Source organism: Hevea brasiliensis, chromosome 9 (assembly GCF_030052815.1).
Source record: "Hevea brasiliensis isolate MT/VB/25A 57/8 chromosome 9, ASM3005281v1, whole genome shotgun sequence".
NCBI classification, from domain to species: domain Eukaryota; kingdom Viridiplantae; phylum Streptophyta; class Magnoliopsida; order Malpighiales; family Euphorbiaceae; genus Hevea; species Hevea brasiliensis.
The window spans coordinates 64,540,756-64,612,844 of record NC_079501.1 but is presented as its reverse complement, the minus strand read 5'-3'; positions in this window follow the sequence as shown (position 1 = coordinate 64,612,844).

Genomic DNA, 72,089 nt, shown 5'->3' with positions numbered 1-72,089 from the left:
GGCTTAACAGCTTCTTTTTCATGATTTTCTTTTCCATTGTGTTCATAAGGGTCCTAAGGACAGCATGTCACTTTTTACGGTTCAAATTTGAGTTTAAAACGACTTGCGATGCTCCCGAGGAGGTCACTCATCGTTGTGACTCTCGGCACGTTTAACCTCTTATGTTCTGTTTTTCTTATTTATAGTTAACTAATTAAACATTACTAATTATTTGTGTTTATGGCTTCTCAAATTGTCTTAAGTGTGGCCGTAATCCCATTAATTATCCGGACCGACACCGGTCACCAGAACAGTGAAATCTACCAGGCTATGCAACGGGGGTGTTACAATTCTCCCCCCCTTAAATAAATTTCATCTCGAAATTTTACCTGGTATCAATCTCTGAATAGCTGTGGGTGTTGTCTCCTCATGTCCTCCTCTCGTTCCCAAGTAGCTTCTTGGCCCGAATGATGGTTCCACAGCACTTTTACCAACGGTATCTGCTTATTCCGTAGCTGCTTCACCTCATAAGCCAGAATCTTTATGGGTTCTTCTTCATATGTGAGGTCTGGATTCACTTCTATTTCTTCTACTGGTAGTACATGAGATGGGTCTGATCGGTATCTCCTCAACATGGACACATGGAAGACATTATGTATCTTCTCCAACTCTGGAGGTAGTGCCAACCGATATGCCAAAGGACCCACTCTTTCCAGAACCTCATATGGCCCGATAAAATGAGGACTTAGTTTTCCCTTTCTGCCGAATCTCATAATCCTCTTCCAAGGAGAAACCTTGAGGAAAACTTTCTCACCCACTGCATACTCAATGTCCCTTCTTTTCAAATCAACATAGGACTTTTGACGGTCTGATGCAGCTTTAAGTCGATCTCTGATCACCCTGATTTTCTCTTCAGTCTGTTGAACAATTTCGGGTCCGATCATCTTTCTTTCACCCACATCATCCCAACACAACGGGATTCTACATTTTTTGCCATACAAAGCTTCATATGGAGGCATCCCAATGCTTGATTGGTAGCTGTTGTTGTAAGCAAACTCAATCAAAGGCAAGTGTGTATCCCAACTGCCCTCAAACTCAATCACACAAGCCCGTAGCATATCCTCCAAGATCTGAATTACCCTCTCAGACTGGCCATCTGTCTGTGGATGGAATGCAGTACTGAAGTTCAATCTAGTTCCTAGGGCTCTCTGAAGACTACCCCAGAATCTAGAAGTGAACCTAGGATCTCTGTCTGATACGATAGATACTGGCACTCCATGCAATCTCACAATCTCATCGATGTACAACCTGGCCAATCTGTCCAAACCGTAGTCCATTGGGACTGGCAGAAAATGAGCAGACTTGGTTAGTCTGTTAACAATGACCCAAACTGCATCATGACTCTTCTGTGTCCTCGGAAGTCCCATCACAAAATCCATTGTTATTCTTTCCCATTTCCATTCCGGCACTGGTAGCGGATGTAACAACCCAGTGGGTACTTGATGCTCTGCCTTTACTTGCTGACAAGTTAGGCATTTGGACACCAACTCTGCCACATCTCTCTTCATACCCATCCACCAGTAATGCTCCTTTAGCCCTCTATACATTTTTGTACCACCAGGGTGCATGGCAAAAGGAGACTCATGTGCTTCCTTCAAAATGATCTGCCTCAAATCAACATCATTAGGAACACACATTCTGCCTTGGTGTAGCAAAGAAACCATCATCTCTCGATTGAGAACTCGTTTCTTGCCCCGGACTTCTTCCAACAGCCCGATACCTTGCATCATTACGAGCACCATTACGATCGATCAATTAACACTGTACATGCCATGCAACCGCTGCTCGCCCATCATCATTAATCTCTAAAGCGGCATGTAATAACCTCAACTCATGTACCAAAGACAAAAGAGTAACGTAGACTTGCCATAGTCTTGCGACTTAGGCGTCACCACAACATTAGCTTTCCTGCCGATAGTCTATCGGACAATCATAGTCTTTATCAATTCTAACCATCTCCTCTGTCTCAAATTCAACTCTTCGGGTGCCCAAATACTTCAAACTCTTATGATCTGTGTAAATGTAACACTTCTCCCTATACAAATAATGTCTCCAGATCTTAAGAGCAAACACAATAGCTGCAAGCTGCAAGTCATGTGTTGGATAATTCCTCTCATGCGGTTTTAGCTGGCGTGATGCATAGGCAATAACATTTCGATCTTGCATCAACACACAACCTAACCCATTGTGAGAAGCATCGCTATAAACTGTGTACTCTTTACCCGGAGTAGGTAAAGCCGTGGATCGAGCCTCACAAACATCTCTTCAATTCATTAAAGCTTTGCTGGCATTTGTCCGTCCACTGAAATTTCACATCTTTTCTAAGCAGCTTGGTCAATGGAGATGCCAACATGGAAAATCCCTTCACAAATCGACGGTAGTATCCAGCTAACCCCAGAAAACTGCGAATCTCTGTGACATTTCTGGGTGGCTTCCAATTAAGGACAGCTTCAATCTTGCTAGGATCTACCTTAATGCCCTCTTCTGACACTACATGCCCCAAAAAGGATATCTCCTTCAGCCAAAATTCACACTTCGACAATTTGGCATATAGCTGTTTCTCCCTCAAAGTTTGCAGTATAATCCGCAGATGTCTATCATGCTCTTCTGCATTCCTCGAATAGACTAATATATCATCGATAAATACCACCACAAATTGGTCGAGGTATGGTATGAAAATAGTGTTCATCAGATCCATAAAAGCAGCCGGAGCATTGGTTAACCCGAATGGCATGACTAGGAATTCATAATGGCCATAGCGGGTTCTAAAGGCAGTTTTAGAAATACTCTGCTCTTGTACTTTCAGCTGATAATAACCTGATCTCAGGTCAATGTTGGAGAATACAGCTGCACCCCTCAACTGATCAAATAAATCATCAATACGGGGCAATGGATATTTGTTCTTTATTGTCACCTTATTCAACTGCCGATAGTCAATGCATAACCGGAGAGTGCCATCCTTCTTCTTTACAAATAATACTGGCGCTCCCCACGGTGACACACTAGGGCGAATGAAGCCCTTATCAAACAACTCTTGCAACTGCACTTTCAATTCTTTTAGTTCTGCTGGTGCCATTCTGTATGGCGTTATGGAGATTGGGTCCACACCAGGCATAACATCAATTTCAAACTGCACATCTCTTTCTGGAGGTAATCTTGGCAATTCTTCAGGAAATACATCCGGAAAGTCACATACAGTAGGAATGTCCTCCAATGCTGGACTCCCCACTTGGGTGTCTATCACATCTGCCAAGTACACCTCACACCGTTTTTTAATCATTTTTCTGGCCAGTGCAGCTGAAATGATATTTGAAGGCAATAACTCTCTCCCCATGTATTACTACATCACCATACTGAGAGAGACCAAAAGTGAGTGTCTTCAGTCTACAGTCAATCATGGCGTGATGCCTGGCTAACCAATCCATGCCCAAGATAATGTCATAATCTCTGAAGGGCATTTCAATTAAATCAGACAAAAAAGTGTGTCCTTGGATCACCAAAGGACGCCTCTATACAAACCTTATTTACTCGACCTCTGCCTAATGGACTAGTTACTAACACATCATAGTCCATTGGTACACACGGAATAGTAGTAGAACACATCACACTAGCACTAACATACAAATGTGTGGAGCCAGGATCAAATAACACATGCACATCTTTGTCAAGGATGGAGAAATTACCAGCTACAACATCTGATGTTTCAGCCTCTTCCCTTTGACGCATGGTATATACTCTAACTTGTGCGCCATCGATGCTGGGCTGGTTAATGTTGCTCGACTTCCGTGGGTGTTACCAGGACCCCTACCTCTGCCTCGCCTAAGAATGATCGTGACCCTCGGGTGCAGAGACTTGAGTGATCCTTCGATGTAGTAAAAGATCCGCATCGCGCGGACTAGTGCAATCCTTAGCGAAATGTCCGCTTCCTCCACAGTTAAAACATGCACCAGTAGCCTTGAAACAAACCCCACCATGTGTTCTACCACACGTTTCACACTGCCGGACCGATAGAGATCCTCGGGGTGCTCGCTGGTCTCACGACTGCATCGGGTGGTCTTTGGCCGTAAAATCGCCTCTGCCTCTACGGAGCTAGATCCCCCAAACTGTTTCCTCTTCCCAGAACCACTTCCAGATGTTTGTTTAGTAATCTTTTCAGTTTTCTCTTTCTCTTGTGAACCCTTCTTCACTGCCCCTTCAGATTCTATCCTTCTAATTCCAAGGCTTGTGAGATCAATTCAGAAAATTGATGTCCAAACCCACAACTTGCATTCTCAAATTCTGCCTTAGCCCGGACTCAAACCTCTTGCATCTGTCTCTGGGGGTGGAGACTAAGCTTCCAGCATAGTGGCTTAGTCTTGAAAAATCTCTCTCATATTCTGCTACAGTTCGGTTCCCTTGTTTCAAACTCAGAAATTCTTGCAACTTCATGTCCACATATGCATCGGGAACCCATTTCTGTCGGAACTCCCTCAAGAAGTCCGACTGTGCCGACAGTGGCTCAACCAGGCTGTGGGGGATGGTCTTCCACCATTCAAACGCATCCCCTTGCAATAAGGAAACAGAATACTCAAACTTCAATTCCTCTGTACACTGTAGCTTCCTGAAAACTCGTTCCATTCTTTCCAACCACTGTTCTGCCTCCAGTGGATCCACAGTGCCTTTAAACTCAGTGGCCCCAAATTTCATCAATTTTTCATACTGCCGAGCTGAGGGCTGTGGTTGGGCTACAGGTATTGGCATCTGAGCTTAGGGCGGCACATTACCCGCCATTTGCTGAAAGAAGGCAGCCATCTGCTGCATAAATTGAGCAGAAATCGCGGTCTCGAGCAGAGCCGAGTGGTCGACCCACTCACATTCGGAGTGCCGCGCTTCCTTGAACCTCAGCCTCAACAGATTGTTCTTCGGAATGATCTCCTCCTTCCATTCCGTTTTTCACAATTTTCTACTTCCTGAGATCAAACACAAGGAGGTTGACCTCCGTTAGTGCATATTTATGATGTAAATACGTCATATGTATCAATTAAAGACACTTGAGCAGTTGTACTTATCAGAGAAATATTCACATGCATAGTCAAAATTTATTGCAAAACCAGGCTCTGATACCACTAAAACATGTCACACCTTACCCCTCCGTAAGGCATAACATGATCTCGTAGAATACTTAATGAACTACCGAACTTCACCTACCGATAACTCATTAAGTACCCTACAAGGGATTTTAAAACAATTTTCTTACATTTTGGAAGTGGTGAGCATTTTGGTAGGAATTAAAAACCATTTATTCAAAGCTTAAGGACTAGTAAAAATTTTTGTGCATTTAAATTTTGCCGCAAATTTTATAAAAATTTTGACAGAGTTCCCTCTGTATTTTGAGAAACCAGTTCTTCAAATACCTGTAAAAAGCACTTCCAAACATATTTCACAACTCCCAACCACCAATAATTCTCAAATCAACTCAATCAAGGCACTTCAAATAATTTCACAATACAAATCAAGATTTCTCATCTCAAAGTATTTAATATCTTCATTTACAAAACATAAAGTAGAAAATTCATGTTTACAAATATTAAATTTACAGAAACAAACCCAAAATAATATTATTACAATTTATTTACAATCGCTCAATTTACATTGATACTTATGACATTACTGATTTACATCAAAATAACCATAAGGGTATAAAACAATACCGTACAAAAGCTTGATGTGATCTTCAACTCGATGTGACTCACTCTGCTGCTTTTCCTTGCTCTTATCTGCATGATAAATTAAACTATCATTGAGTATAAACATACTCAGTGGTGCACAATAAAACTTTAAAATGCGATACATAAATCATTTATTGATGAAACATAATTTGAATACTTCACAATCACATTTCACAAATATCAAAGCTCATAACAACTCATTTTGTCAAATAATATATTAAACAACAGTTTAGTCAAACAATTGCGTAAACACAGTGTTGCCAAAGTCGTACACAACTTAAGCCATGACACAAAATTTCCGATCAATGCCGTGTTGTACACCACGAAAAAGCAATCTCAACCCCATTAATCGAAACCAATGAGGGAGGTGGCTAGCTAGCTAATGAGTACTCATCCGATCTACAACCTCAACTGGCAAGCCAGAAAGGGAGGAAAATAAACGATCTCAACCCCATAAATGGAGGAGGAAATGTGATACTGTCATGCTAAGTGTGAACATAAAATCCATTTCAAACATTTCATTCAAATATTGCATACAAAAATCAAATCAATTTCCAAAGTTATAATTTGATCACAAGGTGGCAACACAAAAGTTCATATGTTCATAATGCATGCTAAATCAATTTTTCAAGAGTAAAATACTTAAATAGGGTTTATTGTGCACAAACCTCAAGCGAGTCGTCCCTTAGCCTCGACTCGTTTCCTCGAGTTCCTTCCCGATATTCTTTTCAACTGAAACACAAAATTTTACAATGTTTCAGTACTAGAACTTAACATAAATCCCAAAATAAATTTTAACTTCGCATTTACTTAGCTCTAACGTGTTAAATTCGACGTTCTCGAAATTTTGTGTTTCGAGTTACTATTCACTACACTATTCAAGTCAAATAATTGACTTTCTAAGGATTAATAGGTATGGGAACTTCAACTTCACCCACATACCACATTTTGTTCATTAAACTTGTTGGTTTTGGTCACTTTTTCAAAGCATAGGTCATTTTGGCAAAATTGCCAATTTTCGGTTTTGTGCTCCGAAGTTGCACTATTCCACTGGTCAATCTACTATTGGAATTTGACAAAACTTCCTTCATAGAAAATGTTCCTTATTGTCTAAAGTGTATTCTCATTTTTGGATCACCTCAATCGGAGTTTTGTAGCTCAAGTTATGGCCAAAATAAGTTTACTGTTCACGTGCTTTATTCATACCGCAATTTAGGTGCTGGCAGATTTTTGGGCCAACTTTGGTCAGTAATTTGATCAAGTTAAGTTCATAATTTGGTCTAACTTTCTTCAGATGAAATGTTCTACTATGTCTTAGGTTTCCATCGATTCAATAATCGCCTAAATCCGAGTTTTCTAGAGAGAGTTATAGCCATCCAAACATTGCTGCTCCACTAAAAATTCTGCAGAGTTTCAGTACAGTAATTTTAATTTTGCTCAATGATTTGAATGAGTTAATGGCCTAATTTGGGTTGGTGTTCTTCATGAAAGTTTTAGGTATATATCATATCTAATTTCTGGTAAAATTTCATGTCAATTTGACCTACCTAGCTCGAGTTATGACCAAATGAACAGTTACTATTCATTTGGTCGGTTTGTTCTGAGGACTGCTATCAACTCACTTTGGTCAATTGTTTCACCAAGTTTTAGTCAGTTTTTGGTCATGGTTCCTTAATGAAAGTTGTGCTCTTTTATGTCTATTTTCATCTCCAATTGGTGGCATATCCATTAGGCTTGTAAAATTTGAGGTTTGGTCCTTCAGTGGGTTTGGTCATCTGCCAAGACATGACCATTGACCTACGAATTTAACTAAATTTTCCACCATTCCCATACAATTTATTTGGTCCTAATTGATCATTATTTCATTTCACAATAGGTCAAATATGCCATTTATGCATTTCTCCAATTTTTGATTCATAAACCCTTGCATTGAAACCCTAAACTCACTAACTCTTGCATTTAACCATAACTAGTGCACTTAACCTTAACCATTCAACTAATCAAAGCTTTTAAACTCATTCTAATGCATCAATTTCATGTAAATCATACTCCTATCAAGCTGCCCAAATTTCAGTTTGGTCCCTCTCCCATATTTGTTTCATTTAAATCAAGTTCTAAGCTCACTTAATTACCTAAACATGCATTTAAATGGAAAAATAAAGGGTTTGATATGCTAACCTCACTTAAAGCTTCAAAACCCTAACCTTTGCTCTTCTTTCTTCTTGAAATCTCCTTCTTAAGTAGTAATAACAAGCTTTAAAGAAGTCCTTATGAGAGTTATTATGGTTGGTAAATAAAATTTCTAGGTTGGGATTTAGAGGATTTATGGAAATGAACCAAGAATTCCAAGCTTTTCTTGCTTAAAAATGGTGGAACAACATAAGAAGAGAGGGAGAGAAGAGAGCTACGGGAAAAGCAAAAGAAGAAGCAAAAAAAAATGTTTTTGAATTTTTATTTTTATCCATTTTTGAAGACCAAAATTCCCAAATTAATAAAATAACTTAATTAATCTTTTATGACATCATCTTTGACTTTTCTAACTTCTTTCTTTTCTTTTTCTTTTTTTTTTCTATTTATTTTTTTCTATTAGTTCTTTAATTTAATTCTCGTTTCCGAAATTTTCTTTTCTCCGATTTTATTTGTGATTAGGTCGAGTCACTCTCGGTCAATTGATCAAATCGCCCCTCGTAGGTTCATCCGGTTTGCAAATAATTCCATATTTCTTCCGCTCCACGACCTAATTATTTGGTAGCTTAACAGTTCTTTTTTATGATTTTCTCTTTTCCACTGTGTTCATAAGGGTCCTAAGGACCGCAGCTTCACTTTTTACGGTTCGAAATTTGAGTTTAAATCGACTTCGCAGTCGTTCCCGAGGAGGTCACTCATCACTGTGACTCTCGGCACGTTTAACCTCTTATGTTCTGTTTTTCTTATTTATAGTTAACTAATTAAACATTACTAATTATTTGTGTTTATGGCTTCTCAAATTGTCTTAAGTGTGGCCCTAATCCCATTAATTGTCCGGACTGACACCAGTCACCGGAACAGTGAAATCTACCAGGCTATGCAACGGGGGTGTTACAATCTCATGGTGCCACGTGTCACACTGTGAAATGACCAAAATGCCCCTGTATCTTAATTTTGAGTTCTTAACCCAAAATAATTATTTTCTTCTTCTAATTAATTTATATCAAATATAAATTAATTAATTAATCTCTATTAATTAATTTCTCATCAATTAAATTCATATTTAAACACTTTAAATATAAATTTAATTTATACTACACATCCAATAATCTAGATTTGGTTTCAAGTCATGCTAGGGACTTTGCAATTTAATTGCAAACCAAACCTATTTAATTAATCAATTAAACTCTTTAATTAATTAATTAAATCATATTTAAATAGGTGATAACTTGTGTATGTGTGTGACTTACTAGGCTCATCACTAATTGGCAATGAGACATGATATCAACTCTTAATATCATCAGAACTCTTTCTTACCATAAATGATTTCTCTAAATCATTTTATGAACCTCATAGACCATGGTTAACACCTAGCATAGCATGCCATGGCCACCCAATTAGTAATAAGATTTACCTTAAATGAACCTATAATCATATGTTACCATGCACTAGAATCTCTCATTACAAAATCCCAACTCAAGGGAGTCATGGTTTATGTCAAACTCCATTTGCTATGAATATTGTGTTCTCTTTTAATTCCAGTTCTTGATTAAAAGATTTTTCTCATCGAAACTCTTTTACGAATAAATCTATCTGTCTGGCAGAACTTGAAACATCAAGAACAATTAAATGAACATAGGATTTTATCTCTATTTACTTAGAGGAACAGATTCCATCTTGATCAACACCTACCTCCATATATAACTAGCAGGAGCCAACGCATGCCCATATACCCATACATAGTACAAGTATGAATGCAGTATCAAACTCAAACTACCTATATACAAGATAATCATGCTATCTCGTGTCTAAAGATTATATGCACTGATATGATTTATGACAAAACATTGACAAGAGTAAACTCTATGTGCTTGTCATAAGTGTCACTGGTTCGGCCTACTTATCATTTATAAGTGCCTATCATGTTTGTTATATGGCATGAGACTCACCATTCCATCTTATTTATTGTAACACCCCTAAGTTCGGTAGTGCGTTCTGCTGTTCTAGTGACCAGTGCTGTCCGGACAGCTAGGATGCCTAGAACCACACTTCAATGAGAGTGAGGAGACATAAAATAATGAAATACAAGAAAAGAAAGTACAAGAAAAACAAAGGAAAAATGATAGCAAAGAAATGTGATCAAGTTAAACGAGCCGGGAAACCTAGCGATGAGTGATCAGACAGGAAGTCACGGCGTGGACCGTTGACTAATACTGGATGCGAGGAACCCTGGAAAACATTTTTAGGACTTAAATAGACCCTTATTGAAGAATAAATATCATTAGAAAGATAAAAGAAAAATTAAATAATTAGTACAAAGAAAAGTGAGAAATCGAAAAACAAACAAAACCCGGTGTTACCGAAAAATCGGGAACGAATCTAACACAGGGCATTATGGTCATTTGACACCCCGAAGTGTCTTTTGACCTAAATGTCCATTAAAAATAAATAATATTACACTTAGAAAATAAAATGAAAAATTAATTTGGTGGTACCTAAAGTAAATAGCTAAAATCAGGGGTTTAATGTGGGATTAAATGAAAGTTTAGCTTAAAATATGATTAAAATTGTGAGTGGACCACTAATGCATAAAATAAACATATAATAGGGCAGCTGTAACTCCACTAAATCAGCTGAACTTCATCTTCCTCAAAGTTATCTCAACATTGCCGTGAATGAAGGTGAGAGGAAACACCATGGCCATTTTTCATGCAAGCTCTCTTAACTCTCCATTTTCAACTCCAATCTCTTAGGTTCCTTCATGAAACTTTGTCTACTCATCACAAGGAAGAGTTTGATACTAAATTTGAGAAGTTTAAGCAAGGTTTAACAAGCTCCAAGCATAAGGTAAGTTCATAATTTTGAAGATAGCTTTGTTAAGTTTTTTGTGCATGTTATGGGTGTTGGTTTTGTGAAGGAAAATTTTGAGTTTGAAGAGTTATTGTTGTTTTCATTTTGGACAGCTATGGAGTCATGTTTTTGATGAGATATTTATGCATATAATTGATGAGAAATAATGTTGATCATGGTGATTTAATATCCTAGAGGATTATTTCACATATATATGGTAATTTATGTACTTGGATGGGAATTGGTAAATTGTAGGGCACTTTGATGTTGAAGAACAATTTTCAGCAGCTTGGGAACCCTTGAATAATTGTATGTATTGATGGAAGTGTTGGCAGAATGTTGACATAGAAGAATTGATGAATGTATATGTAAATTAGTAGTGGAGATTATATGTAATGATTAGGTGTATTTATGTACATATATTGCTAAATTTGGACTTTGTGGTTTAGGGTTGTATTTGATGTATTGAGAATGTTTGTATTCTGTCCAAATTGACCATAGTAAGAAGTGATAAATGAATATGGAATGGTATAAAATCAGAATTGGGTATGGGGATTTAAAGTAGAGCAAGTTAAATGTGTGTTTGAATTGGGGTTTGAAAGATATATAGAGGACAGTGTGCAAATAGACCAATAAGTTTAAATGTGTAACCTCAATTGGTATGAGACCAATTGGAGGTGAAACTAGGCACAAAATGTGCCAACTTTCATTGAGAAAACATACCAAAATTCTGCTTGCAAGGTGACCTAAGAAAATGACCAATTCGGATTAGGTACACTTGAGACCTAAAACTGACCATTTGGGCAGCAGTGAGTGTTTAGGCCATAACTCACTCAAAACAGGTCCAATTGACCTGAAATTTTAACCATGAATAGTTAAGACCCATACCTACAAGTCTTATGAAGACACCAAAACCCATAAATGACCATAAGCAAGTCAAACAACTTGCACAAGTTCGGGTCCAAAAACTGGCCGAACCAGAGTTGACCAAATTGACCTAAAATTGACCTAAATTGGTGCCATTTGACCAGCAGTAGTATAGTGACCATAACTAGTTCTACTTAACTCGGATTGACCTAAAATTTTGCCCGCGTGCAATAAGACATAGATCAACAAGTTTGTAGTTTTGACCGAAACCCGAAAACCGAGGAACTAGGCGTCCGGCTAGGTCAAACCAGTATCCGGAATCCAAAGAAGTTGCATTAAAATGCACTAAACAAGGAAACGAGTTTGGCAAAGCGTACTAAAACTAAACCCCTATCGATTGTGACATTTTAACGACACTAAAACCTAATTTACCTAAAACGCATAGCGAGGGTCGGTATATTAGGTGATTAAGTGAATAATTGAGTTCGATGCATTATTTACCAAACACCATCGATAGAGACAATTTAATTTGATCTGAAACACTTGAATTGTGTTTCTCGATTAACAAGGACTCAAAGCAAAGGAAAGAAATACTGAGTCAGGACCAGGAGACAAATATCAGAGGTTTGTGCACAACAACTGTTTCTTTTGAATTATTTTCAATTGAAATAAATATTGACTATTTGTATATTATTGTTTTAAATTGTGGAAATGTGTTTGATGGACACTTATTGATTGAAAAACATTGTGAATGGTTTGAAACTGTGAAAAATTGTTTGAATGATATTGATGGATACTTATTGATTGAAAAGCACTGTAAATGGTTTTTGTGGAAATTGAAGTGAATTACGAATTATGTTGCCATTTTGTGAATGAAATTATAACTTTGGAAATTTATTGGATTCTTACGGATCATTGAATAAAATGTTTGGAATTGTTTTGACTCACAATTGGCATGACACTGATACTATGTTCCTCCTCCATTAATGGGGTGAGTGTGATTATTCCTCCCTCTTTGACTTATCAGTCTGGGGTGAGTATGATTATGTTCCTCCCTCTTTGACTTCCCAGTCTGAGGTGAGTATGGATGAGTACTCGTTATATAGCTAGCTCCCTCCCTCATTGATTTCGACTAATGGGGTGAGTATGTCTTGTCGTGGTGTACAACACGGCATATATGGAAAAATGTGTGTCATGACCTAAATTGTGTTATTGATTGGCAACATTGTATTGTTCAATTATTTGGTCGAATTGTGTTATTGATTTGCAAAACGATATTATTCAATTATTTGATCGAATTGTGTTATTGATTTGCAAAACGATATTATTCAATTATTTGATCGAATTGTGTAATTGATTTGCAAAACGATATTATTCAGTTATTTGATCAATTGTGTTATTGATTTGCAAAAATGTATTATTCAGTTATTTGATCAAATTGTGCATGAATTGGCAATACGGTATTCTTAAACTATTTGACTAAATTGTGTTATTATGAATTTTGATAATTTGTGAATTGGAGTTTAAATTCCTTATGACATTCATTGTCTTGAATTTAACTATGGCTTTAAGTATCCACTATTGATATGATTTATGAATTGTGATTTAAAATTTGTATTTGGTTAATGTTGTGCACCACTGAGACATTGTCTCGTGATAGCTTTATTCTTTGTCGCGAGGTAGATAGCAGATAGGGCAGACTAAATTTGCTAGTACCGACAGCGAGAGATTTTTGGGTATAGTGAGTATACCGCATTTTGTATTTTGTAATGTAATGTATATTCACTGTATGTATATTTTGTTTTTGGTTTTGAGCAGTTGCAAATTCAAATTGTACCTTGAAGTTGTAAATTAATTATGAGTTATTTGACTTGTAAAAATTGTATTATATTTCCTTATCTTAAACTTTGAAAAATTTCTATGGAATTGAGTTGATAAATTGTTGTGTTGAGAAATGTATTGAAGTTGAGATTTGGAAAATTATTGAAGCGCTTTACGAGGTTTTCAAGAACTGTTTTGTCCAAAATACGGATGGCACTCTGCCAAAATTTTCTGAAATTCCAAATAAACCAAATGAGTTAGTTGTTTCACTTGATTCACCAAAGTCTTTAACACTGTAAATAGTGCTCACCAGTAAAGAGGTAAGAAAAGTTTTTAAAATCCCTTGTAGTGTATTTAATGGATTATCAGTAGACGGAGTTGGTAATTCATTAGGTATACTACGGGATCATGTTATGCCTTACAGAGGGGTAGGGTGTGACATTTATATCTCATATAAATAACTTGGGAACAAACATGAATACAATCTTTCTGGATAAGTCATGTCCTTATTATGAAGTATCCTCGATTGTGAACCTATTTATGATACTTTGTGCTAGAAATATTGTCACTCATATTCTTAACAACTTAAGAATAATATTTCTAGCAAAATATCAATGGACCTTTTCTATTACACATAAATATATTATGTAAACGGAAAAGTGGAAATGCCTTTTATTAATAAATTATGTACAAGATACATACTAAATGATATGCTCTAGGGCATACTACTAACAGTGCATATAATCTTTAGACCTGAGATAGCACAGTTATCTTGTATATAGGTGGTTTGAGTTTGATACTGCTTTCATACTTGTACTGTGTATAGGTATATGGGCATGTGTTGGCTCCTACTAGTTATATACGGAGGTAGGTGTTGATCAAGATGGAATCTGTTACCCTAAGTAAATAGGGATAAAATCCTATGTTCATTTAATTGTTCTTGATGTTTCAAGGTCCTGGCCAAGACAGATAGATTTAATCAGAAAAGAGTTTCTGATGAGAAAATCTTTTCAATCAAGAACTAGAATTAAAAGAGAACATAACATTTATAGCAAATGGGGTTTGACATAAACCATGACTCCAGCTCGAATTTTTACAGAAACTCCAAATAATTCAAATGTGTTAGTTCTATCACTTCAGTTCAAAAAGGTTTTTAACACCTGTAAATAGTGCTCACCACTGTAAAAGAAGTAAGAAAAGTTTTTAAAATCCCTTGTAGTGTATTTAATGGATTATCAGTAGACGGAGTTGGTAATTCATTAGGTATACTACGGGATCATGTTATGCCTTACAGAGGGGTAGGGTGTGACATTTTTTAGTGGTATCAGAGCATAGTTTTTAAATTCTATTTTCACCTATTATTTGAATATTCTTTCTTCATAGTACAACTGCTCAATATCATTGTTTGATACATACAGTACATTACATTATAAATATGCACTAACGGGAGGAAATCTCCTTGTGTTATTTGTTCAGGAGATCTAAAATCCTCACATTGACTATGGAAGAGGGTGATCGTTCAGTCGATCAATCGATTGAGGCTGAGGTGCAAGGGGATGCCCCAGGCCTACACAATGTCAGTGGTTCAGCAACACCAGCCCCTGCAGTACCGCAGTTTCCTGCTCAGTTCGCTCAGCAGATGGCTGCAATGTTCCAACAAATGGCTGGCAATGTACCTACTCAAGTCCCAATACAGACACCAGTGGTACAACCACAGTCTCCTACCAGGCAGTATGACAAATTGATGAAGTATGGGGCTACAGAGTTTAAGGGGACAGTAGATCCTCTAGAGGCTGAACAGTGGTTAGAGAGGATGGATAGGGTATTCAAGAAATTGCATTGCACGGAAGAGATCAGATTTGAATACTCAGTGTCTTTGCTATAGGGGGATGCTTATGACTGGTGGAAAACCATTCCCCACAGTCTGGTAGAACCAGCAGTATTAACATGGAATGACTTTCTCAGGGAATTCAGACAGAAATATGTCCCTGATGCTTATGTAGACCAGAAGCTGCAAGAGTTCCTAAGTCTGAAACAGGGGGGCAGATCAGTGGCTGAGTATGAAAGGGAATTTTCCCGCCTTAGCCATTATGCAGTGAGTCTACTCTCTACCAGCAGGGAGAGATGCAAGAGGTTTGAAACTGGCTTGAAGCCCAGTATCAGACTACAAGTAGTCAGATTCAAACACACTAACTTCTCTGAACTTATTTCTCAAGCTCTAGAGTTAGAAAGAATTGAGTCTGAAACTGCTCCTGAGAGAAAGAAATCAGAGAAGACAGAGAAAGAGGGAAAATCTGTAGAATAGAGTTCCAGTGGTCCTACTGGAAAGAGGAAGAACCATGGGGCACATGGCAGAGGTGGCAAAAAGTCTGGTAGGGGAAGATATTCAGGACAGAGACCTCCCCTATCTGGTCAGCAGAGTACCAGAAGTTCCTACCCTCCCCGCCAATGTGAAACTTGTGGAAGAAATCATGGTGGGATATGCTATAAGGCTATTGGAGCCTGTTATAACTGTGGAGGCACAGGACACTTTGCCAAGGATTGCACCAGTAGTCGCAGAGTTAGACCACCTCCTACTACTGCAGAAGGGTCAGCTCAGAGCCCTGTCACTAGAAGTTCACAACCACTCAGCAGAGGTAGAGGCAAGGGTAGAGGTAGCCCAGCAGGCAGCCAAGGCACAGTGATACAATCGGAGCAAGACAGTGCTCCAATCAGAATGTATGCAATGAGACAGAGGAAAGAGGCCGAGACATCTGATGTTGTGGCTGGTACCTTCTCAACTTTTAACCAAAATGTGTTTGTGTTATTTGATCCGGGTTCTACCCATTCTTATGTGATTGCTAGCATCATTGATTGCATTGCTGTTCCATGTACAAAAATGGACTTTGAGGTGTTAGTAACAAGTCCACTAGGACAGGAAGTCAGGGTTAATAGAATGTATAGAGATTGTCCTTTGGTGATCCAAGGACACACTTTTCTGTCCGATCTCATTGAAATGCCCTTCAGAGATTATGATATCATCTTGGGCATGGATTGGTTAGCTAGGCATCATGCCATGATTGACTGTAGGCTGAAGACAGTCATTTTTGGCCTTCCTTAGTATAGTGATGTGGTAATATAGGGGGAGAGGTAGTTATTGCCATCAAACATCATTTCGGCTGCACTAGCCAGAAAATTGATGAGAAAAGGGTGTGAAGCCTACTTGGCACATGTGGTAGACACCCAAGTGGGGAGTCTAGCATTGAAGGACATCCCTACAGTATATGACTTTCCAGATGTGTTTCCTGATGAATTGCCAGGATTACCTCCAGAAAGAGAAGTGCATATTAAAATTAATGTTATGCCTGGTGTGGATCCAATCTCCATAACGCCATACAGAATGGCACCAGCAGAGTTGAAGGAGTTGAAGATACAATTGCAAGAACTACTTGAAAAGGGCTTCATCCGCCCTAGTGTGTCACCCTGGGGAGCACCAGTGTTGTTTGTTAAGAAGAAGGATGGTACTCTCCGCTTATGCATCGACTACCGGCAGTTGAATAAGGTGACAATAAAGAATAGATATCCATTGCCTCGCATTGATGATCTGTTTGATCAGTTGAAGGGTCAGCTGTATTCTCCAAAATTGATTTGCGATCTGGTTATTATCAGTTGAAGGTGCAAGAGCAGAGTATTCCAAAAACTGCTTTCAGAACTCGGTATGGCCACTATGAGTTTCTAGTAATGCCATTCGGGTTAACAAATGCTCCAGCTGCTTTTAAGGATCTGATGAACACTATCTTCAGACCATATCTTGATCAATTTGTGGTGGTGTTTATTGATGACATTTTGATATATTCAAGGAATGTAGAGGAGCATGAAAGACATCTGCGGATTGTACTGCAGACTTTAAGGGAGAAACAACTATACGCCAAATTATCGAAGTGTGAATTTTGGCTGAAAGAAATCTCCTTTTTGGGACATGTTGTGTCAGCTGAAGGGATTAAGGTAGATTCCAGCAAGGTAGAAGCTATCCTTAATTGGAAGCCGCCCAGGAACATTACAGAAATTCACAGTTTTCTGGGTTTAGCTGGATATTACCGTCGGTTTGTGAAGGGGTTTTCTATGTTATCTTCTCCACTGACCAAACTGCTTCGGAAAGATGTAAAATTTCAGTGGACTAATAAATGCCAGCAAAGTTTTGATGAGTTGAAGAGGTGTTTGACTCAAGCTCCAGTTCTCACTTTACCTACTCCGGGTAAAGAATACACAGTTTATAGTGATGCTTCTCACAATGGGTTAGGCTATGTACTGATGCAAGATCGGAATGTCATTGCTTATGCATCACGCCAGCTGAAAATGCATGAGAGGAATTACCAAACACATGATCTGGAGTTAGCAGCTATTGTTTTTGCTCTGAAGATCTGGAGACACTATTTGTATGGGGAGAAATGCTACATTTATACAGATCACAAGAGCTTAAAGTACTTAGGCACCCAGAAGGAATTAAATTTGAGGCAGAGGAGATGGTTAGAACTCATCAAAGATTATGATTGCTTAATAGACTATCAGCCAGGGAAAGCAAATGTGGTGGCTGACGCCTTAAGTCGCAAGACTATGGCAAGTCTCAGAGTTTCTCCTTTGTCCATGGTATGTGAATTGAAAGCACAGCATGCCAGTTTAGAGATTGATGATGAGGGACAGACAGTAGTTGCATGGCATGTACAGCCAGTGTTGATTGATCAGATCGGAATGGCTGCTCAGAGTGATGAAAAATATCAAAAGCTACTGAAGGAAGTCCAGCAGGGCAAGAAACCTGAATTCTCTGTGAGAGGTGATGATTTATTGCTACATCAGGGCAGAGTGTGCATTCCTACTGATGTGGAATTGGGACAGATCGTTATGAAGGAAGCACATGAGTCTCCATTTGCTATGCACCCTGGTGGAACTAAAATGTACAGAGGGCTGAAAGAGCATTACTGGTGGATGGGTATGAAAAGGGATATAGCTGAGTTTGTTTCCAAATGCCTAACTTGTCAACAAGTAAAGGCTGAATATCAAGTTCCAGCTGGTTTGTTACATCCTTTGTCAGTACCAGAGTGGAAATGGGAATGAATAACTATGGATTTTGTTACAGGACTTCCAAGGACACAGAGTAGTCATGATGCAGTATGGGTTATAATTGACAGATTGACCAAGTCTGCTCACTTTTTGCCAGTTCGGATGGACTATAGCCTGGAAAGATTGGCCAGATTGTACATATATGAGATTGTAAAATTGCATGGAGTGCCAGTATCAATTGTATCTGATAGAGATCCTAGGTTCACTTCTAGATTCTGTGGTAGTCTTCAGAGAGCCCTAGGAACTAGATTGAACTTCAGCACAGCATTCCATCCACAGACAGATGGCCAGTCTGAAAGGGTTATTCAGGTACTGGAGGATATGCTACGGGCTTGTGTGATTGAATTTGAAGGTAGTTAGGATACACACTTGCCTTTGATTGAGTTTGCTTATAACAACAGCTACCAATCAAGCATTGGGATGCCTCCATATGAAGCATTGTATGGCAGGAAGTGCAGAACTCCCTTATGTTGGGATCAAGTAGGTGAAAGGAAGATGATTGGGCCAGAAATTGTTCAGCAGACAGAGGAAAAGATCAGATTGATTAGAGATAGACTCAAGGCTGCATCAGACCGTCAGAAGTCCTATGTTGATGTGAAGAGAAGAGATATTGAGTATGCAGTGATAAAGTATTCCTCAAAGTTTCTCCTTGGAAGAGGATTATGAGATTTGGCAGAAAGGGAAAACTGATTCCTCGTTTCATCGGACCATATGAGGTTCTGGAAAGAGTGGGTCCTTTGGCATATCGGTTGGCATTACCTCCAGAGCTAGCAAGGATACACAGTGTCTTCCATGTGTCCATGTTAAGGAGGTACAGATCTGACCCATCTCATGTACTATCAGTTGAACAGATTGAGGTAAATCCAGACCTCTCATATGAGGAAGAACCCATAAAAATTCTGGCATATGAGGTGAAGCAGCTGAGGAACAAACAGATACATCTGGTTAAAGTGCTGTGGAACCATCATTCAGGCCAAGAAGCTACTTGGGAACGTGAAGAGGATATGAGGAGACAGCACCCACAGCTGTTCAGAGACTAATACCAGATAAAATTTCGAGACAAAATTTATTTAAGGGGGGGAGAATTGTAACACCCCTAAGTTCTGTAGTGTGTTCTACTGTTCCGGTGACCAGTGTTGTCCGGACAGTTAGGATGCCTAGAACTACACTTCGTTATGAGTGACGAGACATAAAATAATGAAATACAAGAAAAGAAAACACAAGAAAAACAAAGGAAAAATAATAGCAAAGAAATGTAACCAAGTTAAGCGAGCCGAGAACCCTAGCGATGGGTGACCGCACCAGGAAGTCACGGCGTGGACCGTTGATTAGCCCTGGACTGCGGGAAACCCTGGAAAACATTTTTAGGAATTAAATAGACCCTTATTGAAGAATAAATCTCATTAGAAAGATCAAAGAAAAATTAAATAATTAGTACAAAGAAAAGTGAGAAATCGAAAAACAGACAAAACCCGGTGTTACCGAAAAATCGGGAATGTAACCCGAACAGGGGCATTATGGTCATTTGACATCCCGAATTGTCTTTTGACCTAAAAGTCCATTAAAAATAAATAATATTACACTTAGAAAATAAAATGAAAAATTAATTTGGTGGTACCTAAAGTAAATAACAAGAATTAAGGTTTTAATGTGGAATAAGTGGGAATTTAACTTATAATATGATTATTTGTGTGAGTGGGCCACTAATGAATAAACTAAACATAAAATGGGGCAGATGTAAGTCCACTATACTAGCTGAATACTTCATCTTCTCCATTTCCCTTAACCTAGCCGAATTGAAGGAAATGAAAACCACCATTGCCGTTTTTGCATGAGCTTGATCCACTCCTCCATTTCAACTCCAATCACTTAGATAGCTTCATAAAAATTTGTCTACACATCATAAGGGAGAGCTTGATACCAAAATCAAGAAGTTTAATCAAGGTTTAGCAAGTTCCAACCATAGGTAAGTTTACATTTTTTGAATATTGTTTTGTTAAACTTTGTGTACATGTTATGGGTGTTGGATTTGTGAAGAAAATTTTCAAGTTTGAGCAGTTATTGATATGTTCATTTTGGACAGCCATGGAGTTATGTATTTAAGGAAATATTTATACATATATTTGATGAGAAATGATGTTGATTAGGGTGATTTAATATCCTAGTAAATTATTCCACATGTATATGGTGATTGTGCACTTGGAATGGAGATTGATGAATTGTAGGACACTTTGGCATGGTAAAGATTTTTGGCAGCCTTGGGACACTTTGATAAATGTATGAGTTCATGAAGGTATTGGCAGAATATTGACATTGAGGATTGATGGATATGTATATAGATTGGTTGTGTAAAGTGTATGTAAGAATGAGTAATGTTTATGTGTATATGTGATTGTACTTAGACTTTGTAAATTTGAGTTTATTTGGTGTATTGAGGATGTGTGTAATCTGCCAAAAGTGACTTTAAAGTGAAGAGGTATGTGGTTTTGGTAATGTACCAAAGCAGAATTAGTAAGGGAAGTGGACATATAGCAATTAAATGTGTAATGGATACATGTATAAGTAAGGTAATTAAGGGCAGTATACATTTTAGCCTATAACTTTAAATGTGTAACCTCAATTGGTATGAGACCAATTGAGGTGAAACTAGGCACAAAATGTGCCAACTTTGACTGAGAAAGCATACCAAAATTCTGCTTGCAAGGTGACATGAAAAATGACCAATTCAGATTAAGTGCAATTGAAACCTGAAAACTGACCAATTGGGCAGCAGTTAGTGTTTAGGCCATAACTCACTCAAAACAGGTCCAATTGACCTGAAATTTTAACCATGAATAGTTAAGACCCATACCTACAAGTCTTGTGAAGACACCAAAACCCAGAAATGACCATAAGCAAGTCAAAAAGCTTGCACAAATTCGGGTCCAAAAACTGGCCGAACCAAGTTGACCAAATTTGACCTAAAATGACCTAATTTGATGCCATTTGACCAGAAATAGTAAAATGACCATAACTTGGTCTACATAACTCAGATTGACCTGAAATTTTACCCCGCGCGCAATAAGACATAGATCTACAAGTTTGTAGTTTTGACCAAAACCCGAAAACCGAGGGAACTAGGTCGTCCGACTAGGTCAAACTAGTATCCCGGAATCCAGCAAGTTGCATTAAAATGCACTAAACAAGGAAATGAGTTTGGTAAAACGTACCAACCCTAAAACCCTATCGAATGTGACATATTAATGACACTAAAACCTAATTTACCTAAAACGCATCAAGGGTCGGTATATTAGGTGATTGAGCAAATAATAGCCTTCAGTGAATTACTTATCGAACATTATCGTTAAAGACAGTTTAATTTAGTACTGAAACACTTCAAATTGTGTTTCTCAGTTACCAAAGACTCAGGAAAAGGGAAGGAAACACTGAGTCCAGACCGAGAGACAGTTATCAGAGGTTTGTGCACAATAGTTATTTCTTTTGAATTATTTTCAATTGAAATAAATTATGACTATATGCATATTATTGTTTTAAGTTGTGAAATTGTGAAAAATGGTTTGAATGATATTTGATGGATACTTATTGATTGAAAAGCACTGTAATTGGTTTGAAACCACAGCTATCATGTACATTGATTGGATTCCTTGCTAGCTTGTCTAGTGGGATGAATTGAATTCCCTCTCTGGCTGAAGTGTTGAGGTGTGTGCCTGTTGAGGACGAATAGAATGAGTACTCATATTTTTGCTAGCTAGCTATGTTATTCCTCATTAGTCATTGCCTTTTGGGATGAATTGAATACCTCATTAGCCATCGGCTTTTGGGATGAATTGAACTTGGGAACATGATTAAAGCTGTGTGTGATTTATTGATGCATATTGTAAGATTGTAAAATGAGTTTAAATTCTTATTGACATTGTGACACCCCTTACCCGTGTATAGTATACCCGAGTAAGCAATGTCACACGGTGTACCGGCACACTCTAATATACCTTAATTAATTTTTATCATAGTTTTGAATATAACTTGTGAAATATGGTTCATTTAAGTCATTTATTGAAATTGAAATTTATTTGAGGTTCCGAAAATTTTAAAGAAAATCCGGCAGAGTACCGGCTAAAAATGGAGAAAACAGTTCTTCGGAACCTGTGAAAAACACTTCCAATAATTGTATTCAATCATCTCAAACTCCAATATTCAAATCTCAATATGATTCTCAATAACTTTTTCATTTCTCAAACATTCATTTCTCATAATACTCATATACAAACAATAAATAAATGCTCAAATTTTGATTTCATAACCATAACTTTCATTAATTACATGAACATCACAATAAATTACATAAATCCAAATACATATGAGAAAATAAAAATTTAGTTACAAAATGACAAAATGACACCTAGTGTCCTATCAATGCACTGCAGAAGTTGAGGTGACACGGACACTGTGCAGAACTGCAGGATGGACTCACCCAGTCTGCGGTCTACTGGGCTCACGATCTGTATCTCCAGTACCTACGCAATAATAAAATAAAAGAAATAGCAAGAAAATAAATATGTAGTGAATGTATATGTTTTATTTGTTTTGAATTTATATATCATTAACTTTGTCCACTTTTATTCATTTGGTTGCCCCAAGTAACCTACACTAGACGACTGGAATGGATAAACGGGTAAACTGGCACTCGGTATCTAGTACCTCGGGCCGTCACACCATCGGTCACATATGCATCTCCGGGTGTGCAACAGAACAGCTAACTAGCTGTAAATACATCAGGCACAAGGCCAAATTTCGATACAAGGTCAGAATGGCTAAAAGCCATGAAATTACAGAATGGCATATTGCCATGTGCAGTACTACTAACTAAACCCTATTGGCATGCCAAACTATCCAAACCAATCTTGTTAGGTATACTAAGGCATTTGAAACTTTTAAATTCTTCACTTTGTGAATTTCAAGTTTTGGCGTCACTATTCACCTCATTGGTCAACAAAAATGTTGACTTTTAGGTAGAAATTAGGTACATTGGTTTTGGCACCCCCAACATACCACATTTTGCATTTAAAACTTGTTGGAATTGGTCACCATTACCCTTTCTAACTTAAAACCAAGAGGGCAGAAATTTCAGTTTTCGAAGCCTAAGTTTACTATTCCATTAAGCACTGTTACAGTGGGAATTTGAAGAAATGGCAAACATGAAAGTTGTTCCTTATTTTGTCTAGTTGAATTTCATTTTTTGAATCACTCAATTTGGAGTTTTGTAGCTCCAGATATGGTCCAAAAATCACAGTTGGCAGGATTGCCAAAACTGCAGAATTACCAAATCTACAGTACCATGAACAGTGACTGTGACTGCCATTTGGGTTAGGTTCTGGTCATAATTTGGGGTAGGTTTCTTCATGAAAGTTGTTTGTCTATGTCTTAACTTGTTGCTGTAAAATTTCAGGTCAATTGACCATATCTACAGTGAGTTATGGCCAAATGAACAGTTACTATTCATTTGGTCATTTCTGCAGGTGCTGTCACAGGGTATCCGGATTGGGGCTAACTTTTGGTCCTCTTGCTTTGGTCTTTTGGGCATCATTTCTTCAGCAAAAATGTGCCATTATAAGTCTAGTTTCATGTCCAATTGGCCAAACACCAATTGGACCTACACAGCCAAAGTTATGGCTATCTAAGTGGGCTGGAATCACAGCCACCTTTGCTGCTGTCCTTAGGCAGCATACTCATTCACTTTGCCATGCTATATTTCAGCCCAAATTATGGTCAACTTACCTAAAATGGTCACTAATTGACCATTAAAATGTTCTCTAACAATTTCCTAAGCCAAGCCACATTTTCACTTCTCAAAACCCTAATTTCCATATGAGTTTTCACAACATGCTTTAATTAACTATCTCATTCCCTAACCACATGCATACATGGTTTAAATATAATCTCTAATCCACTTTAAATCCATCAAAACACTCCATTATTGTTCCTTCAATAGGGCTGCCGAAATCCATGGTATGTATACACATAATTTTTTTTCATTTAAGTTACAAATCCTTACTCAATTCAAGTCACTATCATGGAATATAAGAGTTTTAAGTAAATAGGTGCACTAACCTCTTGTAGGTAGATTTTTCCCAAGTTAAATCATCACTTTCTTTCCTTTTCTAGGCTGCCAAACACTCTCCCAAGATGAGTGGACAAATTTTAATGAAAGGGGTTTAGGGTTTATGGTGAAAAGAAGAGAGAAATTGAGCTTTGATTGAAGTTGTCAATGGAGGTTGGGCTATGGGCAAGGGTTTCGGCTGCATGAGGAAGAGGATGGCTGCTGTTTGCTTTTGATTATTTTGGTCTTCATTTTGCCTCTTTTATTAGTTAATGAATTGGTTGTTTGAATGCAATTGGTTATAGCTTTTAATGACATCATCATGATGTCATAAATAAGCCTTTTTCCTCATTTTCTTTTCTTTTCTTCACTACTCATTTTCAATTTAATTTCTAGTAACGTTTATTCATATTTTATGTCATATTAATTATTTACTCAACTGGACAAGTCGGCCAAAAATCACCTCTGAAGGCAAAATGACCAAAATGCCCTCCGTTTGGCTTAACGGGTCAAAATTGTCTATACCGGTTGAAAAATTTTTCTAAGTATTTTCTTGGCATTCTAATGCCATGGGAACCTCAATAACCCTTCTCTGGAGTCCCAAAAATTATTTTATAATTTTTCCCCCGGGTCTAGGGCTCCTAGTGGCGAGAGCCACAACTTTCCTTTGGGTTACCCATCGCTAGGGCACCGGCTCGTTTAATTTGGTTGTATTTTAATTCTAAAATTTTTACTAAATTTTTCTTATCAATATTTGAGTTGATTATGGTTCTTCACTTTAGTTTAAATATTTTTCCGGACATTCTAGCTGTCCGGACCGACACTGGTCACCGGAACAGTAGGATGTACGGAGTAGTTACCGGGAGGGTGTTACAGACATTCACTGTCTTTTGAATTTAGCTATGTTTTGATTATTGAGATTTATTGTAATATTGTGTTAAATTCCTTATGACATTATTGTCTTGAATTTAACTATGGTTTTAAGTATCCACTATTTATATGATTTATGAATTGTGATTTAAATTGTATTTGGTTAATGTTGTGCACCACTGAGACATTGTCTCAGCGATAGCTTTATTCTTTATCGCAGTAGAGACAGACAGTGCAGCAGACTAGGCTACTAGTACCTCCAGTGAGAGACTGCCGGGTATAATGAGTATACCAATATTTTGTATTTTGTAATGTAATGTATATTCACTGTATGTACATATTGTTGTTGGTTTTGAGCAGTTGTACATAAAAATTGTACATTGAAGTTGCAAAATAATTATGAGTTATTTTGGCTTGTAAAAATTGTATTATATTTCTTTTACCTCAGTCTTTGAAAAATCACTGTGGATTTGAGTTGAGAAATGTGTTGTGTTGAGAAATATGTTGGAGTTGAGATTTGGAAATCTATTGAAGTGCTTTTTACAGGTTTTCTGAAGAACTGTTTTATCCAAAATACAGATGGCACTCTGCCAAAATTTTTACAGAAACTCCAAATAATTCAAATGTGTTAGTTCTATCACTTCAGTTCAAAAAGGTTTTTAACACCTGTAAATAGTGCTCACCACTATAAAAGAAGTAAGAAAAGTTTTGAAAATCCCTTGTAGTGTATTTATTGGATTATCAATAGACGGAGTTGGTAATTCATTAGGTATACTACGGGATCATGTTATGCCTTACAGAGGGGTAGGGTGTGACATGTTTTAGTGGTATCAGAGCACAGTTTTTAAATTCTATTTTCACCTGTTATTTGAATATTCTTTCTTCATAGTACAACTGCTCAATATCATTGTTTGATACATACAATACATTACATTATAAATATGCACTAACGGGAGGAAATCTACTTGTGTTATTTGTTCAGGAGATCTAAAATCCTCACATTGACTATGGAAGAGGGTGATCATTCAGTCGATCAATCAATTGAGGCTGAGGTGCAAGGGGATGCCCTTGGCCTACACAATATGAGTGGTTCAGCAACACCAGCCCCTGTAGTACCGCAGTTTCCTGCTCAGTTCGCTCAGCAGATGGCTGCAATGTTCCAATAAATGGCTGGCAATGTACCTACTCAAGTCCCAATACAGACACCAGTGGTACAACCACAGTCTCTTACCAGGCAGTATGACAAATTGATGAAGTATGGGGCTACAGAGTTTAAGGGGACAGTAGATCCTCTAGAGGCTGAATAGTGGTTAGAGAGGATGGATAGGGTATTTAAGAAATTGCATTGCACGGAAGAGATCAGATTTGAATACTCAGTGTCTTTGCTACAGGGGGATGCTTATGACTGGTGGAAAACCATTCCCCACAGTCTGGTAGAACCAGCAGTATTAACATGGAATGACTTTCTCAGGGAATTTAGCAGAAATATGTCCCTGATGCTTATGTAGACCAGAAGCTGCAAGAGTTCCTAAGTCCAAAGCAGGGGCGGTCGGTGGTGAGTATGAAACGGAATTTTCCCGCCTTTGCCATTATGCAGTGAGTCTACTCTCTACCAGCAGGAGAGATGCAAGAGGTTTGAAGCGGCTTGAAGCCAGATGTCGGACTACAAGTAGTCGGATTCAAACACACTAACTTCTCTGAACTTATTTCTCAAGCTCTAGAGTTAGAAAGAATTGAGTCTGAAACTGCTCCTGAGAGAAAGAAATCAGAGAAGACAGAGAAAGAGGGAAAATCTGTAGAACAGAGTTCCAGTGGTCCTACTGGAAAGAGGAAGAACCATGGGGGACATGGCAGAGGTGGCAAGAAGTCTGGTAGGGGAAGATATTCAGGACAGAGACCTCCCCTATCTGGTCAGCAGAGTACCAGAAGTTTCTACCCTCCCCGCCAATGTGAAACTTGTGGAAGAAATCATGGTGGGATATGCTATAAGGCTATTGTAGCTTGTTATAACTATGGAGGCACAGGACACTTTGCCAAGGATTGCACCAGTAGTCGCAGATTTGGACCACCTCCTACTACTGCAGAAGGGTCAGTTCAGAGCCCTGTCACCAGAAGTTCACAACCACCCAGCAGAGGTAGAGGCAGGGGTAGAGGTAGCCCAGCAGGCAGCCAAGGCACAGTGAAACAATCAGAGCAAGACAGTGCTCCAATCAGAATGTATGCAATGAGACAGAGGAAAGAGGCCGAGACATCTGATGTTGTGGCTGGTACCTTCTCAACTTTTAACCAAAATGTGTTTGTGTTATTTGATCCGGGTTCTACCCATTCTTATGTGAGTGCTAGCATCATTGATTGCATTGCTGTTCCATGTACAAAAATGGACTTTGAGGTGCTAGTAACAAGTCCACTAGGACAGGAAGTCAGGGTTAATAAAATGTATAGAGATTGTCCTTTGGTGATCCAAGGACACACTTTTCTATCCGATCTCATTGAAATGCCCTTCAGAGATTATGATATCATCTTGGGCATGGATTGGTTAGCTAGGCATCATGCCATGATTGACTGTAGGCTGAAGATAATCACTTTTGGCCTTCCTTAGTACAGTGATGTGGTAATACAGGGGGAGAGGCAGTTATTGCCATCAAACATCATTTCGGCTGCACTAGCCAGAAAATTAGTGAGAAAAGGGTGTGAAGCCTACTTGGCACATGTGGTAGACACCCAAGTGGGGAGTCCAGCATTGAAGGACATCCCTACAGTATATGACTTTCCAGATGTGTTTCTTGATGAATTGCCAGGATTACCTCCGGAAAGAGAAGTGCAGTTTGAAATTAATGTTATGCCTAGTGTGGATCCAATCTCCATAACGCCATACAGAATGGCACCAGCAGAGTTGAAGGAGTTGAAGATACAATTGCAAGAACTACTTGTAAAGGGCTTCATCCGCCCTAGTGTGTCACCTTGGGGAGCACCAGTGTTGTTTGTTAAGAAGAAGGATGGTACTCTCTGGTTATGCATCGACTACCGGCAGTTGAATAAGGTGACAATAAAGAACAGATATCCATTGCCTCGCATTGATGATCTGTTTGATCAGTTGAAGGGTGCAGCTGTATTCTCCGAAATTGATTTGCGATCTGGTTATTATCAGTTGAAGGTGCAAGAGCAGAGTATTCCAAAAACTGCTTTCAGAACTCGGTATAGCCACTATGAGTTTCTAGTAATGCCATTCGGGTTAACAAATGCTCCAGTTGCTTTTATGGATCTGATGAACACTATCTTCAGACCATATCTTGATCAATTTGTGGTGGTGTTTATTGATGACATTTTGATATATTCAAGGAATGCAGAGGAGCATGACAGACATCTGCGGAATGTACTGCAGACTTTAAGGGAGAAACAACTATACGCCAAATTGTCGAAGTGTGAATTTTGGCTGAAAGAAATCTCCTTTTTGGGACATGTTGTGTCAGCTGAAGGGATTAAGGTAGATTCCAGCAAGGTAGAAGCTATCCTTAATTGGAAGCCGCCTAGGAACATCACAGAAATTCGTAGTTTTCTGGGTTTAGCTGGATATTACCTTCGGTTTATGAAGGGGTTTTCTATGTTATCTTCTCCACTGACCAAACTGCTTCGGAAAGATGTAAAATTTCAGTGGACTGATAAATGCCAGCAAAGTTTTGATGAGTTGAAGAGGTGTTTGACTGAAGCTCCAGTTCTCACTTTACCTACTCCGGGTAAAGAATACACAGCTTATAGTGATGCTTCTCACAATGGGTTAGGCTGTTTACTGATGCAAGATAGGAATGTCATTGCTTATGCATCACGCCAGCTGAAACCGCATGAGAGGAATTACCCAACACATGATCTGGAGTTAGCAGCTATTGTTTTTGCTCTGAAGATCTGGAGACACTATTTGTATGGGGAGAAATGCTACATTTACACAGATCACAAGAGCTTGAAGTACTTAGGCACCCAGAAGGAATTAAATTTGAGGCAGAGGAGATGGTTAGAACTCATCAAAGATTATGATTACTTAATAGACTATCAGCCAGGGAAAGCAAATGTGGTGGCTGAAGCCTTAAGTCGCAAGACTATGGCAAGTCTCAGAGTTTCTCCTTTGTCCATGGTATGTGAATTGAAAGCACAACATGCCAGTTTAGAGATTGATGATGAGGGACAGACAGTAGTTGCATGGCATGTACAGCCAGTGTTGATTGATCAGATCAGAATGGCTGCTCAGAGTGATGAAAAATATCAAAAGCTACTGAAGGAAGTCTAGCAGGGCAAGAAACCTGAATTCTCTATGAGAGATGATGGTTTATTGCTACATCAGGGCAGAGTGTGCGTTCCTACTGATGTGGAATTGAGATAGATCGTTATGAAGGAAGCACATGAGTCTCCATTTGCTATGCACCCTGGTGGAACTAAAATGTACAGAGGGCTGAAAGAGCATTACTAGTGGATGGGTATGAAAAGGGATATAGCTGAGTTTGATTCCAAATGCCTAACTTGTCAGCAAGTAAAGGTAGAACATCAAGTTCCAGCTGGTTTGTTACATCCTTTGTCAGTACCAGAGTGGAAATGGGAACGAATAACTATGGATTTTGTTACAGGACTTCCAAGGACACAGAGTAGTCATGATGCAGTATGGGTTATAATTGACAGATTGACCAAGTCTACTCACTTTTTGCCAGTTCGGATGGACTATAGCCTGGAAAGATTGGCCAGATTGTACATATATGAGATTGTAAAATTGCATGGAGTGCCAGTATCAATTGTATCTGATAGAGATCCTAGGTTCACTTCTAGATTCTGGGATAGTCTTCAGAGAGCCCTAAGAACTAGATTGAACTTTAGCACAAAGATTCCACCCACAGCAGACGGATGGCGACCTGAAAGGGTTATTCAGATACTGGAGGATATGCTACGGGCTTGTGTGATTGAATTTGAAGGTAGTTGGGATACACACTTGCCTTTGATTGAGTTTGCTTATAACAACAGCTACCAATCAAGCATTGGGATGCCTCCATATGAAGCATTGTATGGCAGGAAGTGCAGAACTCCCATATGTTGGGATGAAGTAGGTGAAAGGAAGATGATTGGGCCAGAAATTGTTCAGCAGATAGAGGAAAAGATCAGATTGATTAGAGATAGACTCAAGGCTGCATCAGACCGTCAGAAGTCCTATGTTGATGTGAAGAGAAGAGATATTGAGTATGCAGTGGGTGATAAAGTATTCCTCAAAGTTTCTCCTTGGAAGAGGATTATGAGATTTGGCAGAAAGGGGAAACTGAGTCCTCGTTTCATCGGACCATATGAGGTTCTGGAAAGAGTGGGTCCTTTGGCATATCGGTTGGCATTACCTCCAGAGCTAGCAAGGATACACAGTGTCTTCCATGTGTCCATGTTAAGGAGGTACAGATTTGACCCATCTCATGTATTATCAGTTGAAGAGATTGAGGTAAATCCAGACCTCTCATATGAGGAAGAACCCATAAAAATTCTGGCATATGAGGTGAAGCAGCTGAGGAACAAACAGATACATCTGGTTAAAGTGCTGTGGAACCATCATTCAGGCCAAGAAGCTACTTGGGAACTTGAAGAGGATATGAGGAGACAGCACCCACAGCTGTTCAGAGACTAATACCAGGTAAAATTTCGAGACGAAATTTATTAAAGGGGGGGAGAATTGTAACACCCCTAAGTTCGGTAGTGTGTTCTACTGTTCCGGTGACCAGTGTTGTTCGGACAGCTAGGATGCCTAGAACTACATTGCGTTATGAGTGACGAGACATAAAATAATGAAATACAAGAAAAGAAAACACAAGAAAAACAAAGGAAAAATAATAGCAAAGAAATGTAACCTAGTTAAGCGAGCCGAGAACCCTAGCGATGGGTGACCGCACCGGGAAGTCACGGCGTGGACCGTTGACTAGCCATGGATCATGGGAACCACGGAAAACATTTTTAGGACTTAAATAGACCCTTATTGAAGAATAAATCTCATTAGAAAGATCAAAGAAAAATTAAATAATTAGTACAAAGAAAAGTGAGAAATCGAAAAACAGACAAAACCCGGTGTTACAGAAAAATCGGGAATGTAACCCGAACAGGGGCATTATGGTCATTTGACATCCCGAATTGTCTTTTGACCTAAAAGTCCATTAAAAATAAATAATATTAAACTTAGAAAATAAAATGAAAAATTAATTTGGTGGTACCTAAAGTAAATAACAAGAATTAAGGGTTTAATGTGGAATAAGTGGGAATTTAACTTATAATATTATTATTTGTGTGAGTGGGCCACTAATGCATAAACTAAACATAAAATGGGGCAGATGTAAGTCCACTATACCAGCTGAATACTTCATCTTCTCCATTTCCCTTAACCTAGCCGAATTGAAGGAAATGAAAACCACCATTGCCGCTTTTGCATGAGCTTGATCCACTCCTCCATTTCAACTCCAATCACTTAGATAGCTTCATAAAAATTTGTCTACACATCATAAGGGAGAGCTTGAAGGAACGGAAGCGTGAAAAACACAAGATTATACCATTGAATTCAAAAATTTTCACCTAGGGTCACATGCACCATGCAAGATTTATTTTTATCTATTTGATTTCAATGATAAACAACATATTAAAACTCTTTTAATATGTTTTTGGATCTATATTTGCCATTTAAGATTTTAAAATTAATCAAATTAATTTTAGAACCCTAGATTAAATCAAGAACGATTACACTAACCTCTTGATGTGCTGCAGCGTGTCTGCGCCTTTGAGATTCGTCTTCAGGACACCAGATGTTGTCCCTCTAGCTTGTCCACACTAAGAACACCTATGGCAGCCCTTGAACAGCTTCTAAAGCCTTTTCTATTAATTAGAAATTCAAGTTCTGCCTTTTAAGAGATTAGAGATGTAAACATGACACTAGAAACAATTTCTAGCGTTCTTAATTCAAGAGATTGATGGATAATCTCTTTGAATTGATGAGAGATGAAGAGAAATAGCTGAAGAGGCTCAAAGTGGCGTGACAATTGAGAGGAGAGGCTGCTGGTTATGTTTTCTTTTCATAACCACACTTAAATAGCTAGGTTAACACATTAAACCCTAGCCACATGTCACCTTTTGATTAGCTCTAGGTTTAAGTGACCCAATCACATTGTGCCAAGTGTCAAACCTATATTTAATCTTAATTTTAATCATCTTACATGATTAAAAAACATTTGGCAAGCTTATGTGTTATGCCATGTGTCACCATCTCATGGTGCCACGTGTCACAATCGTGAAATGACCAAAATGCCCCTGTGTCTTAATTTTGAGTTCTTAACCCAAAATAATTATTTTCTTCTTCTAATTAATTTATATCAAATATAAATTAATTAATTAATCTCTATTAATTAATTTCTCATCAATTAAATTCATATTTAAATACTTTAAATATAAATTTAATTTATACTACACATCCAATAATCTAGATTTGGTTTCAAGTCATGCTAGGGACTTTGCAATTTAATTGCAAACCAAATCTATTTAATTAATCAATTAAACTCTTTAATTAATTAATTAAATCATATTTAAATAGGTGATAACTTGTGTATGTGTGTGACTTACTAGGCTCATCACTAATTGGCAATGAGACATGATATCAACTCTTAATATCATCAAACTCTTTCTTACCATAAATGATTTCTCTAAATCATTTTATGAACCTCATAGACCATGGTTAACACCTAGCATAGCATGCCATGGCCACCCAATTAGTAATAAGGTTTACCTTAAATGAACCTATAATCATATGTTACCATGCACTAAAATCTCTCTGTTACAAAATCCCAACTCAAGCCGAGTCATGGTTTATGTCAAACTCCATTTGCTATGAATATTATGTTCTCTTTTAATTCCAGTTCTTGATTAAAAGATTTTTCTCATCGAAACTCTTTCTCGAATAAATCTATCTGTCTGGCCAGAACTTGAAACATCAAGAACAATTAAATGAACATAGGATTTTAACTCTATTTACTTAGAGGAACAGATTCCATCTTGATCAACACCTACCTCCATATATAACTAGCGTGAGCCAACACATGCCCATATACCCATACATAGTACAAGTATGAAAGCGATCAAACTCAAACTACCTATACACAAGATAAGCTGTGCTATCTCAGTCTAAAGATTATATGCATCGATATGATTTATGACAAAACATTGACAAGAGTAAACTCCATGTGCTTGTCATAAGTGTCACTGGTTCGGCCTACTTATCATTTATAAGTGCCTATCAAGTTTGTTATATGGCATAAGACTCACCATTCCATCTTATTTATATCTCATATAAATAACTTGGGAACAAACATGAATACAATCTTTCTGGATAAGTCATGTCCTTATTATGAAGTATCCTCGATTGTGAACCTATTTATGATACTTTGTGCTAGAAATATTGTCACTCATATTCTTAACAACTTAAGAATAATATTTCTAACAAAATATCAATGGACCTTTTCTATTACACATAAATATATTATGTAAACGGAAAAGTGGAAATGCCTTTTATTATTAAAAATATGTACAAGATACATACTAAATGATATGCTCTAGGGCATACTACTAACAATCTCCCACTAGCACTAGAGCCATTCATTACAATATCTTAGACCTATCTTCTCAAGATGTCGGTCTAACTGAGTCTGTGAGATAGGCTTAGTGAGTGGATCAGCTGGATTTTCAGCTGATGCTATTTTCTGCATGGCTACATCGCCTCGCCCAACTATTTCTCTGATAATGTGGTAGCGCCTTTCTATGTGTTTGGATTTCTGGTGAGACCTTGGTTCCTTAGCCTGTATGACTGCTCCATTGTTGTCACAGTGTAATGGAACTGCTGACTCAATGGAAGGAACTACTGTAAGTTTTGTCACGAACTTCTTTATCCAAACAGCTTCTTTTGCAAAGATTCGATGCAAAGAATATACTCACCTCAATAGTGGAATCTGCAATGTGCTCGCTTGGAACTCTTCCAACCGATCGCACCTCCATTACAAATGAACACATATCCAGAGGTAGACTTTCTATCATCGATATCGATTGGAAATCGTAATCGATAACCATCCAATTGCAAGTCTCCACCTCCATAAATCAAGAATAAATCCTTAGTTCTTCTCAAGTACTTAAGGATATTCTTGTGACTATCGATGTTCCAAACTCGATTGGATTGATACCGTTAGTCAAACTAACAAAGATATGCGATATCCGGCGTTGTACACAACATTGCATACATTAAACTTCCAATAGCCAAGCATATGGAATCTGCCATCTTATCTCTTTCTTGGTGTCTTTGGAGACATCTCTTTAGAAAGGTGGATACCATGTCTCACTGGTAACAATCCTCTCTTGGAATCAAGCATGTTAAACCTCTTTAACACCTTTTCCAAGTATAGACTTTGGGATAAACCATTATTCTTTTCGCTCTATCTCTATAGATGCGAATCCCAAGAATATAGGTTGCCTCCCCTAAGTCTTTCATGGAGAATGTATTTGACAACCATAACTTTATAGTCGTCAACATACCGTATCATTACCCATCAACGGTATGTCATCCACATATAAGACAAGGAAAGTGATAGCACTTGTCACTAACCTTCTTATATACACATGGCACAACCTCATTTGTGATACAACCAAAAGATTTAATGGCTTCATCAAAACGGATGTTCCAACTCCTCGAAGCTTGTTTCAACCCATAAATGGATCGCTTTAGCTTGCATACCTTGGAACCATCTTGGGATTCAAATCCCTTAGGTTGTTCCATGAAAATGTTTTCTTCAATGTATCCATTGAGAAAAGTCATTTTGACATCCATCCGCCAAATCTCATAATCATAGTATGCACTATTGCTAATAAAATCCTAATTGATTTAAGCATGGCAACAAAGCAGAAAGTCTCCTCATAGTCTATTCCTTGCCTTTGGCGAAACCCTTTCGCTACTAGCCTTGCCTTATAGGTCTCTACCTTTCCATCGTAACCAATTTTCTTATTGAAAACCCATTTGTTCCCTATAGGTACAATACCTTCTGTGGGTCAACAACATCCCAAACTTGATTCTTATACATGGAATCAATCTCGGATTTCATAGCATCAATCCATTTTGAAGAGTCAATATCTGATATAGCTTTTTCATAGGTAAGTGGATCATCTCCATGATCTACTTCTTCATGAGTAGACAACTCTTGTTCTTCTTCATGAAGAAAACCATATCTCACGGTGGGTGAGATACCTGGTTGTTCTACGAGGAACATTTGTAGATGTTTCATCAATGGGTATAGGTTGACTAGATGGATCTATATCCATCCGATGCATTGGTTGGTCAGAATTCTCCAATTCTAACTCTATTTGCCTTCTTTTGCCTCCTTCTTGAACAAACTGTTGTTCAAGAAATGTGGCATCTCTACTTATCACAACCTTTTGTGAAGTAGGCAAATAAAAATAATATCCAAAACTATCTTTTGGATATCCAACAAATCGATCTCTTTACGATCCGGTCTCCAATTTATCGTTGTTTAGCTTTTTGATATAATTTGGACAACCCCAAATCTTAACATGCTTAAGACTTGGTTTTCTTCCATGCCATATCTCATAAGGTGTGGAAGAAACGATTTTGATGGAATCCTATTCGAATATATAAAGTCGATTCTAATGCAAATCCCCAAAAGGAGATTGGCATATCAAGATAGCTCATCATACTACGTACCATATCCAATAGGGTACGATTTCTCCTTTCAGATACACCATTCATTGTGGCGTTCTGGAGGAGTCACCGAGAAACAATACCATGCTCTCTCAAGTATTCATCAAATTCAAGACTCAAATATTCACCTCCACGATCCGATCGAAGAGCTTTAATACTTTTCTGTTTGATTTTCTACTTGATTTAAATTCCTTAAACTTTTCAAAGGATTCATGTTTGTATTTCATCAAATACAAATACCCAAACCTTGATTTATCATCAAGAAAGGTAATAAAATAATGAAAGCCCCTCTAGCCATTTCTTTAAGCGGACAACATACATCACTAAGTATTAGCTCAAAAAAATTTTCATCACTTAGACCATGTCCAACAAAGGGTGATCTAGTCATTTTGCCTTGAAGGCAAGATTCACAAGTTGGAGTAGGCTCAGAGCCCAATGAGGATAGAATCCCCATTTTCTCCAATTTTGCAATCCTATCTTCTGCAACATGACATAACCTTAAGTGCCAAATATATTTTGAAATTGAGTTGGTTTTCACCATGGCATTGTATTCTTTTAGATTGCTATACTCTGGCCAGTGGAAACACTTTCTTACTGGCAATGGAAACACTTTCCTATTGGCAATGGAAACACTTTCCTGCTGGCAGTGGAAACACTTTCCTTTGCCTTTATCAGCTTTAGTCTTCCTTTTCTACTTAGCTATTTTCTTTGAAGGACCAGGAATCTGAGGTTTCTTTTTCTTATTGCCCTTCTTCTTGTTGGACTTTCCAGCAGAAGAAGATGCAACCAAAGCTACCTCTTTTCCTTTATTGCCCGGCATATTCTTTTGGGCAATAACCAGCATGTTGAGTAATTCAGCTAAGGTGCATTCCTGTTTAGTCATATGGAAATTTGTCACAAAATTCCCAAAAGACTCAGGAAGGGACTGAAGGATCAAATCCGTTTGTAGTTGGAAATCCATGTTGAAGTCAAGATGTTCCAATTGCTCAATCAGCCGAATCATCTTGTGGACATGATCCCCAACATTACGTCCCTCGACATCCTCATACGGAATAGCTGTCTAGATATCTCATACCTAGCATTCCTGCTGTGCTCACCATACAACTCTTGTAGGTGAAGGAGGATCTCACTCGCACTCTGCATGTTCTCATGTTGCTTCTGTAACTCATTACTCATGGAAGCAAGCATGTAACACTTAGCTCTCATATCATGCTCCTTCCACTTGTCCAAAGTTTCATGTTCCTCTTGTGTGGCCTCTGGAGGTAAGGGACCAGGAACATTTGAATATAGAACATATCCTATATGTTCAAGGTTCAGACAAGTTTCAAATTTCTTAGCCAATCGCATGATTAGGTCTGTCAACTGTTATGATCAAGTATGCTTGCAAGGATATTGGATGGTGGTGGTTGTTTTGTGCTCATTTTTATCGTAAAATTAATCGCAAAAATAACCAGATTAATTAGTAAATGTATCATGTAATTAACCAAAATGATTATGGTCTTTTAATCAAATTGGTCCTCCCACTAACTTAGCGAATCCTACACTTCCAAAGTAGAAAACGGAAATCCTAGTTGGATGGATTTCTAGTGGGTGATTGAATTCTTATAATTCTATTGATCATCCTCAGGTACATCCATTATTGGAATTACAATAAACTATAAGTGAGCAACTCCTTGCCCATCACATCTCATGTGAGGTTCAATCCTTTACCTAGCCCCTAATGCTCAAAATCTCGTACATCCATTATTGACTTATCTTGCATTAGTTAAGTTGATCCCATTGAGCGATAATTATGCAAATAATTTTAATGTCCTCAGGTACATCCAATATTGGCCACCAAACCATTTACATATTTACAACATCTCATGCTTAACAATTATTCTTAAGAAAATCTCTTAAATTAATTGCATCTCATGCAACTATTTAAAATTTCTTAAAATAATTACCCCAATGGAGGGCTTATATTATAATTACTTTAATTATAGCATTTCCAACTTAATCATTTGTTTGGAAGATTTTATAGCCATCCTAATTACTATTAAGGTCTCACTTTGCACATTATCCATTTAGCATGCATATATCATATAATTGCATACATTCCCATACATCTCATGCATTCATGGATAAGCAGTAAGTATGGTATGATCATGGACTTTCTAAGGGATTCAATTCTGAGCCACCAAGAATTGAATTAGGGCATTCCTAGGTGCATTTCATTCATTCATTTTACAAGAGTTGCTGAAGGAGTACATAATCAACACTTGATATTGAATTCCTCCCACTGGTCCCACCAATGCTCTTGACCTCCTTGAACTTCTTGCAATCCAATATTACAGAGTAATCCTTGGCATACCAAGGCGAATTTACAAGAACTTAAATAAATGAAATTACAACCCAAAAATATTACAAACTTAATAATACATGCCCAAAATAAATTAAAATAAATTAATTAATTTACAATCCCAAAGAAACATAAAAGAAATAAATCCAATCACATTGGTCTTTTATAGTCCATGATCATCCATCATGCATATCACTATTTAACAATTAAATAAAACATACATACTTAAATTAAATTGAATATCTCATATTCAACTTAAAAATCCAGATTTGAATATGATTCAAATAAATTTAAAAATTCAGATTTGAATCTCATTCAAACAAATTTAAAAATTCAGATTTGAATCACATTCAAACAACTTCAAAAATTCAGATTTGAATCACATTCAAACATTTTTTTAAAAAAGCAGATTTGAATCACATTCAAATATTTTTAAAAAAATCAGATCTGAATTTTATTGTATCAATTTTAAAAAATCAGATTTAAATATGATTCAAACAACTTTAAAAATTCTGATTTGAATCACATTCAAACAACTTTTAAAATTCAGATTTGAATCACATTCAAACAATTTTTTAAAATTCTGATTTGACTCATAATTTAATTGTGTGATTAAAACAACTAATTAAACACTTTAATTAGTCAAAGAATAGGCCTTAGATCTTACAACAATTGCAGAATTAAAAGCCAAACCTTGAACCACCCAAGGAACCATTGTTGCCGCCACCAATGGTGGCTTTACCATGTGTGACGCCACATCTCATGATCCAACCAGCAATGAATCTCTTGATCTCATGATCAAACACACAATTAAATTATATAATCAACAATCTAAATGGCAAATATAGTGGCTCTGATACCAATTGAAGGAACGGAAGCGTGAAAAACACAAGATTATACCATTGAATTCAAAAATTTTCACCTAGGGTCACATGCACCATGCAAGATTTATTTTTATCTATTTGATTTCAATGATAAACAACATATTAAAACTCTTTTAATATGTTTTTGGATCTGTATTTGCCATTTAAGATTTTAAAATTAATCAAATTAATTTTAGAACCCTAGATTAAATCAAGAACGATTACACTAACCTCTTGATGTGCTGCAGCGTGTTCGCGCTTTGAGATTCGTCTTGAGGACACGGATGTTGTCCCTCTAGCTTGTCCACACCAAGAACACCTATGGCAGCCCTTGAACAGCTTCTAAAGCCTTTTCTATTAATTAGAAATTCAAGTTCTGCCTTTTAAGAGATTAGAGATGTAAACAGGACACTAGAAACAATTTCTAGCGTTCTTAATTCAAGAGATTGATGGATAATCTCTTTGAATTGATGAGAGATGAAGAGAAATAGCTGAAGAGGCTCAAAGTGGCGTGACAATTGAGAGGAGAGGCTGCTGGTTATGTTTTCTTTTCATAACCACACTTAAATAGCTAGGTTAATACATTAAACCCTAGCCACATGTCACCTTTTGATTAGCTCTAGGTTTAAGTGACCCAATCACATTGTGCCAAGTGTCAAACCTATATTTAATCTTGATTTTAATCATCTTACATGATTAAAAAACATTTGGCAAGCTTATGTGTTATGCCATGTGTCACCATCTCATGGTGCCACGTGTCACTGTCGTGAAATGACCAAAATGCCCCTGTGTCTTAATTTTGAGTTCTTAACCCAAAATAATTATTTTCTTCTTCTAATTAATTTATATCAAATATAAATTAATTAATTAATCTCTATTAATTAATTTCTCATCAATTAAATTCATATTTAAACACTTTAAATATAAATTTAATTTATACTACACATCCAATAATCTAGATTTGGTTTCAAGTCATGCTAGGGACTTTGCAATTTAATTGCAAACCAAATCTATTTAATTAATCAATTAAACTCTTTAATTAATTAATTAAATCATATTTAAATAGGTGATAACTTGTGTATGTGTGTGACTTACTAGGCTCATCACTAATTGGCAATGAGACATGATATCAACTCTTAATATCATCAGAACTCTTTCTTACCATAAATGATTTCTCTAAATCATTTTATGAACCTCATAGACCATGGTTAACACCTAGCATAGCATGCCATGGCCACCCAATTAGTAATAAGGTTTACCTTAAATGAACCTATAATCATATGTTACCATGCACTAAAATCTCTCTGTTACAAAATCCCAACTCAAGCCGAGTCATGGTTTATGTCAAACTCCATTTGCTATGAATATTATGTTCTCTTTTAATTCCAGTTCTTGATTAAAAGATTTTTCTCATCGAAACTCTTTTACGAATAAATCTATCTGTCTGGCAGGAACTTGAAACATCAAGAACAATTAAATGAACATAGGATTTTAACTCTATTTACTTAGAGGAACAGATTCCATCTTGATCAACACCTACCTCCATATATAACTAGCAGAGCCAACACATGCCCATATACCCATACATAGTACAAGTATGAAAGCAGTATCAAACTCAAACTACCTATATACAAGATAACTGTGCTATCTCAGGTCTAAAGATTATATGCACTGATATGATTTATGACAAAACATTGACAAGAGTAAACTCTATGTGCTTGTCATAAGTGTCACTGGTTCGGCCTACTTATCATTTATAAGTGCCTATCAAGTTTGTTATATGGCATAAGACTCACCATTCCATCTTATTTATATCTCATATAAATAACTTGGGAACAAACATGAATACAATCTTTCTGGATAAGTCATGTCCTTATTATGAAGTATCCTCGATTGTGAACCTATTTATGATACTTTGTGCTAGAAATATTGTCACTCATATTCTTAACAACTTAAGAATAATATTTCTAACAAAATATCAATGGACCTTTTCTATTACACATAAATATATTATGTAAACGGAAAAGTGGAAATGCCTTTTATTATTAAAAATATGTACAAGATACATACTAAATGATATGCTCTAGGGCATACTACTAACAGAGCTTGATACCAAAATCAAGAAGTTTAATCAAGGTTTAGCAAGTTCCAACCATAGGTAAGTTTACATTTTTTGAATATTGTTTTGTTAAACTTTGTGTACATGTTATGGGTGTTGGATTTGTGAAGAAAATTTTCAAGTTTGAGGAGTTATTGATATGTTCATTTTGGACAGCCATGGAGTTATGTATTTAAGGAAATATTTATACATATATTTGATGAGAAATGATGTTGATTAGGGTGATTTAATATCCTAGTAAATTATTCCACATGTATATGGTGATTGTGCACTTGGAATGGAAATTGATGAATTGTAGGACACTTTGGCATGGTGAAGATTTTTGGCAGCCTTGGGACACTTTGATAAATGTATGAGTTCATGAAGGTATTGGCAGAATATTGACATTGAGGATTGATGGATATGTATATAGATTGGTTGTGTAAAGTGTATGTAAGAATGAGTAATGTTTATGTGTATATGTGATTGTACTTAGACTTTGTAAATTTGAGTTTATTTGGTGTATTGAGGATGTGTGTAATCTGCCCAAAGTGACTTTAAAGTGAAGAGGTATGTGGTTTTGGTAATGTACCAAAACAGAATTAGTAAGGGAAGTGGACATATAGCAATTAAATGTGTAATGGATACATGTATAAGTAAGGTAATTAAGGGCAGTATACATTTTAGCCTATAACTTTAAATGTGTAACCTCAATTGGTATGAGACCAATTAAGGTGAAACTAGGCACAAAATGTGCCAACTTTCATTGAGAAAGCATACCAAAATTCTGCTTGCAAGGTGACATGAAAAATGACCAATTCGGATTAAGTGCAATTGAAACCTGAAAACTGACCAATTGAGCAGCAGTTAGTGTTTAGGCCATCGCTCACTCAAAACAGGTCCAATTGACCTGAAATTTTAACCATGAATAGTTAAAACCCATACCTACAAGTCTTATGAAGATACCAAAACCCAGAAATGACCATAAGCAGGTGAAACAGCTTGCACAAGTTCAGGTCCAAAAACTGGCTGAACCAAGTTGACCAAATTTGACCTAAAATGACCTAATTTGATGCCATTTGACCAGAAATAGTAAAATGACCATAACTTGGTCTACATAACTCAGATTGACCTGAAATTTTGCCCCGCGCGCAATAAGACATAGATCTACAAGTTTGTAGTTTTGACCAAAACCCAAAAACTGAGGGAACTAGGTCGTCCGGCTAGGTCAAACTAGTATCCCGGAATCCAGCAAGTTGCATTAAAATGCACTAAACAAGGAAATGAGTTTGGTAAAACGTACCAACCCTAAAACCCTATCGAATGTGACATATTAATGACACTAAAACCTAATTTACCTAAAACGCATCAAGGGTCGGTATATTAGGTGATTGAGCAAATAATACCCTTCAGTGAATTACTTATCGAACATTATCGTTAGAGACAGTTTAATTTAGTACTGAAACACTTCAAATTGTGTTTCTCAGTTACCAAAGACTCAGGAAAAGGGAAGGAAACACTGAGTCCAGACCGAGAGACAGTTATCAGAGGTTTGTGCACAATAACTATTTCTTTTGAATTATTTTCAATTGAAATAAATTATGACTATTTGCATATTATTATTTTATGTTGTGAAATTGTGAAAAATGGTTTGAATGATATTTGATGGATACTTATTGATTGAAAAGCACTGTAATTGGTTTGAAACCACAGCTATCATGTACATTGATTGTATTCCTCGCTAGCTTGTCTAGTGGGATGAATTGAATTCCCTCTCTGGCTGAAGTGTTGAGGTGTGTGCCTGTTGAGGACGAATAGAATGAGTACTCATATTTTTGCTAGCTAGCTATGTTATTCCTCATTAGTCATTGACTTTTGGGATGAATTGAATACCTCATTAGCCATCGGCTTTTGGGATGAATTGAACTTGGGAACATGATTAAAGCTATGTGTGATTTATTGATGCATATTGTAAGATTGTAAAATGAGTTTAAATTCTTATTGACATTGTGACACCCCTTACCCGTGTATAGTATACCCGAGTAAGCAATGTCACACGGTGTACCGGCACACTCTAATATACCTTAATTAATTTTTATCATAGTTTTGAATATAACTTGTGAAATATGGTTCATTTAAGTCATTTATTGAAATTGAAATTTATTTGAGGTTCTGAAAATTTTAAAGAAAATCCGGCAGAGTACCGGCTAAAAATGGAGAAAACAGTTCTTCGGAACCTGTGAAAAACACTTCCAATAATTGTATTCAATCATCTCAAACTCCAATATTCAAATCTCAATATGATTCTCAACAACTTTTTCATTTCTCAAACATTCATTTCTCATAATACTCATATACAAACAATAAATAAATGATCAAATTTTGCATTCATAACCATAACTTTCATTAATTACATGAACATCACAATACATTACATAAATCCAAATACATATGAGAAAATAAAAATTTAGTTACAAAATGACACCTAGTGTCCTACCAATGCACTGCAGAAGTTGAGGTGACACGGACACTGTGCAGAACTGCAGGATGGACTCACCCAGTCTGCAGTCTACTGGGCTCACGATCTGTATCTCCAGTACCTACGCGTGGCAAAAGCAATGCGCTAAGCAATAATGCTTAGTGGTGCAATAATAAAATAAAAGAAATCGCAAGAAAATAAATATGTAGTGAATGTATATGTTTTATTTGTTTTGAATCTATATATCATTAACTTTGTCCACTTTTATTCATTTGGTTGCCCCAAGTAACCTACACTAGACGACTGGACTGGATAAACGGGTAAACTGGCACTGGGTATCTAGTACCTCGGGCCGTCACACCATCGGTCACATATGCATCTCCCGGTGTGCAACAGAACAACTAACTAGCTGTAAATACATCAGGCACAAGGCCAAATTTCAATACAAGGTCAGAATGGCTAAAAGCCATGAAATCACAGAATGGCATATTGCCATGTGTAGTACTGCTAACTGAACCTTATTGGCATGCCAAACTATCCAAACCAATCTTGTTAGGTATACTAGGGCATTTGAAACTTTTAAATTCTTCACTTTGTGAATTTCAAGTTTTGGCGTCACTATTCACCTCATTGGTCAACAAAAATGTTGACTTTTAGGTAGAAATTAGGTACATTGGTTTTGGCACCCCCAACATACCACATTTTGCATTTAAAACTTGTTGGAATTGGTCACCATTACCATTTCTAACTTAAAACCAAGAGGGCAGAAATTTCAGTTTTCGAAGCCTAAGTTTACTGTTCCATTAAGCACTGTTATAGTGGGAATTTGAAGAAATGGAAAACATGAAAGTTGTTCCTTATTTTGTCTAGTTGAATTTCATTTTTTGAATCACTCCATTTGGAGTTTTGTAGCTCCAGATATAGTCCAAAAACCACAGCTGGCCGGATTGCCAAAACTGCAGAATTACCAAATCTACAGTACCATGAACAGTGACTATGACTGCCATTTGGGTTAGGTTCTGGTCATAATTTGGGGTAGGTTTCTTCATGAAAGTTGTTTTTCTATGTCTTAACTTGTTTCTGTAAAAATGTCAGGTCAATTGACCATATCTACAGTGAGTTATGGCCAAATGAACAGTTAATGTTCATTTGGTCATTTCTGCAGGTGCTGTTGCAGGATATCCGGATTGGGGCCAACTTTTGGTCCTCTTACTTTGGTCTTTTGGGCATGGTTTCTTCATCAAAAATGTGTCATTATAATCCTAGTTTCATGTCCAATTGGCCAAACACCAATTGGACCTACACAGCCAAAGTTATGGCTGTCTAAGTGGGCTGGAATCACAGCCACCTTTGCTGCTGTCCTTAGGCAGCATACTCATTCACTTTGCCATGCTATATTACAGTCCAAATTATGGTCAACTTACCTAAAATGGTCACTAATTGACCATTAAAATGTTCTCTAACAATTTCCTAAGCCAAGCCACATTTTCACTTCTCAAAACCCTAATTTCCATATGAGTTTTCACAACATGCTTTAATTAACTATCTCATTCCCTAACCACATGCATACATGGTTTAAACATAATCTCTAATCCACTTTAAATCCATCAAAACACTCCATTATTGTTCCTTCAATAGGGTTGCTGAAATCCATGGTATGTATACACATAATTTTTGTTCATTTAAGTTACAAATCCTTATTCAATTCAAGTCACTATCATGGAATATAAGAGTTTTAAGTAAATAGGTGCACTAACCTCTTGTAGGCAGATTTTTCCCAAGTTAAATCTTCACTTTCTTTCCTTTTCTAGGCTGCCAAACACTCTCCCAAGATGAGTGGACAAATTTTAATGAAAGGGGTTTAGGGTTTATGGTGAAAAGAAGAGAGAAATTGAGCTTTGATTGAAGTTGTCAATGGAGGTTGGGCTATGGGCAAGGGTTTCGGCTGCATGAGGAAGAGGATGGCTGCTGTTTGCTTTTGATTATTTTGGTCTTCATTTTTTCTCTTTTATTAGTTAATGAATTGGTTGTTTGAATGTAATTGGTTATAGCTTTTAATGACATCATCATGATGTCATAAATAAGCCTTTTTCCTCATTTTTTTTTCTTTTCTTCACTACTCATTTTTAATTTAATTTCTAGTAATGTTTATTCATATTTTATGTCATATTAATTATTTACTCAACTGGACAAGTCGGCCAAAAATCACCTCTGAAGGCAAAATGACCAAAATGCCCTCCGTTTGGCTTAACGGGTCAAAATTGTCTGTACCGATTGAAAAATTTTTCTAAGTATTTTCTTGGCATTCTAATGCCATGGGAACCTCAATAACCCTTCTCTGGAGTCCCAAAAATTATTTTATAATTTTTTCCATGGGTCTAGGGCTCCTAGTTGCGAGAGCCGCAACTTCCCTCTGGGTTACCCATCGCTAGGGCACCGGCTCGTTTAATTTGGTTGTATTTTAATTCTAAAATTTTTACTAAATTTTTCTTATCAATATTTGAGTTGATTATGGTTCTTCACTTTAGTTTAAATATTTTTCCAGACATTCTAGCTGTCCGGACCGACACTGGTCACCGGAACAGTAGGATGTACAGAGTAGTTACCGGGATGGTGTTACAGACATTCACTGTCTTTTGAATTTAGCTATGTTTTGATTACTGAGATTTATTGTAATATTGTGTTAAATTCCTTATGACATTATTGTCTTGAATTTAACTATGGTTTTAAGTATCCACTATTTATATGATTTATGAATTGTGATTTAAATTGTATTTGGTTAATGTTGTGCACCACTGAGACATTGTCTCAGCGATAGCTTTTTATTGCTATCGCAGTAGATGACAGACAGTCTGTGCAGACTAGGTCGCTAGTACCTCCAATGAGAGACCGGGTATAATGAGTATACCAATATTTTGTATTTTGTAATGTAATGTATGTTCACTGTATGTACATATTGTTGTTGGTTTTGAGCAGTTGTACATAAAAATTGTACATTGAAGTTGCAAAATAATTATGAGTTATTTTGGCTTGTAAAAATTGTATTATATTTCTTTTACCTCAGTCTTTGAAAAATCACTGTGGATTTGAGTTGAGAAATGTGTTGTGTTGAGAAATATGTTGGAGTTGAGATTTGGAAATCTATTGAAGTGCTTTTCTGAGTTTTACAAGAACTATTTTATCCAAAATACGATGGCACTCTGCCAAAATTTTCTGAAACTCCAAATAATTCAAATGTGTTTGTTCTATCACTTCAGTTCAAAAAGGTTTTTAACACCTGTAAATAGTGCTCACCACTGTAAAAGAAGTAAGAAAAGTTTTTAAAATCCCTTGTAGTGTATTTAATGGATTATCAGTAGACGGAGTTGGTAATTCATTAGGTACACTACGGGATCATGTTATGCCTTACAAAAGGGTAGGGTGTGACAAAATTCTAACAGTAACATGACCAATGGAATAGTATAAAATAGGATACCAAATTTAGAAAATTTGAAATTATGCCCAGGAAACTTAAAAATCTAATGAGCAACTAAAACCAACAAAATTGGTAACCAAAATATGGTATGTGGGCAAAATTGAAATCGCTATACCTATTAAGCATAAGAAAGTCAACAAATTGACTTGAATAGTATCATGAATACTAACCCCAAAATGTAAATTTTAAAGAACGTCAATTTAAGCATATTAGAGCTAGAAATAAATAGATTTGAATTTGTTTTTGGATTTATTATAAGTTGTGAAACTAAAACACTGTGAAATTTTGTGTTTCAGTTGAAAGGAATACCAGAAAAGAACCTGAGATGTCTAGTCAAGGCCTAGAGGCGACTCGCACGAGATTTGTGCACAACATAAAATATTCTTTAAATTTCCTTTGCAAAGTGCATAAAATGAATTGTGATTTATTTATATTGCAAAATGGTGATTGAAATGTATATTATGCTATTAATTTAAATTATTGAAAATTTAATTGCATGTGTGTTAATTGTTATTAAATGTTTGGAAAATTATTGAGATAGTTTTGAAACCATAGTGTCATGACCATATATTTGAATGCCTCACTAGCATGACTAGTGGGAGGAATTAGTTTTGAATTTTGATTCCCTATCTGGCTGAAGTGTTGAGGTGTGTGCCAGTAGAGGAAGATATTGAATGGGTACACATAGATTGAGCTAGCTAGCCTTGAGATTCCTCATAAGCCTCTGGCTATTGAGATGAACATTATTCTGATGGCATGATATAACTGTGTGTTTTTATAAAATCTGCTTTGAGACTGCTTGAACTAAAAGTTTCTAAATTATGTTTTATATTTGCTTTTTATTTTCAGTACCATATTTGAATAAATGTGATTGAATTATGCATAAAATGTTATTTTAGTATGTTATAGTACTCAGCGATGGCTGTTCATTGCTGTCGTAGGTAGAGAGACTGGTAGAGCAGCTGAGTGAGCTGCTAAGGAGTACTGAGCTACTTTTGGATATTTTATCGGGTATAATTTTATACCCTTATTGTATATATTCATTTTGATGTAAATAACTGTATGTACCTTTGTAAATGGTTCTTGAGCAGATTGTACAGATTTTGTAATAATATTAGTTTAGACGTCTTGATGTAACTTTTGGATAGATGAATGTAAATTAAATTTTCTTTAATGCAATGAGTATGACATTAATTATTACTAATTTTGGAAATAATTGAATTGAAAATTTGAGTTGTGAACTATTTATTTGAAATGTGGAGTTTGGGGAAAATTTGTGTTGATTGAGTTGAAATAGTGGTTGATTTTGGTTGAAGTGTTATATTGGAAGTGTTTTCACTAGGTAAAATTTTTCAGTTTTCTCAAATATAGCTGGCACTCTGCCGAAATTTTCCTAAAATTTTTGAAAAAATGGAAATGGATAGAAATTTTACATGACTTTTAAACCTTAATTAAATATTTTAAATTCCTACAAAAAATGCTCACCACTTCCAAAGGTAAGAAAATGGTTTTAAAATCCCTTATAGTATATTTAATGGGTTATCGGTAGGCAAAGTACGGTAATTATTTAGGTATACTACGGGATTATGTTATGCCTTATAGAGGGTTAAGGTGTGACACCCCAGAGCAGAACTTGGAAGGTGCTGTGTCCCTACTTCAGGATGATGCTTACCAGTGATGGGACATAGTATCCAGGGAGGTGCAGCCAGATCAAATTGTTAGTAGTATGCCTTAGAGCATATCATTTAGTATGTATCTTGTACATGTTTTATTAATAAAAGGCATTTTCACTTTTTCGTTTCCATAATACATTTATGTATAATAGAAAAGGTCCATTGATATTTTGTTAGAAATTCTATTCTTAAGTTGTTAAGAATATGAGTGACAGTATTTCTAGCCACTATATTTGCCATTTAGATTGTTGATTAAATGATTTAATTGTGTGATTTAATCATGAGATGATTGATTCATTGCTGGTTGCAAAGCAAAGGTGGCGACTTGATGAAGAACACCAAGGTGCGCATGGTTTAATGCATTCAACCATGCGCATGGCTATTTGGGCTTGTTTGTGGGCTTAGTTTTAAGGCCCATAATTAGGCCCATGACTAATTGAAGTGTTTAATTAGGAGTTTTAATCACACAATTAAATTTTGATTCAAATCTAAATTTTTAAATTTGTTTGAATGTGATTCAAATCTGAATTTTTAAATTTGTTTGAATTATATTCAAATCTGGTTTTTTAAGTTGAATATGAGATATTCAATTTAATTTAAGTATGTATGTTTTATTTAATTGTTAAATAGTGATATGCATGATGGATGATCATGGACAATAAAAGACCAATGTGATTCGATTTATTTCTTTTATGTTTCTGTGGGTTATAAATTAATTAATTTATTTTGATTTATTTTGGGCATGTATTATAAAGGTTGTAATATTTTTTGGGTTGTAATTTCATTTATTTAGTTCTTGTAAATTCGCCTTGGTATGCCAAGGATTACTATGTAATTGGATTGCAAAAAGATTAAGGAGGTCAAGAGCATTGGTGGAACCAGTGGGAGGAATTAAAGATCAAGTGTTGATTATGTACTCCTTCAACAACTCTTGTAATATGAATGAATGAAATGTACCTAGGAATGCCTTGATTCGAATCATACCATATTTATTATTATCCATGAATGCATGAGATGTGTGGGAATGTATGCAAGTATATGATATATGCATGCTAATTGGATAATGTGCAAAGTGAGACCTTAATAGTAATTAGGATGACCACAAAATCTTCCAAATAAATGATTAAGTTGGAAATGGTATAATTAAAGTAATTATAACATGGGCCTTCCATTGAGGCAATTATTTTAAGAAATTTTAAATACTTGCATATGATGCAATTAATTTAAGAGATTTTCTTAAGAATAATTATTAAGCATGAGATGTTGTAAATATATAAAAGGTTTGGTGGCCAATATTGGATGTACCTGAGGACATTAAAATTATTGGCATGTTTACTGGCTCAATGGGATCAACTTAACTAATGCAAGATAAGTCAATGTTGGATGTACCTGAGATTTTGAGCATTAGGGGCTAGTTAATGGATTGAATCTCACATGAGATGTGATGGGCAAGGAGTTGCTCACTTATAGTTTATTTTAATTCCAATAATGGATGTACTTGAGGATGATCAATAGGATTATAACAATTCAATCACCCACTAGAAATCCATTCAACTAGGATTTCAGCTTTCTACTTTGGAAGTGTAGGATTCGCTAAGTTAGTGGGAGGACCTATTTGATTAAAATACCATAATCGTTTTGGTTAAATACATGATACATTTACTAATTAATCTGGTTATTTTCTGCAGTTAATTTTCTAATAATAATGAGCGCACCACAACCACCACTATCCAATATCCTTGCAAGCATACTTGATCACAATAGGTTGACAGGACCTAATCTCTCTGATTGGCTAAGACATTTGAAACTTGTCTTGAACTTTGAACATATAGGATATGTTCTAGCCTCAAATGTTCCTGGTCCCTTATCTCCAGAGGCCACTCAAGAGGAACATAAAACTTTGGCAAGTGGAAGGAGCATGATATGAGAGCCAAGTGTTACATGCTTGCTTTTATGAGTAATGAGTTACAGAAGTAGCATGAGAACATACAAAGTGTGAGTGAGATCCTCCTTCACCTACAAGAGTTGTATGGTGAGCACAACAGGAATGCTAGGTATGAGATATCTAGACAGCTATTCCGCATGAGGATGTTTGAGGGACAGAATGTTGGGGATCATGTCCCAGATGATTCGGCTGATTGAGCTACTAGAACATCTTAACTTTAACATGTATTTCCAACTGCAAACGGATTTGATCCTTCAGTCCCTTCCTAAGTCTTTTGGGAATTTTGTGACAAATTTCCATATGACTAAACAGGAATGCACCTTGGCTGGGTTACTCAACATGCTGGTTATTGCCCAAAAGAATATGCTAGGCAATAAAGGAAAAGAGGTAGCTTTGATTGTGTCTTCTTCTGCTAGAAAGTCCAACAAGAAAAAGGGCAATAAGAAAAAGAAACCTCAGATTCCTGGTCCTTCCAAGAAAATAGCTAAACAGAAAGGGAAGACTAAAGTTAATGGAGGCAAAGGAAAGTGTTTCCACTACCAGAAGGATGGGCACTGGAAAGGGAACTACCCAGAGTATAGCAATCTAAAAGAATGCAATGCCATGATGAAAATCAACTCAAGTTCAAAATATATTTGGCTCTTAAGATTAGGTTATGTTGCAGAAGATAGGATTGCAAAATTGGAGAAAATGGGGATTTTATCCTCATTGGGCTCTGAGCCTACTCCAACTTGTGAATTTTGGCTTCAGAGCAAAATGACTAGATCACCGGTTGTTAGACAAGAACTAAGAGCTGAAAATATTTTAGAGCTAATGCATAGTGATGTATGTGGTCCATTTAAAGAAATGGCTAGAGATGGTTTTCATTACTTTATTACCCTTACTAATGATAAATCAAGGTTTGGGTATTTGTATTTGATGAAATACAAACATGAATCCTTTAAAAGTTCAAAGAATTAAAATAGGAAGTAGAAAATCAAAAAGGAAAAAGTATTAAAGCTCTTCGATTAGATCGTGGAGTTGAATACTGGAGTACTGAATTTGATGAATACTTCAAAGAGCATGGCATTGTTTCCCAACTGACTCCTCCAGGAACACCACAGCTGAATGGTTTATCTGAAAGTAGAAATCATACCCTATTGGATATGGTACGTAGTATGATGAGCTATACTGATATGCCAATCTCCTTTTGGGGAATTGTATTAGAATCAGCTTTGTATATTTTGAATAGGATTCCATCAAAATCAGTATCTTCCACACCTTATGAGATATGGAATGGAAGAAAACCAAGTCTTAAGCATGTTAAGATTTGGGGTTGTCTAGCTTATATCAAAAAGCTGAACACTAATAAATTGGAAACCAGATCAAAAAAGGGTCGATTTATTGGATATCCAAAAGATAGTTTTGGATATTATTTTTATTTTCCTACATCATAAAAGGTTGTGATAAGTAGAAATGCCACATTTCTTGAACAACAGTTTGTTCAAGAAGGAGGCAAAGGAAGGCAAATAGAATTAGAATAGGAGAATTCTAACCAACCAACAAATTAGATGGATATGGATCCATCTAGTCAACCTACACCTATTGATGAAACATCTACAGCTGTTCCTTATAGATTAACCAAGGTATCTCACCCACCAGTGAGATATGGTTTCCTTTATAAAGAACAACAAGAGTTGTTTACTCATGAAAAAGTAGATCATAGAGATGATCCACTTACCTATGAAGAAGCTATATCAGATATAGACTCTTCAAAATGGATTGATGTTATGAAATCCGAGATTGATTCCATATATAAGAATTAAGTTTGGGATCTTATTGACCCACATGAAGGTATTGTACCTATAGGGAAAAAATGGGTTTTCAAGAAGAAAATTGGTTCCGATGGAAAGGTAGAGACCTATAAAGCAGGGCTAGTAGCGAATGGGTTTCACCAAAGGCAAGGAATCGACTATAAGGAGACTTTCTCGCCTATTTGCATGCTTAAATCAATTAGGATTCTATTAGCAAAACCTACATACTATGATTATGAAATTTGGCAGATGGATGTTAAAACAGTTTTTCTTAATGGATACATTGAAGAAAATATTTTCATGGAATAACCTAGGGGTTTTGAATCCCAAGATGGTTCCAAAGTGCGCAAGCTAAAGCGATCTACTTATGAGTTAAAACAAGCTTCGAGGAGTTGGAACATCCGTTTTTGATGAAGCCATTAAGTTATTTGGTTTTATTAAAAATGATGATGAGCCATGAGTATATAAGAAAGTTATGAGTATATAAGAAGGTTAGTGATAGTGCTATCACTTTCCTTGTCTTATATGTGGACAATATTCTGTTGATAGGTAATAACACAAGTATGTTGTCAACTGTAAAGGTATGGTTGTCAAATAAATTCTCCACGAAAAACTTAGGGGAGGCAACCTATATTCTTGGGATTCGCATCTATAGAGATAGAGCAAAAAGAATAATTGGTTTATCCCAAAGTTTATACTTGGAAAAGGTGTTAAAGAGGTTTAACATGCTTGATTCTAAGAGCGAATTGTTACCAGTGAGACATGGTATCCACCTTTCTAAGGAGATGTCTCTAAAGACACCTGAAGAAAGAGATAAAATGGCCAGGATTCCATATGTTTTGGCTATTGGAAGTTTGATGTATGCAATGTTGTGTACTAGGCCGAATATCGCATATGCTGTTAGTTTTACTAGTAGGTATCAATCCAATCCAGGTTTGGAACATTGGATAGCTATCAAGAATATCCTTAAGGACTTGAGAAGAACTAAGGATTTATTCATGATATATAGAGGTGGTGACTTGCAATTGGATGGTTATAATGATTCTGATTTCCAATGCGATATCGATGATAGAAAGTCTACCTCTGCATATGTATTCATTTGTAATGGAGATGCAGTCAGTTGGAAGAGTTCCAAATAGAGTACGACTACAGATTCCACTACAGAGGTCGAGTATATTGCTACATCAGATGTTGCAAAAGAAGCTGTTTGGATATAAGGAACCCTGGTCTCATCAGAAATCCAAACACATAGAAAGGTGCTACCACATTATCAGAGAGATAGTTGGGTAAGGCGATGTAGCCATGCAAAAAATAGCATCTGCTGAAAATCTAGTTGATCCATTCACTAAGCCTATGTCACAAGCTCAGTTAAATCGACATCTTGAGAAGATGGGTCTAAGGTATTGTAATGAATGACTCTTGTGCTAGTAGGAGATTGTTATTAGTATGCCCTAGAGCATATAGTATGTATATTGTACATGTTTTATTAATAAAAGACATTTTCACTTTTCTGTTTACATAATACATTTATGTGTAATAGAAAAGGTCCATTGATATTTTGTTAGAAATTCTATTCTTAAGCTGTTAAGAATATCAGTGACAGTATTTCTAGCACAAAGTATCATAAATTGGTTCACAATCGAGGATACTTCACAATAAGGACAAGACTTATCCAGAAAGATTGTATTCATGTTTGTTCCCAATGTATTTATATGAGATATAAATAAGATGGAATGGTGACTCTCATGCCATATAACAAACATGTTAGGCACTTATGCATGATAAGTAGGCCGAACCAATGACATTTATGACAAGCACATGGAGTTTACTCTTGTCAATGCATTGTCATAAATCATATCAGTGCATATAATCTTTAGACCTGAGATAGCACAGTTATCTTGTATATAGGTGGTTTGAGTTTGATACTGCTTTCATACTTGTACTGTGTATAGGTATATGGGCATGTGTTGGCTCCTACTAGTTATATACGGAGGTAGGTGTTGATCAAGATGGAATCTGTTATCCTAAGTAAAGAGGGATAAAATCCTATGTTCATTTAATTGTTCTTGATGTTTCAAGGTCCTGGCCAAGACAGATAGATTTAATCAGAAAAGAGTTTCTGATGAGAAAATCTTTTCAATCAAGAACTAGAATTAAAAGAGAACATAACATTTATAGCAAATGGGGTTTGACATAAACCATGACTCCAGCTCGAATTGGGATTTTGTAATAGAGAAATTCTAGTGCATGGTAACATATGATTATAGGTTCATTTAAGGTGAACCTTATTACTAATTGGATGGCTATGGCATGCTATGCTAGGTGTTAACCATAGTCTATGAGGTGCCTAAAATGATTTAGAGAAATCATTTATGGTAAGAAAGAGTTCTGATGATATTAAGAGTTGAAATCATATCTCATTGCCAATTAGTGATAAGCCTAGTGAGTCACACACACACACAAGTAATCACTAAGTTAAATGTGATTTAATTAATTAGTTAAAGTGTTTAATTGATTAATTAAATAGGTTTGGTTTGCAATTAGATTGCAAAGTCCCTAGTATGGCTTGAAACTAAATCTAGGTTATTGGATGTATAGTATAAGTTAAAATTATATTTAAAGTATTTAAATATGAATTTAATTATGAGAAATTAATTAATAAAGATTAAATTAATTAATTTATATTTGATGTAAACTAATTAGAATGAGAGAAATAATTATTTTGGATTGAGAACTCAAAATTAAGACACAAGGGTATTTTGGTCATTTCACAGGGTGACAGTGGCACCATGAGATGGTGACACATGGCACTACACATAAGCTTGCCAATTGTCTTTTAATCATGTAAGATGATCAAAGTCAAGATTAAATCTAAGTTTGACACTTGGCACAATGTGATTGGGTCAATTAAACTAAGAGCCAATCAGAAGGTGACATGTGGCAAGGGTTTTAAGTGGTGACCTAGCTATATAAGGAAAAGGATGAAAAGAAAAATAACAATCTGCTCATTCTCTCTTTGGTGCCACCACCTTTGAGCCTCTCCCCTCTGTTCTTCTTCATCTATCATCAATTCAAGGAGAATTACCAACATTCTCTTGAATTAAAATTGCTAGAAATCGTTTATAGTGTCCAATATATATCTGTAATCTCTCTAAAGGTAAAACCTGAATTTCTAATTGATTGGAAAGGCTTGAGAAGCTATTCAAGGGGCTGCCATTGGTGATCTTGGTGTGGACAAGCTAAAGGGACAACATCTAGTGTCCTAGGCGCATCCCAAAGGTGCTAAACAGAACTGCAGTGCATTAAAAGGTTAGTGCACTTGTTATTTATATAATCTAGGGTTCTAATGAATTAATTTGTCAATTCTAAAATCTTAAATGACAAATGTAGATCCAAAAACATATTAAAAGAGTTTTAATATGCTGTTTAACATTGAATCAAATAGATAAATAATGAATGAATCAAATAGATAAATAATGAATCTTGCATGATGCATGGCGCCCTAGAAGAAAAATTTTGAATTCAATGATCTAAACATATGTTTTTCATGCTTCTGCTCCTTCACAAATAACATGAGAATTTTTACTCACAGAGTTTAGGAAGAAGTATGTCTGTGTACCTGGAGGAAAGGAGGAGGGAATTTATCAGTCTGAGGAAGAGACAACTATCAGTGGCAGAATATGAGAGAGAGTTTGTTAGACTGAGCTGATATGGGAGAGAAATAGTACCCACAGAAGCTGAAAGGTGCAGAAGGTTTGAAGAAGGGTTGAATGACAATATTAAGATTATGATAATAGCTTTGGGGGATTACCGACTTTGCAAAATTGGTTGAAGCTACATTAAAAGTGGAAAGGGTTAGAATTAATGAGCAGAGTAGAAGGGATAGACAATAGAAGTGAGGTCCGGGTCAAACCAGTTCATCCTCTGCACCTGCTAAGAAGTTCAAAGGTCCTCCTGCTCAGAGTGCTAGTCAGCCATAGGATCAGGGCCAGTCCCAAAGGCCGAAATCTTAGTTCATACCGAGGAAAGGCCAGTCCACACTACCATAAGTGGCATAAGGGTGAATGTTGGCGGATGACTGGGGGTTGCTTCTAGTGTGGGTCTACAGAGCATCAGATCAGAGATTGTTCAAGGAGGACTATTACAACTACTCCAGCACCAACAGATAGGCCTACACTTGCAACTCAGAGGGGTAGAAGGCCAGGTAAATCTGAGGCAATTGGTACATCACAGAGGCTGGCAATAGAATCAACTGAGAGGCCAGAGGCTAGGGCACCAGGAAGGGCATATGCCATAAGGGCTTAGGAGGAGAAGGATACCCCAAATATCATCAGGGGTGTGTTCTCTCTTTATGACATACTTGTGCATGCATTGATGGATCTAGGATCCATACATTTGCATCGAGTTACCCGTGGAAAGGGGAATTCAAGTAGAGGAAACTGACCAAGATATTTTAGTCACTAACCCACTAGGACGCAGTGTGGTGGCAAATAGAGTGTGCAAGGGTTGCCTATTAAGGATTCAGGGTATGAGTTCTCAGCAGACCTAATTAAATTGCCCTTCCATGAGTTTGATGTTGTCAAACCTTATCCCTGGTAAGGCATGATATGTTCCCGTAGCATACCTAATGAATTACCGAACTCCACCTACCGATAACCCATTAGTTATGCTACAAAGGATTTTAAAACAAATTATAGTTGTTTATCTTATCAATTCTTTTGCGGAAAACTGCATGAGAATAGTTAAAACTCCATGTAAACATTCATTGGAAATAATGATAGACTAAATATTGCAAAAGTTACATTTTCATAAGTCTCAAAATAAAATACAAACTCAAAATACTTTAGTAATGCAGTACTTTTAAATACAAACTGCTCAATATTCATACATCCATACACATAGGTACAAAATACATCCAAAGGAATCACAAGTATATACCTAACGTAAATACCCATAATCAATACCAAAATGCTGCTTCCAAGTCTCTCACTCGGTAGCCTTCTCCTTTCCCTTTCCTGTGATAGCATAAATAAGCTATCGCTGAGTATATCACTTAGTGGTGCACAACTAATAACTTTAAAACTTAAAGTAAAACACAATTTATCAAAGCATAATAAATCACATTTTTCTTAAGCATGAAAACTTCACAATAGTTCTAAGTCCATAAGAGCCATTTATTGGAATAACATTTCAAATGAGAAATCAAACTTCATAAATCACAATTCACAAAGTATTAGTGTTGCCAACATTAACACACAGTTTAGGCTATGACACAAAATTTTATGATCAGTACCGTGTTGTATACCATGATAAAGCAATCTAAACCTCACTAACCATTATTAATGAGGGAAGAGCTAACTAATTAATGAATACTCATGTAGTCTTACCCCACTAACCGTTAATAATGGGAGACATAATCAATATCAATTATCAACCCCAAGTAGCCGTTACTATTGGGGAGTTCCGAAAGGGACTGTCATGCTAACTTTGATTTCAAAACAGTTTTCAAAAATTTTCCACTCAACAATCATATTTATAAACTAATAAACACATTTGAATTCATCATAATATCCATATAGAGGTGGCAACACCCAAATTTCTCAAATACAAGAGAAAAATCATATTTCAGTCAAAGTAAACTTGATCAAAGTGAACTCATTCAAATAAATACATTCCAAACAATTTGCAAGTTTAAAATGAAGAAAAAGGTTAGTTGTGCACAAACCTTTAATAATTCTCCTTCCTCGTTATATACTTTTTGTAACACCCCTATTTGTATAGCCTGGTATATTTCACTGTTTCGATGACCAGTGTCGGTCCGGACAATTAAGGAGATTAGAATCACACTTAAGACAATTAGATAAGCCATAAACACAAATAATTAGTAATTGTCAATTAGTTAAGTGCAAATAAGAAAAACAGAACATAAGAAGTTAAATGAGCCGAGAGTCACAGCGATGGGTGACCTTCTCGGGAATGGCTGCGAAATCGATTTAAACTCAAATTTCGAACCGTAAAATGTGACACCGCGGTCCTTAGGACTATTATGAACACAGTGGAAAAGAGAAAATCATGAAAAAGAATTGTTAAGTCAGTCAAATAATTAGGTCAGGGATCCAGAAGTAATATTGAATTACTTGTAAACTAGGTTGAATCGGTGAGGGGCAAATTGGTTAATTGACCCCGAGAGCTGACTCTTGACCTAACTGTCAAATAAAATTTGAGAAAAGAAAATTTCAGAGTCGGGGATTAAATTAAAGAACTAATAGAAAAAAAAGAAAAAGAAAAGTTAAAAAGTAGTGACATCATCATGGTGACATCATACATGAGGTCATAATTAATTTTTAATTACTTGATAATTTGACTAAGTCAATTAAAGGATAAATATACAGAATAAAAAAATAAAAATCATTTTCCTTCTTCTGCCTTTTGCTAGCCAAAACCCATCTCTCTCCCTCCTCCATGAATTTCCACCATTAAAGAGTTATTCAACCTTGAATAACTAGATGTTCTTCCACTAAAATTAACCCTAAATCCTAAAAAGCTTCTTAAGAACCCTAGACAAGAAGTATAGAAGAAACAAGGAGGAAGAAAAATAGAAAATTGGAGTTTTGGGAATCCAAAGCAAAGGTTAATATTCTAACTTTCAATTATCTAATCAAATGCATGTTTAGTTATTTAAATGAACTTAGAAACAAAAGAAATGAGATGAAATTAATTGTTGGAGGACCAAACCTAAATTTCGGTCAACTAGGGTTTTGATGCGTATTTGCATGAGTTTGATAGATTTAAAAGTGTATGTGATCTTGTTTGAGATGAAGAAACATGTATATAGGCTTTGAATCAATCAAATGTAATGAATTAGTGTGGTTAGGGTTTGACACCTAGGGTTTAGAGGCAAAAATTTAGAGAAATGGTGAAATGATGTATTTGATCTAGTTTGAAGTGAGAAATGGTCATTTGTGACCAAATGAAGTGTGTTGGAAGTGTTGGAGTTAAGGTTAAATTCGGATTCAATGTGGTCATGCTGCTAGTAGCAGGACCAAGGTCCCTTTGAGGGACCAAAAATGAAAATTTACAAGTCCAATTGGTATAAGACCAATTGGGAATGAAAATAGAGACTAAATGACAAAATTTTCATTTAGGAACCATGCCCAAAAAGTGACCAAAACCTAGTGAATAAATTAACCCAATCCAGAAAATCTTAGTCTGCCCTGTACAAACTGACCAAATGAATAGTGTTTGTTCATTAGGCCATAACTTGAGCTAGGCCGGTCTAAATGATCTGAAATTTTACCAGTGGATAGATGAGATATAGACCTAAAACTTTCGTGAAGAACACAAACACAAATTATGCCATTAAACAAGTCATTTTGCCACCCAAAATTGGTAACCTAAAACTGCCAGAACCAAAATTTGCTCAGAAAATCTGGGTTAAGTCCAATCTGGCAGCCATGGTTCAAATGGCTATAACTTGAGTTACAAAACTCAAATTGGAGTGATTCAAAAATGATAATAATATTAAGACAATAGGTAGCACTTTCTATGAAGAAAGGTTTGCCAAATTCCAACAGTAAGATGACCAATGGAACAGTGCAACTTAAGACACCAAAACTGAAAATTTGCAAATTTGCCTAAAAGACTTAGAATTTGAGTAAACAACCAAAACCAATAAATTTAGTGACCAAAATGTGGTATGTGGGTGAAGTTGGAATTCCCATACCTATTAAGCCTTAGAAAGTCAACAAATTGAGTTGAATAGTATAGTGAATAGTAACCCTGAAACACAAATTGTAAAGAACGCCAAGTTTAGCATATTAAAACTAGGTATAAGTGAATTTGAATTTATTTTGGGAATTATGATGAGTTATGATGCTGAAACATTGTGAAACTGTGCGTTTCAGTTGAAAAGAATACCGGAAAAGAACCCGAGGGATCGAGTCAAGGGCAAGAGGCGACTCGTATAAGGTTTGTGCACAACTAATTCTTTTGTTATTTTTCAATTCCAAATTAATTTGAAATAAATTTAAGGTATGATTTATGATTTTTGTTGCATTGAGAATTTTAACTTATTGAATGGAATTGTATAATTTGAATATAAATTTACTTATGCATTTAAGGATTTATTGCATTGTTTTGAGGATTGTAAATTTTAAGTTTGATGTGTTGCCAACCTTGAGCATGAATTTATGATGATTAAATATGTTGATTTGTAAACACTTTGTAAATAGAAATTGTTTTGAATATGATTTGAAATCACAGTTGACATGACAAAATTTGTTGTGAATTCTCATTAGCTTGTCTAGTGAGATATCTCCTCCACTAGATGGGGCGAGTTACTTCCTCTCTGGCTTGCCAGTCGGGGAAGAATTTGAATGAGTACTCATATATACTAGCTAGTCTTTGTTTCTCCCTTTTAGCCTCAGTTATTGGGAGAATGTGAAATGTCGTGGTGTACAACACGGCATCTATTTGAATTTTGGGTCATGAGATCAACTGTGTGAATTGTTGGCAACGCCCTTTAAATTATGCATAATTTGATAAATTGTGATGAAAATAAATAATTTATAAGTGATTCAAAATATTTTTGTATTGTTTTGGAATTTAAAAGAAATGTAAATAAATAGTTATTAATTGATCAAAATGTTATTCAAATGATTAATTTGCATAAATGAAAATAATGATTTTTGAATGTCATGGATTTTAAAGAATTTAGAAATTTTAAATTTTTATTCATTATGAATTATTAAGAATAATTTATATTAAGTTTTAAATTATTAGTTTGTGCACCACTGAGTTCACCACTCACCGATAGCTTTGTATGCTGTCGCAGGTGAAAGGAATAATAAAGCAGCTGAGCAAGATTTCTGAAAAGACATAGTGAGACTATCTTCGGGTATATCATAGGTATACCCTTGTACAGTAGCTTTAGATGTAATTCTGTAATTATATGTATGAAATTTACTTTGAGCAGTTGTACCAACTCTTTTGTAACATATTTTTGGATTGTAATGAAATACAAATTATTATAAGGTTATCTTGAGATTTTATGTATTTATAAAGTTTGCACTACTAAATTTTTAATACTCCCATGAATGTAAATATTCATTTTGTTATCTTAATGAGATATTTCAATGTATGATTTAATTTACACTGTATATTGAATTGCTTGTGTTGTTGTGAAATGAGGATTGTTTGAATTTTGAGACTTGAGAAATTGGTTGAGATTGATTGTGAAATTTGAAGAAGTTGTTGAGAAAAATATTGGGAGTGTCTTTATTTTCAGGTTTTGAAGAACTGTTTTCTTAAAATACAGACGGCATTCTGTCGAAATTTTTGTAAAAATTGCGGAGATTTTAAATATCTAAAAATTTGATTTATATTTGGACTTTAAATCAAGGTTTTTAATATCTAAGAAAATTTTACCACCAATTTAAAAATGAACAAAAATTGTTTCAAAATCCCTTGTAGTATATTTAATGGGTTACTGGTAGGCGAAGTACAGTAATTCATTAGGTGTACTACGGGAGCATGTTACATCTTACGAGGAGTAGGGTGTGACACGTTTTAGTGGTATCAGAGCAAAGGTTTTAAAATAAATTTTGAACTGTGAATTTGAAATATTTTTTGATAAGTACAACTGCTCGAATGTTTCATGCATATAGTACATTTGCATCATAAATATGGACTAACGGGGAGAAATCTCCTTGTGTTGGTTGTACAGGAAATAGCAAAAAGAAAAAAAAATCCTGTGAATATATATGGATAAGGGGGATAAAATGGTAGAGCAGTCTGATACAGCTAACATACAAGAAGAGGCCCCAATTTCGTAGAGCGTTGGAGGTCCAACTACACCATTCCCACCTATACAAATTACTGCACAAACGGCCCAGCAGATGGCCATGTTCTTTCAACAAATGGCTGATAATTTGTCAGCCCAGGCCCAAGTACAAACCCAACCCCTTCAAGAGCAGCATGAAAAAAGGAAATTTGGGAAACCCATCGGTCAAATTTCGAGTAGTAATTTGGGAAAGAGAAAAGATTTTGAGGGACCCCAAGCTCCTAAGTATGACAGAGGATCTTCAGGGTGGAAGCAATCCAGAACCATTCGTCAAAGAACCAAAAGTTCCTACCCTATCCGTATCTATGACGTTTGTGGAAAATTTCACGGGGGTATATGCCATAAGGTCACTGGAGCCTACTTCAATTGTGGTGTAATTGGATATTTCGCCCGAGATTGTACTAGTGCACATCGATTTATGCCACAAACTACACCAAAAGAATCAGTCCAAGGTTCTAATTTTAGAGGCTCATTAATAGTCAGTAGGGGCAGAGGCAGAAATAGAGACAATACTTCGAGTAATCCTCGCACAATGGACCAACCCGAGCGGAGGAATACACTAGAAAGAGGGAATGCCATGCATCGAGGGGAAGAAGTAGAGACTTCAGATGTAGTTGCCGGTATGTTCTTAACTTGTGAAAGGAATAATTATGTACTATTTGATTCCGGCTCTACTTGTTTATATGCTAATGCTAAAATTATATGTTCTACTACTATTCCCTTGCATGGAGATAAATTTTGATGTGTTAGTAATTAGTCTTTTAGGATAAAAATTACGATAATAAGCGTGATTGGAATTAATTTTGGAAAAGTTTCTAGTGAGAGACATCTCCTAGACTACTATAAATTATAAAGTTAATTAGTAAGCCTAATTAGGTAAGGTAAGAGGACCAAAAAGTAAGTTATAGCAATATATCTGCCCTAGATGGAAGTAAAGGTACTACTGTTGATAGATGTCAGTAAGTACCATAATCAAAATAAGTTTAAGATATTAGTGGATTTGAAAGAAATAAGACATAGGAAAGTTTGATTTATTGGGATATATCGTAGTAACTATGCAATATTCTTAATGTTTGTGTTATAAGCTGCTGTTTACAGTACTGACTTGAGATTTATTGTGTAGAGCTACGTACTACCCAATAGTACATAAGGATAAGAATAGTTATAAATGACTTTCGCTCTGGTACAGATATACCAAAAGAGAGTTTTATTACTAGAATTGAGTTTGAAAATCTTAATTTGGGATTTAAAACTCTATAATTAGAATATCAAAAAATCGTGGTTGCAAAGTAGTGAGAGTTAAAGACTCCGTTACCCTAGCATGAATTATAATACATCAAGAATTGTTATGAGACTAGAGATTTTAGCATGGTAAAAATTTAAAAATAACACCTATAGGGCTAAGTCATCCAGTCTCCGATATGGGGTTATAGTTGTTATGATATTGCAGTGGATCTTTTGCTCAAAGTTTAGTAAGAAACAGTATTCTATTTGTGTAGCAGTAAGACACAACATATAATTTTGTTACCCTGGAAGAGATAGGATGTTATGGATGACAATCATAACTTATAAAATAGTTAAGAAATGATGTTCTACTTATAACAGTAATTCAATAGAAACTAGTTGCTCAGGTATTCTTTAGGAAGAGCACAATTTTATTTTGTGGATCATAAGATTTAGATTGGAATTAAAGTGAAACTTTTGAATAGCATGGGAAAAAGGAGAGTCTGGTAGACTCTTTTCTTAAGATTGAAGAATTGTTTATGGTTCAAAAAAAAAAAAGGGGTAATGATCGCAAACCAGCGGAAAATAAGCTATAGAATATTGATAGATAAAAGTGTTATGGAAGTAAAAATTAGAATAGTTAGTGCGAATGTAATGAAGAAACGTTATGAACATTAGTTAAAGTGTTGACTAGAATGGTCAAAGGACCAAATCAAAGTAATATTGAAGTATAGTGGATTTATTAGGGATGATAAGTGGTGCTAAATTACAACTTGACAGTCAAGTTAAGGAAAAAGATTAGATTAAGAAATAAAATAATTAAAGTTAAGTTGTAGAATGAAAGAAGGAAACAAATAGAACATTAAGAAATGAGAAAAACCCTAGATGAGGAATTGCCACCAAGGCAAACAACTTACTTAAGACGCGTAACGATATCCCGAACTATTTTATCAAGAAGGAAATAAGTTAAATAAAAGCAAACAAGATAGTGCAAAATGGCACAGAAGCCTTGGTCATAAATGGAGATGGTAAGATAATGGTTATGGACCTATGGCCAAGAAAGAGATAAGCAGTTCATATATGACCAACAAGGTCACTTAAAAAAAAAAAAAAAGACTACAAAGGAAAATAATTGCTAAAACAATAGCAAGAAAAGACTAAAATATTATAAACTAAATTGAAGGTTGCATCAAATGATCAAGAGATTTCATAAGAAAAGAGTAAAACTAAGTTTTCACCCATAGGATCATACGAGATTCTAGAAAGAGTGGATCCACTAATACACAAATTTGCTTACCTCTAAATTTGAAATGAATTTAAATCTAACTTATGACAGAAGCTCATAAGAAACTTGGCACACGAGGTAAGCAATCGATGAGTAAATAGTATTGGTTAAAGTGCTGTGGAACCATCATTCGGGCCAGGAGGCTACTTGGGAACGAGAGGAGGACATGAGGAGACAGCACCCACAGCTGTTCAGAGAATGATACCAGGTAAAATTTCAAGGATGAAATTATTTTAAGGGGGGAAGAATCGTAAAATCCCTATTTGTATAGCTTGGTATATTTTACTATTCCGGTGACCGGTGTTGGTTCGGACAATTAAGGGGATTAGAATCACACTTAAGACAACTAGATAAGCTATAAACACAAATAATTAGTAATTGTCAATTAGTTAAGTATAAATAAGAAAAATAGAACATAAGAAGTTAAATGAGCCGAGAGTCACAGCGATGGGTGACCTTCTCGGGAACGACTGCGAAGTTGATTTAAACTCAAATTTCGATCCATAAAATGTGATGCTGCGGTCCTTAGGACTATTACGAACACAGTGAAAAAGAGAAAATCATGAAAAAGAATTGTTAAGTCAATCAAATAATTAGGTCAAGGATCCGGAAGAAATATTGAATTATTTGCAAACCAGGTTGAACCGGCGAGGGGCAAATTGGTCAATTGACCCCGAGAGCTAACTCTTGACCTAACTGTCAAATAAAATTTGAGAAAAGAAAATTTTAGAGTCAGGGATTAAATTAAAGAACTAATAGAAAAATAAACAAAAAAAATGAAAAGGAAAAGTTAAAAAGGTAGTGACATCATCATGGTGACATCATACATGAGGGCATTATTAATTTTTAATTACTTGATAATTTGACTAAGTCAATTAAAGGATAAATATACAAAATAAAGAAATAAAAATCATTTTCCTTCTTCTTCCTCTTACTAGCCGAAACCCATCTCTCTCCCTCCTCCATGAATTTCCACCATTAAAGAGTTATTCAACCTTGAATAACTAGATGTTCTTCCACTAAAATTAACCCTAAACCCTAGAAAGCTTCTTAAGAACCCTAGACAAGAAGTATACAAGAAACAAGGAGGAAGAAAAGTAGAAAATTGGAGTTTTGGGAATCCAAAGCAAAGGTTAGCATTCTAACTTTCAATTATCTAATCAAATGCATGTTTAGTTATTTAAATGAACTTAGAAACTAAAGAAATGAGATGAAATTAATTGTTGGAGGACCAAACCTAAATTTCGGTCAACTAGGGTTTTGATGTGTATATGTATGAGTTTGATAGATTTAAAAGTGTATGTGATCTTGTTTGAGATGAAGAAACATCTATATAGGCTTTGAATTAATCAAATGCAATGAATTAGTGTGGTTAGGGTTTGACACCTAGGGTTTAGAGGCAAAAATTTGGAGAAATGGTGAAATGATGTATTTGATCTAGTTTGAAGTGAGAAATGGTCATTTGTGACCAAATGAAGTGTGCTGGAAGTGTTGGAGTTAAGGTTAAATTCGGATTCAATGTGGTCATGCTGCTGGCAGTAGGACTAAGGTCCCTTTGAGGGACCAAAAATGAAAATTTATAAGTCCAATTGGTATGAGACCAATTGGGAATGAAAATAAACACTAAATGACACAATTTTCATTTAGGAACCATGCCCAAATAGTGACCAAAACCTAGTGAATAAATTGACTAATCCTGAAAATCTCAGTCTGCCCTGTACAAACTGACCAAATGAATAGTGTTTGTTCATTTGGCCATAACTTGCGCTAGGCAAGTCTAAATGACCTGAAATTTTACTAGTGGACATATGAGATATAGACCTAAAACTTTCATGAAGAACACAAATCCAAATTATGCCATTAACCAAATCATTTGGCCACCTAAAGTTGGTAACCTAAAACTGCCAGAATCAAAATTTGCCCAGAAAATCTGGGTTGAGTCCAATCCGGCAGCCATGGTTCAAAAGGCTATAACTTGAGCTACAAAACTCCAATTGAAGTGATTCAAAAAGGAGAATACCTTAAGACAATAGGGAACATTTTCTATGAAGAAAGTTTTGCCAAATTACAACAGTAAGATGACTAATGGAATAGTGCAACTTAAGACACCAAAACTGAAAATTTGCAAATTTGCCTAAAAGACTTAGAATTTGAGTAAACAACCAAAACCAACAAATTTAGTGATGAAAATGTGGTATTTGGGTGAAGTTGGAATTCCCATACCTATTAAGCCATAGAAAGTCAACAAATTGACTTAAATAGTGTAGTGAATAGTAACCCCGAAACACAAATTTTGATGAATGCCAAGTTTAGCATATTAAAGCTAGGTATAAGTGAATTTGAATTTATTTTTGGAATTACGATGAGTTATGATACTGAAACACTGTGAAACTATGTGTTTCAGTTAAAAAGAATACCGGAAAAGAACTCAAGGGATCAAATCAAGGCCAAGAGGCGACTCGTATAAGGTTTGTGCACAACTAACTCTTTTGTTATTTTTCAATTCCAAATTGATTTGAAATAAATTTATGGTATGATTTGTGATTTTTGTTGTGTTGAGAATTTTAACTTATTGAATGGAATTGTATAATTTGAATATAAATTTCCTTATGCATTTAAGGATTTATTGCATTATCTTGAGGATTGTAAATTTTAAGTTTGATGTGTTGCCAACCTTGAGCATGAATTTATGACGATTAAATATATTGATTTATAAACACTTTGTAAATAGAAATTGTTTTGAATATGATTTGAAACTACAGTTGACATGGCAAAATTTGTTGTGAATTCTCATTAGCTTGTCTAGTGAGATATCTCCTCCACTAGATGGGGTGAGTTACTTCCTCTTTGGCTTGCCAGTTGGGGAAGAATTTGAATGAGTACTCATATATACTAGCTAGTCTTTGTTTCTCCCTTTTAGCCTCAGTTATTGGGAGAATGTGAAATGTCGTGGTGTACAACACGGTATCTATTTGAATTTTTGGTCATGGGATCAATTGTATGAATTGTTGGCAACTCCCTTTAAATTATACATAATTTGATAAATTGTGATTGAAATAAATAATTTGTTAGTGATTCAAAATATTTTTGTATTGTTTCGGAATTTAAAAGAAATGTAAATAAATAGTTAATAATTGATCAAAATGTTATTCAAATAAATAATTTGCATGAATGAAAATAATGATTTTTGAATGTCATGGATTTTAAAGAATTTAGAAATTTTAAATTTTTATTCATTATGAATTGTTAAGAATAACTTGTATTAAGTTTTAAATTAATAGTTTGTGCACCACTGAGTTCACCACTCAGCGATAGCTTTGTATGATGTCGCAGGTGAAAGGAATAATAAAGCAGCTGAGAAAGATTTCTGAAAAGACATAGTGAGACTATCTTCGGGTACATCATAGGTATACCCTTGTACATTAGCTTTTGATGTAATTCTGTAATTATATGTATGAAATTTACTCTGAGCAATTGTACCAACTCTTTTGTAATATATTTTTGGATTGTAATGAAATACAAATTATTATAAGGTTATCTTGAGATTTTATATATTTATAAAGTTTGCACTACTAAATTTTTAATACTCCCATGAATGTAAATATTCATTTTTGTTATCTTAATGAGATATTTCAATGTATGATTTAATTTAAACTGTGTATTGAATTGCTTGTGTTGTTTGTGAAATGAGGATTGTTTGAATTTTGAGACCTGAGAAATTGGTTGAGATTGAATGTGAAATTTGAATAAGTTGTTGAGAAAAATATTGAGAGTGTCTTTATTTTCAGGTTTTGAAGAATTGTTTTCTTAAAATACAGATGGCATTCTGTCAAAATTTTTGTAAAAATTGCGGAGATTTTAAATATCTAAAAATTTGATTTATGTTTGGACTTTAAATAAAGGTTTTTAATATCTAAGGAAATTTTACCACCAATTTAAAAATGAATGAAAATTGTTTCAAAATCCCTTGTAGTATATTTAATGGGTTACTGGCAGGCGAAGTATGGTAATTCATTAGGTGTACTACGGGAGCATGTTACATCTTACGAGGAGTAGGGTGTGACACTTTTCCTTATCCATTCTATTTTCTTTTTCTACTAAAAATACACAAATAAAATACCTCAATACTAATCTCAATTGCTTCCAAGAACTCATCACATGAATGTTTAATGTATCCCTAGTTAGCTTTGCAAATTTTAGAAAGTTTTGGTTTTGGACAGCTTGGTGCCCCAATTTTTAAACCCAAATTTTACCTAGTTTCATCAAAATTTGGTGAGGTGTTCTTCATGAAAATTGTTCATATGGGTCTTAACTTTATTTTCCTTTTTGAATCGCCTAATTCGGAGTTGTGTAGCTCAAGTTATGACCAAAACACAGTTACTGTTTATATCACTGTTCATCCTGCAGTTTCAGTTCTGGCAGATTTAATGATCCAAATTCGTTTAGCAATTTTATCAAGTTAAGTCCATAATTTGATCTAATGTTCTTCACACAAAATGTTCTACTATGTCTTAGGTTTCTATCGCTTCAAGAATCACCTAAATTGAAGTTTTCTAGAGAGAGTTAGGGCCATGCAAATTTTACTATTCATATGGTAATTCTGCAGATTTCCAGATTTTTGCAGGTTTGGTGATTCAAATTTGCTTAGCAATTTGATTGGGATAAGTCCATAATTTGGCCTTAAGTTCTTGATATGAAATGTTCTACTATGTTTTAAGTTTCTATTGGTTCAAGAATCACCTAAATCGGAGTTTTCTTGAGAGAGTTATGGCTATGCAATTTACTGTTCATATGGTCAAATTCTGCAGGTTCCAGAATTTTGTCCCTAAGTTCAAGGTTCATTTCGGATAGCTTAAGGTCATTTTCGGGGCAGGATATCTTCACAAAAATTCTAGCCCTATGTCTTAAGTTTTGTTTCTAATTGGTTTCACACCAATTGGAGTTGTGTAGCTTAAGTTATGGGCTTCCAAACACACTGAATTCAGTGTGCAAAATTCTGCCCTAAGTTCAATTTTTCATTTCTTCAATTACTTACATTAACCAACCTCAACTCACATTTAATTCACCCAAAATGACTATTATTTAGCATTGACACATCAATGGCACTTCCTAGCATAAAACCCACAATTTTCAAACACCAAAGTTTGTAATTTTCTCTAATCCTATCATTTTATTACTTTCATTCATCAACCCAATGTCAATTCAAACTAAATATACCTCAAATGATCATAATTTAACACTACACACACTAATTTCACTCTCTAGCACCAAAGCTCCAATTTCCCATGAACCTTAATCTTCCATAATTGAATTTATGCAAATCCCATGAGATCTAACTACCCAATCATGTAAACTACTTCAATTAAGCTTGAATTCATCATCAATTTAACTAAAACACATCAAACCCTAATTTTTCCCAAATTGGCCAAAACCTTAGATTACCTAAGCTAGCCAAAAATCCCTTTCAAGATTCATGCATGTTTTTCTTGCTTTCTTATGTAAATTCATCACACCCAAACTTGATTCAAAGTATACATTGTTAATGAATCATGAAAGAGAGAGCTTACCTCACTTGATGATTTTTTCCACTTCAAATATCTTCTAATTTCTTGTTCTTCTTGTTTAAATCTCTCAATCAAAGTTTGTTTTGATGTTTCCTACTAAATAGATGAAGGATCCATCGAAGGAAAGTGGGGAAATCAATGATGGGGAAGAAGTGTCAACGGAGGAAGTGAAGAAAAGAGAAGAGAAAAAGAGAGTGGAGAGTGTGGTGGCACAATGGGGAGAAAGAAGGAGGCTTTGTCTTCTTTTATGCATATTTATTCATTTTTAATAAAATAATTAAGTTTAATTGTCAAAAGCCTATAAGTCATTAATTTTAATTTTGTCATAATGAAAATGAAAATTTAAGTTTTCACTTCTTAAATTTCCCCTTACACATTTTTACTTAAATTTTTCCTCAAAAATTTATTCATAATTCAAAAATTTATTTTCATTAAACTTAATTAACATTTTAGTTAAAAGTCAACTCTTGAGGTGAATTGACTAAAATGCCCCTCATCGGGTCATAATCCTTCTTTTTCATAATACCCGTTAAATCCTTATATTTTTGGGTCACTTGAATTTTTATTGTGTCTATCTCAATTAATTTTTTATTTATTTTTGGTCCTCAAGGTGTCTTTGAATAGTACTAGTCACAGACCAAAAATGGTACTATTCATAACTCGGAGGTTTGGGGTGCTAGAATTCTCCCCTCCTTAAAAATAAATTTCGTCCTCTAAATTTACCTGGTCTCAGTCTCTTAATAGCTGTGGGTGCTGTCTCCTCATGTCCCCCTCACGCTCCCATGTAGCCTCATGGCCTGAATGATGGTTCCACAGTACTTTGACTAGAGGTATCTGTTTGTTCCTCAGCTGTTTTACCTCATATGCCAAGATCTTTATGGGCTCTTCGTCATATGTCAGGTCTGGATTCACCTCAATATCCTCTACTAGCAAAATATGAGAGGAGTCTGATTTGTACCTCCTCAACATGGAGACATGGAAGACATTGTGAATCTTTTCCAATTTCGGAGGCAATGCAAGTCTATATGCCAATGGACCCACTCTTTCTAGAACCTCAAATGGCCCAACGAAGCGAGAACTTAGTTTCTCCTTTCTATCAAACCTCATGATCCTCTTCCATAGGGAAACTTTCAAGAACACCTTGTCACCCACACTGTACCGAATATCTCTTTTCTTTGGGTCAATGTAGGACTTCTGTCTATCCGTTGCAACTTTAAGTCTGTCT